The sequence below is a fragment of the Panulirus ornatus genome, chromosome 9 (genome assembly GCF_036320965.1).
Source record: "Panulirus ornatus isolate Po-2019 chromosome 9, ASM3632096v1, whole genome shotgun sequence".
Taxonomy (NCBI): Eukaryota; Metazoa; Arthropoda; class Malacostraca; order Decapoda; family Palinuridae; genus Panulirus; species Panulirus ornatus.
This window is the reverse complement of record NC_092232.1, coordinates 1565896-1637984: the sequence shown is the minus strand read 5'-3', so window position 1 is coordinate 1637984 and position 72089 is coordinate 1565896. Positions and strand designations below refer to the sequence as shown.

Genomic DNA, 72089 nt, shown 5'->3' with positions numbered 1-72089 from the left:
CTGTACAGAGAATTATAAAAGTAGATAAGAACAACTGCTAGTCAATGGAGGACATGACACATGGCCACCCTCTCCCCGTTACGTCCCACGTGAAACTACTGGAGGCTGGATCACTGCCGCTACACACACACACACACACACACACACGCCAACACACACTCACACACCGGCCGGCAAGTTGCCACACTCCGCTTTCTCTCTACTTCCGACTCGATTTATATTTTTCTCTACGACTGACTGATGTCTTAACATCTTTCTGTAGGTATCTACACGCTGATGTTGTTCCTACTGTATCCAAACAAGATTCAACACATGTTTACTTAACAGTCTGTGCTGGAAACCATATTAGATAAGGGGTGTGCTCGGGAGTAGCCAATAACATCACTCCGTACTAGTGACGTCAGCAGCATGTGACTGATCCCCGCTTCCTTTAAATATATCACGTGAAGCGGAAACCATTCTTTTAGCATTCTAACATCGACTCTGTGTAGTGACCAAAAATACCCAGGGGTAAATGTAAGCTTATCTATTGCAAATCATAGACATAACTGGCAACAGAAAACGGCGTTTGACTTCTTCTACATCATGAACTTGAAATATATCTCTACCAATTTTTGTCTCCAATGGCTGTTTTTGATCATATGTAAAATCTGATTTCTTTTTGTTCTCCAAGTGAGACAGTTTCAAACCTGCCATAAACCTCTGGCCTGATCCTTCGTCTCTGGTGTGGTTACCATATATTCTTCATCCGTCGCGGCATTTATGGGCCATGCAGCAGCAGTCCAACACCTCCGTCCGTCCATCATGGCTCACTCAGCTGCCAACACTCCCACTGTCCGCAAGATATCTTAAGTTCCTCACTACAGATGTTAACCAAACTTCGGAGATGTGTAGTCATCGCTCCGAGGAAGAAACCTATTGATTTTGGGGTCATTATCAAATGTCAAAATCACAATCAGTGACTTTTTAAAAAAAAAATTCTACTCTGCTGTGGAGGATAAAAAGTTTGCATGGTAGCACACACTTCCATTATATGTACATAACTGGGAAGTGCATAACTTACAGGAGTGCAAATGACTGGTAGATGGCGCAGCTGTCATTTACAGCCCATTACAATCAACATTTATTTCTGCTGGAGGTCGTGCATGGCTTGTACAACGATTTCCAGATTTTTTTTTTCATAAATGTAGCAGAGGACGAGATAAAATGGGATAACTGCAGTCTTGGAATAAATACTTAATCAGGAGGTACTACCTGCAACAGTACAACGGCCGTTACTTACAATAGTAGAACGATTGTTACCGACAACTGTGGAACGACCATTACGTACAACAGTAAAGCGACACTTACCTGCAACAGTAGAACAACCGTTACTTACAACAGTAGAACGACCGTGAGCAGAGCATATACTACACGACATATGATTCATCAGAGTCGTTTACAGGACACTGCAAGTAACTGCCTCCATCTAATGGTCATTAGAGTCAACTGGGTTATCACTAGCCATTTCACAGCATTACATTGAAGCAACACTCCACGCTAACAGTTCCTCCCACAATAGAGAGGTAACGTCTCCGTCAATATACGTTAGTATACACACTTGACAAATCAAGACTGGTTCACTTATGACCGTAATGTACAAATATCTACGGCAAACTTGCGCATCAAGACACAAGCAACGTCACTGATCGTTTGTTACATAAATGCACTTGAGCAGAAACCATCGTTCACTGTTGCTGCACACCGCGAGAAGCGATAATAAATGAACGTAACTCTACGACACAGTTCGCAAACCATCGGTCCGTCGCAGGTTTAACACGACTGCCCGAGGATCAGCGACACTTTTCATTCTCCTGGCGTGCATCCTCACCTGCCTAGTTCCACAGTCAGGATGTAAACCGTTGGGTTCTAAACCAATTAACTGGTAATCAGGTCGTGGTTTAGGTCATGACCAATCAACATGATTGAATGATATGCTGTGATCTGCTGCAGACTGATCAGAAAGATCATCTCGGATGTACAAAACATAACTAACTCGCCTCATCCCAGCCAGAACACATGGGAATATTGTTGATGTTCGTGGCGATGTTTTACATCATCCCGTTTCCTCATATACTCAAGTATAGCTTTATCTTCCCTTGTTATTCAGTAAGGACCATCACACCTCCCGGTGTAACGTACACTTTAGTTCTTGCATCATTCATAAAGACGCTGCAAGAGACATTAAGTCTTGCAACATCGAGAGAGAGAGAGACTTCATCCTGGAGTAAGCCCTCCCTCCTCTGGTTACAACACCCGACCCTGCAACACTGTGGGAGAAGATGTTGTAACATCCCTGGGGGGGTATACCCCACACGTCCCCGTCGGTCATACTCAATCCACAACCCATCCAATCCTGTCATACGGAATCCGTATCCCATCCCATCCTGCCATATGGGGTATACAATCCCTCCCTGTCTCTATATGGGGTATACAATCCCTCCCTGTCTCTATATGGGGTATACAATCCCTCCCTGTCTCTATATGGGACGTGGTTTTTACTCATACGAATACCAATCACAGTTTTGCTCGGGATTCCTCAGATCCACAGAGCGATGCGGGGATGACAGTCAGCTGTTCTTTTACAACAAGTAAAAATCAGATCGCGATGAGCCGTAAGGAGGACCATCAAGTTAGCCTGGTTCAAGACCGTGATGAAGAACGCATGATTTGGTTCTTGCTGACTTTTCAAGGTTAGAGAAGCAGAATGTTAAGTAACTGTGTTCATGGTAGGGAAATATGTCATGATATCTCTGTTTCTCCATTCAAGATGAGATGGCTGATTTCATCATCGTTCCAGCTCTCCTAGCCTGGGGTACTCAGAACTGCAAGTCTCTTTCTTATATAATTACTTCTAAGTCTTTCTCCAAAAAGCGTGTAACTCGCTTGCAATTTATTCCTATCCGTCACAGCAGAATACAGAGAAGACTAGACATACTTTTCTTTCAAAATGTGATGATTTCCTCCCGCTTGAGCACCGCCATGTTATAATTAGTCTCTCCCACTAATGACCATAATTACTACGCAACTTTTACACTTACACTTTGCGGTTCAAAATTCCTGTGACTTGTTGGTGATACTAATTAAAGGCATCACACCAGAGAAACATTACCTTCAGAAATAAAACAAAAATTCCTCAAGTCGGACCATTTTTTAGTTTCTTACGCCTCCGGCGTGAGAAAATGACCAGAATGTAAACATCTGTCAGACACGCAAGGTTAGCTGCTGGGGAAACGTCCTGTGGGAAGGATCGTAGATATGCACGAGCGAGAAGGTCAAGGCGGATGTGATCTAGGATGTTACAGACAACTTTACGTGAACATCATCGAGAAGAATCACCCAGGCAAGAGAAACAGACAGACGAACTTCAGAATGCGAAGGTTGCAAATGGAATTTCGCTTGTCCACGACACTGGAAAAAGTTACGTCGAGAGAGAGAGAGAGAGAGAGAGAGAGAGAGAGAGAGAGAGAGAGAGAGAGAGAGAGAGAGAATGGGACGGTCTATAAAACCCTCACGTCACCTCCATTCATACACCCAAAACCTTCATTCAATCACCATCTTGAGAAAGTCATTAACGATCCAGGGAGGTAGTTACAACCCCGATAATCACTTGCGTCCTCAGTGGCTACGGTCACAGCCAACACCGTCATCAGACAACACGGGAACCACTGACGCATCTGAGGACACAGCCTACGGGTTCCACACACACACACACACACACACACACACACACACACACACACACACATGTGGTAATGTACAAGTGTCACTTGAACAAAATTGTTACTGTGCTACCACCATTGTTCAAATGAGTATATTTACTCATATAATTATATATATATATATATATATATATATATATATATATATATATATATATATATATATATATATATATATATATATATATATATATATATATTTTTTTTTTTTCTTTGACGCTGTCTCCCGCGTTTGCGAGGTAGCGCAAGGAAACAGACGAAAGAAATGGCCCAACCCACCCCCATACACATGTATATACATACGTCCACACACGCAAATATACATACCTACACAGCTTTCCATGGTTTACCCCAGACGTTTCACATGCCCTGATTCAATCCACTGACAGCACGTCAACCCCGGTATACCACATCGATCCAATTCACTCTATTCCTTGCCCGCCTTTCACCCTCCTGCATGTTCAGGCCTCGATCACACAAAATCTTTTTCACTCCATCTTTCCACCTCCAATTTGGTCTCCCACTTCTCCTCGTTCCCTCCACCTCCGACACATATATCCTCTTGGTCAATCTTTCCTCACTCATTCTCTCCATGAGCCCAAACCATTTCAAAACACCCTCTTCTGCTCTCTCAACCACGCTCTTTTTATTTCCACACATCTCTCTTACCCTTACGTTGCTTACTCGATCAAACCACCTCACACCACACATTGTCCTCAAACATCTCATTTCCAGCACATCCATCCTCCTGCACACAACTCTATCCATAGCCCACGCCTCGCAACCATACAACATTGCTGGAACCACTATTCCTTCAAACATACCCATTTTTGCTTTCCGAGATAATGTTCTCGACTTCCAAACATTCTTCAAGGCTACCAGGATTTTCGCCCCCCTCCCCCACCCTATGATCCATTTCCGCTTCCATGGTTCCATCCGCTGCCAGATCCACTCCCAGATATCTAAAACACTTTACTTCCTCCAGTTTTTCTCCATTCAAACTTACCTCCCAATTGACTTGACCCTCAACCCTACTGTACCTAATTACCTTGCTCTTATTCACATTTACTCTTAACTTTCTCCTTTCACACACTTTACCAAACTCAGTCACCAGCTTCTGCAGTTTCTCACATGAATCAGCCACCAGTGCTGTATCATCAGCGAACAACAACTGACTCACTTCCCAAGCTCTCTCATCCACAACAGACTTCATACTTGCCCCTCTTTCCAAAACTCTTGCATTCACCTCCCTAACAACCCCATCCATAAACAAATTAAACAACCATGGATACATCACACACCCCTGCCGCAAACCTACATTCAATGAGAGCCAATCACTTTCCTCTCTTCCTACACGTGCACATGCCTTACATCCTCGATAAAAACTTTTCACTGCTTCTAACAACTTGCCTCCCACACCATATATTCTTAATACCTTCCACAGAGCATCTCTATCAACTCTATCATATGCCTTCTCCAGATCCATAAATGCTACATACAAATCCATTTGCTTTTCTAAGTATTTCTCACATACATTCTTCAAAGCAAACACCTGATCCACACATCCTCTACCACTTCTGAAACCACACTGCTCTTCCCCAGTCTGATGCTCTGTACATGCCTTCACCCTCTCAATCAATACCCTCCCATATAATTTACCAGGAATACTCAACAAACTTATACCTCTGTAATTTGAGCACTCACTCTTATCCCCTTTGCCTTTGTACAATGGCACTATGCACGCATTCCGCCAATCCTCAGGCACCTCACCATGAGTCATACATACATTAAATAACCTTACCAACCAGTCAACAATACAGTCACCCCCTTTTTTAATAAATTCCACTGCAATACCATCCAAACCTGCTGCCTTGCCGGCTTTCATCTTCCGCAAAGCTTTCACTACCTCTTCTCTGTTTACCACATCATTTTCCCTAACCCTCTCACTCTGCACACCACCTCGACCAAAACACCCTATATCTGCCACTCTATCATCAAACACATTCAACAAACCTTCAAAATACTCACTCCATCTCCTTCTCACATCACCACTACTTGTTATCACCTCCCCACTTGCGCCCTTCACCGAAGTTCCCATTTGCTCCCTTGTCTTACGCACTTTATTTACCTCCTTCCAGAACATCTTTTTATTCTCCCTAAAATTTAATGATACTCTCTCACCCCAACTCTCATTTGCCCTTTTTTTCACCTCTTGCACCTTTCTCTTGACCTCCTGTCTCTTTCTTTTATACATCTCCCACTCAATTGCATTTTTTCCCTGCAAAAATCGTCCAAATGCCTCTCTCTTCTCTTTCACTAATACTCTTACTTCTTCATCCCACCACTCACTACCCTTTCTAATCAACCCACCTCCCATTCTTCTCATGCCACAAGCATCTTTTGCGCAATCCATCACTGATTCCCTAAATACATCCCATTCCTCCCCCACTCCCCTTACTTCCATTGTTCTCAACTTTTTCCATTCTGTACTCAGTCTCTCCTGGTACTTCCTCACACAGGTCTCCTTCTCAAGCTCACTTACTCTCACCACCCTCTTCACCCCAACATTCACTCTTCTTTTCTGAAAACCCATACAAATCTTCACCTTAGCCTCCACAAGATAATGATCAGACATCCCTCCAGTTGCACCTCTCAGCACATTAACATCCAAAAGTCTCTCTTTCGCACGCCTGTCAATTAACACGTAATCCAATAACGCTCTTTGGCCATCTCTCCTACTTACATAAGTATACTTATGTATATCTCGCTTTTTAAACCAGGTATTCCCAATCATCAGTCCTTTTTCAGCACATAAATCTACAAGCTCTTCACCATTTCCATTTACAACACCGAACACCCCATGTATACCAATTATTCCCTCAACTGCCACATTACTCACCTTTGCATTCAAATCACCCATCACTATGACCCGGTCTCGTGCATCAAAACCACTAACACACTCATTCAGCTGCTCCCAAAACACTTGCCTCTCTTGATCTTATATATATATATATATATATATATATATATATATATATATATATATATATATATATATATATATATATATATATATATATATATATATATATATATATATATATATATAAACAGTAAGAAGTTTTTATCAAGGGTGTTAGGTGTGCAAGTAGGAACAGAGAAGAGTGAGTTGTTCCGAGCAAGGGCTGGCCTACGGCAGGGGTGTGTGTTGTCACCATAGATGTTAATTTGTTCGTGGATGAGGAGGTAAGGAAGATAATTACAGAGGTCTTGGGAAGGGAGGGAAAATATACAGCTTCTAGGGGATGAGGAGGTATGGGAAGTGAGCCAGTTGTAGTTTGCTGATGACACAGCACTGGTGGCACTTTCGAGTGAGAAACTGCAGAAGTTGGTGACTGAGTTTGGAAGAGTGTGAAAGGAAAAAGTTTAAAGTAAATGTTAATAAAAGCAAGGTTATCAGGTTTAGGTTGGGGTGTGAGTTGGAATGGAGAAAACATGGCAAAGATTTTAAAAGATTTTTTCGCATCTGTTTTTACAACTGAAGATAAAACTCATTTCCCAAATCCAGGTCGAATGCCGAGGGAGGAAAATTTTGCGTCACGTGGATATAAGAGTTGAAGATATAGTATCGGCACGAAATGAAATAAGGATTGATAAAACTGCAGATCCAGAAACGTTTCATCCGAGGAAGATGAAGGGAGTGAAAACTGAGATAGTTAAACCCTTGACTACTTTCTTCAATAAGCCACGTGCTACCGGGAAAGTACCAGAGGTATGGAAGCTTGCTGATGTAACATTCATTTTCAAAAAAGAGTATTCAAACTACAGATCAAAAAGTTTACTGAATGCCACTGGTGAATTGTATGGGAGAGAGGTGACTGATAAGGCGAACTCATGTGTAGAGCATCATAATGGGAAGGAACACCGTGATTTCAGTAGTAAAGGGTAGGTGGATCAGGCGTTTGCTTTAAAGTGTGTGTGAAAGAAGTACTTTGAGAAACAGAGGGATTCGTTTTTGGCATTTATGGATCTGCAGAAAGCATATAATAAGGCTTATAGAGATGCCGTGAGGAAGGTCTTCCGAATATATAGTGTGGGAGGAAAGCTGGTAGAAGCGGTGAAAAGTTTTTATCAAAAGTGTAAGTAATGAGTATAAGTAGAAAGAAAGAAAAAGGAGATGCAAGTCACTAAGGAATACCCATCCATTCTGAACAGACGCAAGTCTCATGGATGAGGCGAGGGTCATGAATGTCGGTTTGTTGTGTAGTTGTTGAAGTTCATCAACTGCCAGGGTCGTTAAGGCCGTCAACGTCAAGCTAAATCCACCAACTGAGAAATCTTTAACAACCTCTGCTAAGACCACATACACCTGCATTATACATGTGGCCCGTGGGTCAATGTCTCGAAATAATTTGTGTTTTATGGGTGAAAGTTTGAGAAAAAATTACTTGTAACAGAAGAACAGTAATGTTGTCCCCTGACCCAAGGGATCTGTTATGTATTCTTAAGTCCCGTTGTACTTTCTTTCCTGGTGTTATCATAACGGTTATCGCCTCCGATAACAGAACACATGGGAGTAACAGATAACAGAGACCTGTTGGTCTATATCGAGGTTATCTAGGTTACCTGCTGATAAGCGCCTACCTGCCTTTTAAAAAGATTTTTGTCTTATCAAGTATACCTGATCGTCTTTCATCTTCTTAAAAGTTTGAATTTGCGTTTTTATCGAGTTCATCATAGAATATATTATTCCAGTGTTTCGCCACTCAGCGAAATAACTCTTCCTCTACCGCACTGAAGCTTTTCCTCGTGATATTCGTATCATTATTTCTGGCCACTCGCTGTTCTTGTAAGTGAAACATCTCTTCGTGATTAAGTTCATCTCGCACCGGTTATCTCTAGCTGACAGTAACCTATACATGTTAACATAGACATTTTTCTTCTTCCGACAAAAGAATAATGATAATGAATAACTCAAAAGTGAGGTGTTAATTATTCAGCGGCCCTTAAGGAAGAATACAGAGCACGAGAAAATGATGTTGAGAGATTACTTTGTGCTCTGTAGAAATGTCTATACCCGGATCTTAAAAGAGACGCAGTGATCCGAAGAGGGTAAGACAAAACAGGAAAGAGATATCTCCACACAGGAGCTATGGTAAACAGCAACCAGTCGTGTGCCACGGGTCCAAGTCATAGTTGCTGGGACACACGCAGGCAGCTCACGAGAACAGCGGTCGAAATCATACCCGAGGAACAGAGCAACATCTGGGTGGGACGGAGAGGGAGGGGTTGTTCAAACGAGTTGATTGAGATAGAAAACTTTCGATTCCACTCTAGCTAACAGAGAGGCAGAGGAGGAGCCACCTAATACGGGCAGTACTCCATACTGGGACTAATAAAACACGTGTACATGTGGAGTAGCTGTCATGAAAAGAACATAATTGCAGCACTTATGCAACGCCCACAGCTCTAAGGAAGAAAAAGCAGTGTTTCTCATGCCGGGTTACTGCCCAACCATCCCATGATGCAGCATAAGTCCGAATTAAAAGAACATGTTCATTGTGAGGAAAAGAACTGAGTACTGGAGTCAGGAGTGTAAGGGGAGGGAGGAGGGGGAGGCGACATGAATAATATGGACTAGAATCATTGGCGGATGAGTGGATCAGGTTACAAGTTGAGGACACATCATTTAATAAGAAAAGGAAGAGGGAAAAGAACCCTGAGGGACGCCGCTGTTTACAGGACCAAAAATAGAAGACGCTATAACCTCGAGCACCAAGAGGGAACATCTGGAGGGAAGATTATGCACAACAGAACAGAGAGAAGCAGTCAAGCATACAGGAGGAAGTTTAAAAAGCAGACTTTGTCACATCCTGTCAGATGCTTGCGACATGTCGAGGTCCAAGACAATAGACAGATTCATCAACAATCCCCAGGGAGGAGGACCAGAGGTCTCACAAAAGAGAGATCACCAGTAGACCTTGTGCTGCTGAACGTGCAGTGGTGATATGAGAGAACATGAAATTCTAACAGTCTAGGACCATGAGAATTGAAAAGAGATTCCAAAACTCTCGAGAGAGTATGAATGAGAACACCGGGACGATGATTTTGAAAGACTTCAGCGGTCTCCTTTTTCAGGCATTTAGTACACCAAGAAGCGAAAATTTTGCTTTTTAGACAAAGACAAGATACGCGAGCAAGGCGGATTATTTATATGCCTTGGCTGCCTTTACTTGTCTCTTGATGCTCCCTCCATCCTTGGAAACGGACGCTGTCCTGTGGAAGAAAGCCGACGCTATCAGCAAGTGAGACTTGGATCAAATCCACATCTAGAAGCTGGGAGCTTCCCACTCAGGAACTTGGAGCTTACCACCTAGAAGCAGGGAGATTCCCACCTAGGAGCTGGAAGCTTACCACCTAGGAGCAGGGAGATTCCCACCTAGGAGCAGGAAGCTTACCACCTAGGAGCAGGGAGATTCCCACCTAGGAGCTGGAAGCTTACCACCTAGGAGCAGGAAGCTTACCACCTAGGAGCTGGGAGCTCACCACTTAAGAGCTGGTGGCTTCGGTGTCACGGCAAATGTTCAGAAGGAAAATCTCCGTCTGGGGAGGGCATAACGTCACATAAAAACAGAAGCCACTCTAGGTTCATTCATGCTGAAGTTCAGTGTGTCTAACGTGCGCCCACAGACGCGCACCTTCGTCAGTAGCACCGGAGTTTTTTTTTTTTTTTTCGTTTTCTAAAGTTGTTATCAATTTGTACAAGATTAAATTGATGAGGCAATAAGAGAATCTTTTTAAATGAAAGAGTACTCTAAAAGATTAAATGAATCAGCCTCCATTATTGCTGAAAAAAAAATAAAAAAAACAGAGCGCGAGCAGACGGAGTTATGCAGATACATACATTCCTCCGCGTAAAAAGTAACATCCTCACATTTCATCTTCAAACATAAATTGGAACAGGAGACAAGAACCAGTATACCGGGGTACGCTGGTACTTCCTCGTGGAGGAAAAAAGTATACCATCCCCTGAGCTAAGTATACCTGTGCCTGAACCAAGTATACCTGCACCGGAACCAAGTATACTTGCACCTGAATCCAGTGCATAATTAGGTCTCTGACGAAGAGGCTGGCAGTCTCGTATCACCAGCTGATATAACAGACAAAGTTGTTTCAAATGAATAGCAGGTAACTTTAATGAAGTCAACGGCCTGTAAAGAATGTTACAAAAAGCCATTTGTAGAGAGTTAAGAGAGAGAGAGAGAGAGAGAGAGAGAGAGAGAGAGAGAGAGAGAGAGAGAGAGAGAGAGAGAGAGAGAGAGAGACAGAACGTTTGTCACACGTACATTAAAGGATAAAATATACAGACTAATGAATGAGAGGAGAGAAAAGTGAGTTAGAAATAGATGAGAGTTAGTGAAAACGTAGGTGAAGGAAAATATAACAGAAATAGGGAGAAGCCATTGAGACACATTTGGTAAAAAGAAGAAAAGTAGAAGACTATTACTGCCAAATGCCACTCAAGTATATCGGTAAAAACCGATGACTCTTACAAATGACAACAGCAAATAATATTTTCCGAAAAAAGTTGTAAATTCTCCGTCTGGTAAAACATTCCGGTTGTTCTTATTGACTAACATATCTTGCCTTGAAAGGCATAATAATAAATCATTAATGTAACTCAAAATTCAGTTCCTTATGTCCGCGTTACATAGCCTATTGCCAGGGATATCTGGCTCTTACCCAAGTGGAATGAAAAAAAGGGCCCTATAGACTAACTTCTACTTAAACGAAACAAATAAATCCCTGACTGCTGGCCATTAATATGTCACGACGCTTGGCTGGCACAAATAATGAAGGTCCACCGACGGTAAATACCGTCAGATAAACCTTGGGTGGCAACCCTGGCATGAAGAACTAACCTAATGTAGGTGTTCCAATCATCACCAGTCATGCCGCCTCTCCCACCAACATCGCAGTGACAAAATCAATTTCAAAAATACCGTGACAACCTCTTGAGTATCTTGAAAACATCTTGAGTACCATGACAACCTCCTGAGTACGATGCCAACCTCTGAGCTCAATTATAATCTCTTGGGTACAGTAAAAACATGGTCAGTACGGCTTCTCACTGGGTCCAGTAGAAGTAATGATCGTAAACATGGCGTCCTCAGGTACGCAACAAACTGCACAAAAGCACGTCAACATAATCCAGAATTCTTTGGGATAACAACAGCTGAGTGAGTTTTATCACTACATTGACATTTTGGTCACACACGCGGATAAATTAGTTCAAATTAAAAAATTAGCTGGCGGCTTTTTCCAGTGGCTAAACAGATCGTGCCAAATTATCTTTCCTTTTTGTAAATCTTCTTCTATTTCCGCAATGTATTGATTATTAAGGATATGTTTCCTCGTTGTCGTAGAGGTAAATGATGGACCATTAACACCAGGAGGGACGATCTTGATCCAAAGATAGTCTCCTGTGTAATGGATGCACGGTAATAGGATCACTTCCAACGATGGCAGTTCAGGCGTTGAAGTGTTCTGTCTGTATATGATCTGTCGAGTGTTTTCATTCCGTCTGCAGTTACCAGCATTCAGTTCATTTTCAATTAAGGACATTCAGTTCATTTTCAGTATGAGGTATTCAATCCATTTTCAATTAAGAGTACTCACATCATTGTCAGATATGAAGAGCTGTTCACAGGGAATTTCTTCTATTTCCACTTGTTCACACTAGAGGCCGGAGCATGTGGGAGGACAAGGGTGGGAAGTGGCGAAAATCACCAAGGGAAAGGTCCAGCACGATGGTCCAACAACATAGCACAGTCAGTAACGCAAAAATGCGGTTTTTTTTTTTTTATGTGCAATTTCACGGTGAATTCAGCCGAATCTTGTTACATAAAAATATTAGAAATAAATCTACACCTAAACATACAATTACACCCACATTTACACTTGCAGTGACATTCATGTTAACATCCATTTTATAACATCACAAATATCTTTAATGGCAAAGAGATATACTCAGTGACGTAAACACTGACACGTGCCTTCCCAAGTGACGTGTAGAATGGAATGAGCGAAGGGGCGAGCCCAGGCCAGTAGTCTCCTGCCTACTTTTACCGTAAAAAAATATTGCACTGGCTGTTCATTTCACACAGGAATACTGTGATCAAGTAGATGTTCACCTGGAGGTATACGTTCCATCTGACACATCCATTTAAATAAACACTGCATTTAGATATATTTGTTTCCAAAAAGGTGTTCGTTTCGTCTCTAAATATTTGCTTCCAGACAGAAGTTGATCACATGCAGAAGTAATTCTATTCTTTGTACAGCATAATTCACCACTTTTATTTTATGTTAGCTGAGATGACACGGGCATATATATTTTTTTTTTTTTTTTTTTTTTTTTTATACTTTGTCGCTGTCTCCCGCGTTTGCGAGGTAGCGCAAGGAAACAGACGAAAGAAATGGCCCAACCCCCCCCCCCCATACACATGTACATACACACGTCCAGACACGCAAATATACATACCTACACAGCTTTCCATGGTTTACCCCAGACGCTTCACATGCCTTGCTTCAATCCACTGACAGCACGTCAACCCCTGTATACCACATGACTCCAATTCACTCTATTTCTTGCCCTCCTTTCACCCTCCTGCATGTTCAGGCCCCGATCACACAATATCTTTTTCACTCCATCTTTCCACCTCCAATTTGGTCTCCCTCTTCTCCTCGTTCCCTCCACCTCCGACACATATATCCTCTTGGTCAATCTCTCCTCACTCATTCTCTCCATGTGCCCAAACCATTTCAAAACACCCTCTTCTGCTCTCTCGACCACGCTCTTTTTATTTCCACACATCTCTCTTACCCTTACGTTACTTACTCGATCAAACCACCTCACACCACACATTGTCCTCAAACATCTCATTTCCAGCACATCCATCCTCCTGCGCACATCTCTATCCATAGCCCACGCCTCGCAACCATACAGCATTGTTGGAACCACTATTCCCTCAAACATACCCATTTTTGCTTTCCGAGATAATGTTCTCGACTTCCACACATTTTTCAAGGCTCCCAAAATTTTCGCCCCCTCCCCCACCCTATGATCCACTTCCGCTTCCATGGTTCCATCCGCTGACAGATCCACTCCCAGATATCTAAAACACTTCACTTCCTCCAGTTTTTCTCCATTCAAACTCACCTCCCAATTGACTTGACCCTCACCCCTACTGTACCTAATAACCTTGCTCTTATTCACATTTACTCTCAACTTTCTTCTTCCACACACTTTACCAAACTCAGTCACCAGCTTCTGCAGTTTCTCACATGAATCAGCCACCAGCGCTGTATCATCAGCGAACAACAATTGACTCACTTCCCAAGCTCTCTCATCCCCAACAGACTTCATACTTGCCCCTCTTTCCAAGACTCTTGCATTTACCTCCTTTACAACCCCATCCATAAACAAATTAAACAACCATGGAGACATCACACACCCCTGCCGCAAACCTACATTCACTGAGAACCAATCACTTTCCTCTCTTCCTACACGTACACATGCCTTACATCCTCGATAAAAACTTTTCACTGCTTCTAACAACTTGCCTCCCACACCATATATTCTTAATACCTTCCACAGAGCATCTCTATCAACTCTATCATATGCCTTCTCCAGATCCATAAATGCTACATACAAATCCATTTGCTTTTCTAAGTATTTCTCACATACATTCTTCAAAGCAAACACCTGATCCACACATCCTCTACCACTTCTGAAACCGCACTGCTCTTCCCCAATCTGATGCTCTGTACATGCCTTCACCCTCTCAATCAATACCCTCCCATATAATTTACCAGGAATACTCAACAAACTTATACCTCTGTAATTTGAGCACTCACTCTTATCCCCTTTGCCTTTGTACAATGGCACTATGCACGCATTCCGCCAATCCTCAGGCACCTCACCATGAGTCATACATACATTAAATAACCTTACCAACCAGTCAACAATACAGTCACCCCCTTTCTTAATAAATTCCACTGCAATACCATCCAAACCTGCTGCCTTGCCAGCTTTCATCTTCCGCAAAGCTTTTACTACCTCTTCTCTGTTTATCAAATCATTTTCCCTAACCCTCTCACTTTGCACACCACCTCGACCAAAACACCCTATATCTGCCACTCTGTCATCAGACACATTCAACAAACCTTCAAAATACTCATTCCATCTCCTTCTCACATCACCGCTACTTGTTATCACCTCCCCATTTACGCCCTTCACTGAAGTTCCCATTTGCTCCCTTGTCTTACGCACCCTATTTACCTCCTTCCAGAACATCTTTTTATTCTCCCTAAAATTTACTGATAGTCTCTCACCCCAACTCTCATTTGCCCTTTTTTTCACCTCTTGCACCTTTCTCTTGACCTCCTGTCTCTTTCTTTTATACTTCTCCCACTCAATTGCATTTTTTCCCTGCAAAAATCGTCCAAATGCCTCTCTCTTCTCTTTCACTAATACTCTTACTTCTTCATCCCACCACTCACTACCCTTTCTAAACAGCCCACCTCCCACTCTTCTCATGCCACAAGCATCTTTTGCGCAATCCATCACTGATTCCCTAAATACATCCCATTCCTCCCCGACTCCCCTTACTTCCATTGTTCTCACCTTTTTCCATTCTGTACACAGTCTCTCCTGGTACTTCCCCACACAGGTCTCCTTCCCAAGCTCACTTACTCTCACCACCTTCTTCACCCCAACATTCACTCCTCTTTTCTGAAAACCCATACTAATCTTCACCTTAGCCTCCACAAGATAATGATCAGACATCCCTCCAGTTGCACCTCTCAGCACATTAACATCCAAAAGTCTCTCTTTCGCACGCCTGTCAATTAACACGTAATCCAATAACGCTCTCTGGCCATCTCTCCTACTTACATAAGTATACTTATGTATATCTCGCTTTTTAAACCAGGTATTCCCAATCATCAGTCCTTTTTCAGCACATAAATCTACAAGCTCTTCACCATTTCCATTTACAACACTGAACACCCCATGCATACCAATTATTCCCTCAACTGCCACATTACTCACCTTTGCATTCAAATCACCCATCACTATAACCCGGTCTCGTGCATCAAAACCGCTAACACACTCATTTAGCTGCTCCCAAAACACTTGCCTCTCATGATCTTTCTTCTCATGCCCAGGTGCATATGCACCAATAATCACCCACCTCTCTCCATCAACTTTCAATTTTACCCATATTAATCGAGAATTTACTATATATATATATATATATATATATATATATATATATATATATATATATATATATATATGATCACACTTGTCCGTGATGATAGAATGAAGATGAAATCGCACTTCAGCAGTTCATACAATTTCGTTTAACATGTAATTTTTCTATAAATGTGACACATGTTTCGTGGACACAATGCACAATTTCACTTCAGGTGCCGGTACTTAACAAAGTTATCTAAATCCCAACATCACACTTGATTCCGGTCGTACAACACCAATCCGTCTAGGCCTAGATAGAAACCACACTGCTCCTCCCCAGTTTGATGCTCAGTACACACTTTCACTCAGTCACTACCCGCCTATACAACTTACCAGGTACACTCGGCAAACTTTTATCTCAGCAGATTTAAAATATAAGTGAAAAAAATTTATAATAGATATTGTACAAAAAAGGTTTCATCATTTTCCTGTAAAATGAAAAACAGTCTTTCAACATATTGACATACTTGGTGTCAATTCAAAATGTTCCACAACGAAGTCATTAGCTACTAAATCACCAAGGTCTTGCTTTACAGGGGTTAACATTCTCCCAGGTTATGTATTAGTGTGTGTGTGTGTGTGTGTGTGTGTGTGTGTGTGTGTGTGTGTGTGTGTGTGTGTGTGTGACAAATATCCCTAATTTTTTAGGATATTTTATGAAGAAAGTTGAGAGTAAATGTGAATAAGAGCAAGGTTATTAGGTACAGTAGGGGTGAGGGTCAAGTCAATTGGGAGGTGAGTTTGAATGGAGAAAAACTGGAGGAAGTGAAGTGTTTTAGATATCTGGGAGTGGATCTGTCAGCGGATGGAACCATGGAAGCGGAAGTGGATCATAGGGTGGGGGAGGGGGCGAAAATTTTGGGAGCCTTGAAAAATGTGTGGAAGTCGAGAACATTATCTCGGAAAGCAAAAATGGGTATGTTTGAGGGAATAGTGGTTCCAACAATGTTGTATGGTTGCGAGGCGTGGGCTATGGATAGAGTTGTGCGCAGGAGGATGGATGTGCTGGAAATGAGATGTTTGAGGACAATGTGTGGTGTGAGGTGGTTTGATCGAGTAAGTAACGTAAGGGTAAGAGAGATGTGTGGAAATAAAAAGAGCGTGGTTGAGAGAGCAGAAGAGGGTGTTTTGAAATGGTTTGGGCACATGGAGAGAATGAGTGAGGAGAGATTGACCAAGAGGATATATGTGTCGGAGGTGGAGGGAACGAGAAGAGGGAGACCAAATTGGAGGTGGAAAGATGGAGTGAAAAAGATTTTGTGTGATCGGGGCCTGAACATGCAGGAGGGTGAAAGGAGGGCAAGGAATAGAGTGAATTGGAGCGATGTGGTATACCGGGGTTGACGTGCTGTCAGTGGATTGAAGCAAGGCATGTGAAGCGTCTGGGGTAAACCATGGAAAGCTGTGTAGGTATGTATATTTGCGTGTGTGGACGTGTGTATGTATATGTGTATGGGGGGGGGGGGGGTTGGGCCATTTCTTTCGTCTGTTTCCTTGCGCTACCTCGCAAACGCGGGAGACAGCGACAAAGTATAAAAAAAAAAAAAAAAAAAATTTATGAAATGTGTCTCCTGTGGTTTACAGTTCATCTACAACGAAAATATGATGTAGGCTTGATACCCTGGCAGAGTCCACGAGTGTAATACAGACTTAACTTAGCATCAGGGAATCTGGTTTATTAAACATCGAACATCAATCATTCAGCTTTTATCAAGGTCCCGTCGTGAAACCTAATGTATGACTGGAACCTTTAAATATACACACACACACACACACACACACACACACACACACACACATATATATAATATATATATATATATATATATATATATATATATATATATATATATATATATATATATATATATATATATATATATATTATTTATCCCTGGGGATAGGGGAGAAAGAGTACTTCCCACGTATTCACTGCGTGTCGTAGAAGGCGACTAAAAGGGAAGGGAGCGGGAGGCTGGAAATCCTCCCCTCTCCTTTTTTTTTTTTTTTTTCCAAAAGAAGAAACAGAGAAGGGGGCCAGTTGAGGATATTCCCTCAAAGGCCCAGTCCTCATCCTCTGTTCTTAACGCTACCTCGCTAATGCGGGAAATGGCGATTAGTATAAAAAAAAGATATATATACATTATTCTAGTCCCCACATTCATTTATCCTGACATTTTGCTGATAACTCGAAGAAAACTTTGATTGCCACTTACCATGATAGATTTTCTCTTGCGAGTAACATCTCTTCCTTGATCCCTGCAGCTTTATATTCATCCTTGTGCAGTCTGGAATTCACATCACTCTTACCCCTTCAACGGAACTAATGCTCCACTCCCTGGGGTGAATATTAATGTTCCACTCTCTGGGGTGAATATCAATGCTATACTCCCTGGGGTGAATATTAACGTTCCACTCCTGAGGTACATATTAATGTTCCACTTTCTGGGGTGTATAATAATGCTCCACTCCCTAGGGTGGATAATGCTCCACTCCCTGGGGTGAGTATCAATGTTTCACTCCCTGGGGTGAATATTAATGCTTCACTCTCAGAGGTGGATATCAACGGTCCACTGTATGGGGTGGGTGTTAATGTTTCACTCCTTGGGATGGATATCAAAGATCCATTCTCTGGGGTCGATATTTCCATTTCTATCTTCGGAAATAAAAAATGGTTTTACATGAAAATTTGTTTATATAATATCCTTCACGTCATTTTCCTTCCCATGTCCATTACAATAACCATATAGCTGCTTCTCTTACACATCGTCATCATGTTCTTCCCGATAATAATAGTGCTCACTTTCACATAACATAAATAATACAAAAAGAGATGAAACAAATCCTGTGTTGATTTTCACGGTTATGACACTACAACGTCGGGTCATGATATTACAAGGTCAGGTAAGGTCATTACAAAGTCAGGTCACGGCACTGCAAGGTCAATGTGGAAATGACAGACGATTATGTAAAAGTCTGGTACGTAACCAAGAAGCCTACTGCCAAAATGTTTCATCAAGTGGTCACGCAGGAGAATAGGCCTCGCTTTCCCAACACCTGGACAACAGAGACAAGAGAACAAGCTTATTCCTGAGCAACAGACGGTGATCTGTAAGGCGTCGTTATAAAAGATATACATCCCGAGCATCTGCCGTATATGGCCCTCCAATAGTGTCCTACGATTTACCAAGGGTTTTACATCGATCGAGTTTCCTTCCGTAGTGACCTCCAATCTAATCTCTGTAAACTATGAAAATAATGAATGTACACAATAAACATGTCTGAAAAATATTTAATGAACTTGATGGCTGAACCTGACCTTAGTACAACAATCACAGACAACCTGAACCCTAAATGCTGCAAGCCATATACTTGGATACCCCAAATGCACCAGTTATTGAAAATCAAAGCCTGAAATGAAAGATAAGCGTCTTCAACACGTAACAAACAAGCCGTTAAAATTAATCTAATCTATTAACATGAAAGAGAAACTAATCCAAACGAAAGTTTTCGGAAAAAGAAATGAGAACAAGTGAGGTGAACGTCTGGTATATAATGAGGAATCCGTGAAAAAACTGGCTCGAATTAGCTGAACGGAATTAGAGAAACTTACGAACACAAATATTACGTCCAAGGATATAAAATGACAAATAAAATTCTGAAAAATACTTCATCTTTATCATATTTAACAAGGAATCCCAGAAAGTATGGGAGGAATCCACGGATCCCTCTGGCTAGAGGTATTCTGTTGTTGAAGGTGATTCAAACACGATACCAAACTAGTCACACGAACGTCATACCAACGTCGGGAATGACGGACAATGGCACACTGTATGATTCTTCCAGTCTCAGCGGGTATGGCCTAATATAGTTTCAAAGTAACTGAAGTATATATATATATATATATATATATATATATATATATATATATATATATATATATATATATATATTTTTTTTTTTTATTTTTATTATACCTTGTCGCTGTCTCCCGCGTCTGCGAGGTAGCGCAAGGAAACAGACGAAAGAAATGCCCCCCCCCCCCCATACACATGTATATACATACGTCCACACACGCAAATATACATACCTACACAGCTTTCCACAGTTTACCCCAGACGCTTCACATGCCTTGATTCAATCCACTGACAGCACGTCAACCCCGGTATACCACATCGCTCCAATTCACTCTATTCCTTGCCCTCCTTTCACCCTCCTGCATGTTCAGGCCCCGATCACACAAAATCTTTTTCACTCCATCTTTCCACCTCCAATTTGGTCTCCCTCTTCTCCTCGTTCCCTCCACCTCCGACACATATATCCTCTTGGTCAATCTTTCCTCACTCATTCTCTCCATGTGCCCAAACCACTTCAAAACACCCTCTTCTGCTCTCTCAACCACGCTCTTTTTATTTCCACACATCTCTCTTACCCTTACGTTACTCACTCGATCAAACCACCTCACACCACACATTGTCCTCAAACATCTCATTTCCAGCACATCCATCCTCCTGCGCACAACTCTATCCATAGCCCACGCCTCACAACCATACAACATTGTTGGAACCACTATTCCTTCAAACATACCCATTTTTGCTTTCCGAGATAATGTTCTCGACTTCCACACATTCTTCAAGGCCCCCAGAATTTTCGCCCCCTCCCCCACCCTATGATCCACTTCCGCTTCCATGGTTCCATCCGCCGCCAGATCCACTCCCAGATATCTAAAACACTTCACTTCCTCCAGTTTTTCTCCATTCAAACTCACCTCCCAATTTACTTGACCTTCAGCCCTACTGTACCTAATAACCTTGCTCTTATTCACATTTACTCTTAACTTTCTTCTTCCACACACTTTACCAAACTCCGTCACCAGCTTCTGCAGTTTCTCACATGAATCCGCCACCAGCGCTGTATCATCAGCGAACAACTGACTCACTTCCCAAGCTCTCTCATCCCCAACAGACTTCATACTTGCCCCTCTTTCCAAAACTCTTGCATTTACCTCCCTAACAACCCCATCCATAAACAAATTAAACAACCATGGAGACATCACACACCCCTGCCGCAAACCTACATTCACTGAGAACCAATCACTTATATATATATATATATATAAGTATATCCCTGGGAATAGGAGAGAAAGAATACTTGCCCACGCATTGCCTGCGTGTCGTACAAGGCGACTAAAGGGAGGGAGCAGGGGGCTGGAAATCCTCCCCTCTCTTTTGTGATTTTCCAAAAGAAGGAACAAAGAAGGGGGCCAAATGAGGATTTCTCTCAAAAGCTCAGTCCTCTGTTCTTAACGCTACCTCGCTAACGCGGGAGGTGGCGAATAGTATATATATATATATATATATATATATATATATATATATATATATATATATATATATATATATATATATATATACTTCTTTTCTTTTCTTTCAAACTATTCGCCATGTCCCGCATTAGCGAGGTAGCGTTAAGAACAGAGGCCTGGGCCTTTGAGGGAATACCCTCACCTGGCCCAATTCTCTGTTCCTTCTTTTGGAAAATTAAAAAAAATGAGAGGGGAGGATTTCCATCCCCCCGCTCCCATATATATATATATATATATAAATATATATATATATATATATATATATATATATATATATATATATATATATATACATATATATATCTATATATATGATGCAGAATATGTTTTATGTGGTTAAAATATATACATAAGTATGGGACCATTTGAGCCAGATATCCCCGGGCCCATCAGGAACCTCTGTTCGGTCCTGAAGGACCACAGAGACTCAGCTGAGAAAGACCTTAATACTGCTGACCCACAGATAGTCTCTCTTTTTGTATGAGAGAACTGGATAGCTGCATGAAGACTCTAAGTAATTTGAAGACCCATAAGTGATTCAGTATAAAAATTTGAAAGTTATTTGCCCCCAAATATACCTGTGTAGCAATTCAGACAACATTTCAGTATTGACATAACTCATCCCCTGAGGGAATGAAACTTCCCTGGACGCGGTCTCCATTCTTAGGATTAATAAATCTATATACGGTTTACAACGTATACGGTGGAGGGATTGTACTGGACACTATTGAGTAACAATGTGACGTTCATACTGGTTGCATTTACCTTTGCCACTTGTGCTTGTAGCCCAGCCTTTATCCATATCGATCCTCACTAAAATCATATCTTCAGAGATTTCTAATATCATTAACCCCTGAATAAATAATTGGTCTTCGGTAGTTTTCGATGCTTGACGTAGTTTCAATAGATTTCCTTTAACTTCAGCAAAGAATTGCGTTTTTTCTGATTAATCATGATTTATATTTTCTATGATGTCTTAGTGGGTTCTATGGTAGACTCATGGAGATCTCCCAAAAACGTTTGCATGTGAAAAACTTAAGATAGAATATGTCCTTGTAACCATTAACAGTTGTAGAAACGTAGGAATACTATCTCGTGGAGTGAGGGACCTTTCCTATTCTGCTGTTGATTTCTTCCACAAGATTCCAGCGCGTATGGTCGTCGTTTTTTCTTGAGAATCTTTATCTGCTCTCAAGGTGACACCTCTTTACTGTTTTGAAATATTTTCTATTATGTGTTACAAAATTTAGCTGTTTCAGTATTCTCAGTACTATCAAATGAACAGTTATGAAACTGAATACTGAGTGAATTTTAAAGATCCACCTGATTTGCTTGCATTTGATACTAATTATAGATACCTTTCAGTTCTCACAGTTAACATTACTAATTCAGATAGTCATGTATGTTGGATAATCTATGGTAATTTTAGTTGAGGAGTTCTGACATCCAGCTACTTCTTCCCATAGGATACAAATGCTAATCACCTAAAACAAAGGGAATTCAACACAACAAGAACCAAACACTGGAGGGTCTGCTGCACCCTAGGGCCACATGGTACATCAGGCTTGTGGGCCACAGTTGGAATGTAGGCTCAAGATCTGACACTACTGAACCTAAGTGTAAATGCATGATCTAAATACTCTCTACCTTTCATAAAGTTTCCTCATTATTCACTTAAAAGAGATGAAATTTCGCTTTGATCAAACATATATGCAATAAACATCTTACAATGATCATTCCACTACCTATATATAAATGAAAAATCATGACCTTTCCCCTCCACATAAATTCCCCTCTCAAAATGTAACAACAGGCACCTCTCTCATCATCCTCAGTCAGTTTTTTTTAGTGTACTCTTTGTAAGATTTAGCAACTTTACACTTTGCCCTATTGTTTTATTAGTGAAAATGAAAAAAAAATCAAGACATCAACCTTTTGGCTGAGATTGGTACTGATCAATATCCACCACAGGGATCACCTACATGTGAACAATGTTGATATACATCCTTAAAGTTTCTGTGCTAATTCAAATGCAGATGGTTTTCATTTTTGGTTTATTACTTACCACATATAACCAGTAACTTAAATTGGGGAGCTGAAAGGTTCTCTTTCATGTCAGTCTCTCATTTTACACAAAGGATAGTAGACATATGGCCTGAACTTAAGGAAGATTACTATTTCTAGAGAGGTATGAGGAATTTCTTAACAATATATGTGATGAGTGGTGGGATGAAGAAGTAAGAGTATTAGTGAAAGAGAAGAGAGAGGCATTTGGACGATTTTTGCAGGGAAAAAATGCAATTGAGTGGGAGACGTATAAAAGAAAGAGACAGGAGGTCAAGAGAAAGGTGCAAGAGGTGAAAAAAAAGGGCAAATGAGAGTTGGGGTGAGAGAGTACCATTAAATTTTAGGGAGAATAAAAAGATGTTCTGGAAGGAGGTAAATAAAGTGCATAAGACAAGGGAGCAAATGGGAACTTCAGTGAAGGGCGCAAATGGGAGGTGATAACAAGTAGTGGTGATGTGAGAAGGAGATGGAGTGAGTATTTTGAAGGTTTGTTGAATGTGTTTGATGATAGAGTGGCAGATATAGGGTGTTTTGGTCGAGGTGGTGTGCAAAGTGCGAGGGTTAGGGAAAATGATTTGGTAAACAGAGAAGAGGTAGTAAAAGCTTTGCGGAAGATGAAAGCCGGCAAGGCAGCAGGTTTGGATGGTATTGCAGTGGAATTTATTAAAAAAGGGGGTGACTGTATTGTTGACTGGTTGGTAAGGTTATTTAATGTATGTATGACTCATGGTGAGGTGCCTGAGGATTGGCGGAATGCGTGCATAGTGTCATTGTACAAAGGCAAAGGGGATAAGAGTGAGTGCTCAAATTACAGAGGTATAAGTTTGTTGAGTATTCCTGGCAAATTATATGGGAGGGTATTGATTGAGAGGGTGAAGGCATGTACAGAGCATCAGACTGGGGAAGAGCAGTGTGGTTTCAGAAGTGGTAGAGGATGTGTGGATCAGGTGTTTGCTTTGAAGAATGTATGTGAGAAATACTTAGAAAAGCAAATGGATTTGTATGTAGCATTTATGGATCTGGAGAAGGCATATGATAGAGTTGATAGAGATGCTCTGTGGAAGGTATTAAGAATATATGGTGTGGGAGGCAAGTTGTTAGAAGCAGTGAAAAGTTTTTATCGAGGATGTAAGGCATGTGTACGTGTAGGAAGAGAGGAAAGTGATTGGTTCTCAGTGAATGTAAGTTTGCGGCAGGGGTGTGTGATGTCTCCATGGTTGTTTAATTTGTTTATGGATGGGGTTGTTAGGGAGGTGAATGCAAGAGTTTTGGAAAGAGGGGCAAGTATGAAGTCTGTTGGGGATGAGAGAGCTTGGGAAGTGAGTCAGTTGTTGTTCGCTGATGATACAGCGCTGGTGGCTGATTCATGTGAGAAACTACAGAAGCTGGTGACTGAGTTTGGTAAAGTGTGTGAAAGAAGAAAGTTAAGAGTAAATGTGAATAAAAGCAAGGTTATTAGGTACAGTAGGGTTGAGGGTCAAGTCAATTGGGAGGTGAGTTTGAATTGAGAAAAACTGGAGGAAGTGAAGTGTTTTAGATATCTGGGAGTGGATCTGGCAGCGGATGGAACCATGGAAGCGGAAGTGGATCATAGGGTGGGGGAGGGGGCGAAAATTCTGGGAGCCTTGAAGAATGTGTGGAAGTCGAGAACATTATCTCGGAAAGCAAAAATGGGTATGTTTGAAGGAATAGTGGTTCCAACAATGTTGTATGGTTGCGAGGCGTGGACTATGGATAGAGTTGTGCGCAGGAGGATGGATGTGCTGGAAATGAGAAGTTTGAGGACAATGTGTGGTGTGAGGTGGTTTGATCGAGTAAGTAACGTAAGGGTAAGAGAGATGTGTGGAAATAAAAAGAGCGTGGTTGAGAGAGCAGAAGAGGGTGTTTTGAAATGGTTTGGTCACATGGAGAGAATGAGTGAGGAAAGATTGACCAAGAGGATATATGTGTCGGAGGTGGAGGGAACGAGGAGAAGAGGGAGACCAAATTGGAGGTGGAAAGATGGAGTGAAAAAGATTTTGTGTGATCGGGGCCTGAACATGCAGGAGGGTGAAAGGAGGGCAAGGAATATAGTGAATTGGAGCGATGTGGTATACCGGGGTTGACGTGCTGTCAGTGGATTGAATCAAGGCAGGTGAAGCGTCTGGGGTAAAGCATGGAAAGCTGTGTAGGTATGTATATTTGCGCGTGTGGACGTATGTATATACATGTGTATGGGGGTGGGTTGGGCCATTTCTTTCGTCTGTTTCCTTGCGCTACCTCGCAAACGCGGGAGACAGCGACAAAGCAAAAAAAAAAAAAAAAAAAAATAATATTGTGTGTGTGGATGTGTATGTATATACATGTGTATGTGGTTGGGTTGGGCCACTCTTTCGTCTGTTTCCTTGTGCTACCTCGCTAATGCGGGAGACAGCGACAAAGCAAAATAAATAAATAAATAAATATATGTGATGAGACTGAGTTACATGAAGAGGACCTAATCCATGAGTCAGAGTAAGATTCAAGCAGTGGTAGATACTTCAGAGACCATAGATGCCACACTGCTGGCAATATGGGGAAACTTCCTTGCATGCACTGCAACCACTTCATTTAAGTGTTGTCATCTCCACTAACATTTTCTTTTCACACCTGACAGCATTTCTCACCTCCTTGAGGTAATGTCATAATCAGATGAATGAACTTTAAAATGAATTCCTAACTTCGCTCCATCTATTCTTACTTTTTGAAAGAGATGAGAAATTCAAGAATTTCCAGCCATCCTTTGTCACCTCCTATGTCTAAGTGTGTGGTGCAGTATTCTCACTCCTCTAACCCCAAGGTGTATTTTCTGGAGGCAATTATACTTTCTAGATCTTTTGGGATTTTCATCAGAGCTAGAGGGTTAACAGTAATGAATTCTAAATCATCTGAGCATTCAAAAGGAGTTTTCATGGTTCTGAAAAGAAAACAATATGAAATGGAAATCACACATAGCATGTAGAAAGGTAAAAAATGAAATCACAGAAAAAGTAATTCATTTTAATACAATCTTTTTCCTGAAGGATATCGGCATTTCTCAAACAAACAAAGGGCTACAGCTATGGCAATAAAGGAAAAAGATGAAAAGATTTTTGATAAAGGAGTTATCTCACATCTTGATTAACATGTCTTGATAGTGAGAGACACTTAATGTAATGCTCTTTGTTTGGATATTAAATTAATTTTTCTTTCAAACTTGTTCACTATTTCTTGCATCACTTAGGTAGCACCAGACACAGATGAAGAAATGTACTCATTTGCTCACAATCATTCTCTAGTTGTTATGTGCAATGTACTGAAACTACAGCCCTCTATCTAAAACCAGGCTCCACAGACCTTTATGTGTTTTCCCATGACCACTTCATAAGCCCTGGATCAATCCACTGACAACAAGTCATTCCCCGTTTACTACAGTGTTCCAATTCACTTTATCCACATCCTGCAAGTTTATGCCCTAAACACTCAGACCCTCTTTTCACTCAATCCTTCCGTCTACAGTTTGGTCTTCCCCTTCTCTTTGTCCCTTCAACTCCTGACACATAAATAATTTTTCTCAACCCCTCCTTACTTATTTCATGTGTTCAAACCACTTCAGCACTCATCTCTCAAGCATCCCCACCCTTACCAGACTACAGAATTGCCACTGTCCCCAAAATCCTTGCTTTGACTTCCCTCATCATCTTATCCCTAAACAGACTGAACAGTCATGATGACATCACACATCACCACAGCAGACATACCTTCACCCAAAATCATTCATCCTCCTCTCTACCTACTCACATGCATGCCTTACTCCCTTGATAAAAACTTCCCACACCATGCTATTGTAACACTTTTCACAAAGCATCACCATCAATCCTATCATATGCTTTTTTTAGATCCATAAATGCCATATATAAATCCTTCTATCCCTCTAAGCATTTTGTACACATTCTTCAGAGCAGATACCTGATGCACACACCTTCTATGACAAAATATGCACACAAAATTATACAATGTTTTCAAAACGGGTTTTGGCTTTGAGAAATGTGTTTTATAAAATTTATCAAACACATTTTGGACAGAGATACTTAAAAATCCATCAAAAACATTTTGGTGAGAAAGATACTTAAAGACAGTCTGAACTCATAGGCATTAGGTGGAGTTTGTCCTCTTGGTGGTACAATCATCTTTCATCTGTTTTCAATCTGCGCCTCATCCCATGGTCCATATATATTTCTGTGAACAGCAGATAAGCAACTGATGATTTGATGACAGTTTTTATTTCAATCTTAATCATACCTAATAATCTACAAAACTGCACAGTGCCTAGGTACAACACTACAACATGGTAAAAATCACTGGTATATCTATGTAAGTACTGAGGTGCAGTGTACAGATATGCTAAACAACTGGGAGGCTAGTGCAACAGAATCAGAATTGTGTTTCCATCTTCCATCTATATGACAGGAAAAATCTGAGAATGTGGAATAAGAGAGCTAGATTATGTTTGTTTGGAGTGAATTTGTTTATGGTGGTACAGAATCCTGTGGAAGGACTTAAGAGTATATGGTGTGGGAGGTAAGCTGCTAGAAGCAGTGAAACGTTTTTATAAAGGATTTAAAGCATGTATACGAGTAGGATGAGAGGAGAGTGAATGGTTCCCAGTGAAGGTTGGTCTGCGGCAAGGGTGTGTGATGTCCCGATGGTTGTTTAATTTCTTTATGGATAGGGTAGTTAGGGATGTAAATGTAAGAGTTTTGGAGAGAGGGGCAAGTATGCAGTCTGATGGGGATGAAAGGGCCTGGGAAGGGAGTCAGTTGCTGTTTGCTGTTGATACAGCTCTGGTGGCTGATTCAAGCGAGAAACTGCAGAAGTTGGTGACTAAGTTTGGAAAAGTGTGTGAAAGGAGAAACTTGAGATCAAATATGAATAAGAGCAAGGTTACTAGGTTCTGTAGGGTAGAGGGACAAGTAAATTGGGATGTAAATCTGAATTGAGAAAAATTGGAGGAAGTGAAGTGTTTTTGACATCTGGGAGTGAACTTAGCAGTGAATGGAACCATGGAAGCAGGAGTGAGTCAAAGGGTGGGGGAGGGGGCGAAGGTTCTGGAAGCAATGAAGAATGTGTGGAGGTAGAGAACGATATCTCAGAGGGTGGGTATGTTTGAAGGAATATTAATTCTAACAATGTTATATGGCTGCAAGGCATGGGCTGTAGATAAGGCTGTGCAGAGGAGGGTGGATGTGTTGAAAATGAAATGTTTGGGGACAATATGTGGTTTGAGGGGGTTTGATCGAGTCAGTAATATAAGGGAAAGAGGGATGTGTGAAAATAAAAAGGGAGTAGCTGAGAGAGCAGAGAAGGGTGTGTTCAAATGGTTTGGGCATATGGAGAGGAGTGAGGAAAGATTTACAAAGAGGATATATGTCTCAGAGGAAAGGGAACAAGGAGAAGCGGGAGACCAAATTGGAGGTGGAAGGATGGAGTGAAAATGATTTTGAGCAATCAGGGCCTGAACAGTCAGGAAGGTGAGAGGCATGCAAAGAATAGAGTGAACCGGAATGATGTGGTATACCGGGGTCAACGTGCTGTCAATGAACTGAACCAGAGCATATGAAACGTCTGAGGTAAACCATGGAAAGGTCTGTGGGGCCTGGATGTGGGTAGGGAGCTGTGGTTTCAGTGCATTACATATGACAGCTAGAGACTGAGTATGAACAAATGTGGCCTTTTTGTCTGTTTTACTGGTGCTACCTCGCTGAAGCAGGGGGTAGCGATGCTGTTTCCTGTGGGGTGGAGTAGCGCTGGAAATGAAAGAAGGCAAGCAAGTATGAATATGTACATGTGTATATATGTGTATGTCTGTATATGTATGTAAATGTATATATGTGTGTATATCTCGATATGTTTATGTATATATATGTGTGTGTATGGGTGTGTATTTCATATATGTGTATATTAATGGATGGGCCATTCTTCGTCTGTTTCCTGGTGCTACCTCACTGATGCAGGAAGCAGCGATTAAGTATAATAATAATACATATATTCATATCTATATATACATAAACACATAAGTGAAACATCAACTTTGGCATAGCTGCATCATTAAAAGTACAGTCTTGTGTAAGTGGTGCAGCCTTGGGCTACAGACTTTAGAAAGAGGTTCTGGGTAACACCAAGACTCTTTCTAAGAAAGAGGTCTTGGGGCAATTATAAATAAAACAATAAATAAATAAATATCAAACTAGATGTTACAGGACTCTCATGGCATGAGGCTACACTGCAAGTGAAAAGTCATAATTAGCGAGGTTGTATCACTGTCATCAGATGAAAAAGAGTACAATCTTAATGATGAACTTTTCATTCCAAAGAAGCCCATCATTTCTCTGCTGCTGATTGCAGTGCAGTTTCAATGATGGAGTTCTATAAAAGGGGTCTTTAGGTCATATAATATAGATATAGCAAATGAATTTTTTCAAAGATTTCTTTATTTCAGGAAAAATCTACACTGCTATATATTTCCTTGCAGCCTTTCCCAATAAAGACTGTCCACTATATACACATATCTTATAACCTCCCTCAGTTAATACTCTCTACCAAACACCAATACCATTTAACCTCCCAGCAAATACTCTTCATCATATGCAAATAATAGGGAACTTACTGTTTATAACTCTGGAGGAAGATGAAAAGGGCTGGTATGATGAAATTACAGATGAACAGAGCTAAGAGAAAGACTAGCAGCAAATGTGAAGCATAGTGAAGAATTCCTGTGGCCGTTATCAACACAACCAATGCTGTTGTTATTATATCCCAGCCTCTCCCAAGGTGCATCTGAAAAATAAAAATGATCTCAAAAGTAAACATTTATTGCAAAGAGTTGCTTTCACCTAAAGAACTTGAATTCAGATCACCACAGCAATAGCATATCTTCTATAAAAGTCTGTTTTTGAATTTCTTTACTTTCTAATATTTTTGCAGTTATCTAAAAGAAATGAATTATAAATGCAAGGTTAATGATACAAATTCATCACTCTGCCCATCTATCAATTTACTAACATAAGATTAGCTGTCTTACATCCAAAAGATAGCCTATACAAAATGAGCCACATAGAATGTTCTCTTTCATTATTGGTCTTACTCAATTCCAGACCCCATACTAATGTCCTTTACATCCATGTACATGTATTTCCATTCTCTGTCCTTTTATCTCCAATTTGTTTCCATAAATACTCCCATACCTCATATACTCTGATGAATACATAAAATCAAAGTAGCATCCTAATTAGCACTAGAATAAGATTTACCATTAATACAATAAATTGAGGTAGTCCCTCCATATATCACAAAGATCTTTTAAGCTACACTAATTTCACATAAAAGGGCATAAATAATGTACCTTTTAATATTAATTTACAAAACTTGTTCAACAAAATTTCTCTAACACTTACAAGAAAACTCACTAACAGTTCTTACAGGTGCTTCCAAGTCATTCAAACAATACATGATTCACAGAATTAAATCAAGAGGATGTGTTGGAATGGTCAGGATACATGGAGAGAATGAGTGAGAAAAGGTTGACAAAGAGGATATGTGTGTCAGAGGTAAAGGGAACAAGAAGTGGGAGACCAAATTGGAGGTGGAAGGATGGAATGAAAAAGATTTTGAGTGATCGGGGCCTGAACATAAAGAAAGGCGAGAGGTGTGCAAGGAATAGAGTGCACTGGAACGATGTAGTATATAAGGGTCGATGTGCTGTCAATGGACTGAACCAGGGCGTGTGAAATGTCTAGGGTAAACCATGGAAAGGTCAGTGGGGCCTGGATGTGGATGGGGAGATGTAGTTTTGGTACATTACACATGACAGCTAGAGACTGAGTATGAATGGATGTGGCCTTTTTTGTCTGTTTTCCTGTCACTACCTCGCTGAAGCAGGGGGCTGTGATGCTGTTTCCTGTGAGGCGGGGTGGCACTGGGAATGGATTGAAGGCAAGCAAGTATAAATATGTACATGTGTATATATGTATATGTCTGTTTATGTATATGTGTATATGTTGATATGAATTGTAGGTGTGTATATGAATGCATATGGGCATTTATGTATGTATATGTGTATATCAGTGGATGGGTCATTCTTTATCTGTTTCTTGGAGCCACCTTGCTGATGCAGGAAACAGCGATCAAGTATAACAATAAAAAAGAATTTTAAAAATGTTATTTGTTCAACTACAGAAAAATCACTGTCTTCTTTGGGCCTAATATTGTTTTTGTTGCTAATTCTTTCATCTGTATATAACACTGGCAAAACTTCTTCAGAAACACAGAAAGAGCAAAACTACAGAAAAATAGTTTTTCTGTCATTACAAACAAGAATGTTTAGTAAATTTGTGAAATCAATTACAGAATAGAATTATATAATACAAACTGGCTGGCTTGGTTTACTATATATATGTCTAAGTGGGAAGTCTATTTACAAAATATAATTACGCAGAAACATTAAATCTAAATAATTACATCAGTTTACTGATTGTCTAAAATATATCAGAAAGGTCACAACTCATGTTAGCATTCAAATCATAACCTACCTATTCCATTTCCTAAGACTTACAACAATAAATGAACTTGATCTTGAGGCTCAATAAAAAAAAATATATTTGCTCTGTGCCCACTTTCAAACATGCTCTACAGCACTCCACAATTATTTTTTGAAGCACAGGAGGTACACTTTTCTTGTTGCTAGATTTAAAATGACCTCCTCTATTTCTTTGAAAAGTTGTAAGAGTACATGTAGGATAAGTACTGACTTAGCAAGAATATGAGAATCACCATGTTGCCTCTGATTTTGTCGAGTAGTAGTCACTTCTGTGTTAAACACTAGTTTCAGGGAATGCATCTACACATCTAAGACAACTGGCTACTCAAGCCTGTTGTCTATAAACCTACCTCAGCTGAACATGTATTCTGATTTCATGAATCCAAAAGAAGTAATAAAAGGTGAGCATTGCAAGCTATGGTCTTCATGCTACTGCTAAGTTAAGAGCTTTGTCTGCTGGAAGACAAAGCAGACCTTTTCATGAGCATTGAATTATCCTTAGCCAATTGGAGATGTTGCCATATCTAAGATAATTCCTACTTTCTGATAAAATCCATGAATAAGAGATTAGCCTGACAAATACTTGTTTTAAATTTGCTATCAGAAAATCCTCAAGATAAGAAAGCACTAATCTGGTTATGGTGCTATCAAATCAACCTGTGTTGCTATGCTCTCTCTAAAAGGTATCATTCTGAATTCCCTGCTTAACTGAAAAGCTAAGAACTTTACAATCTACAAACTTTTGCTCCCAAGAGCTGGCTGCTTGTATGCCCCCCACCACTAGGTAGACCATGCAATACTTGGTGAGCTGCTGCATCACATGATTATTGTGAGGCCATTGACAATTCAAGGGTGTGCCGTTTTGATACTTGCTTCTTTCCCTATACATCAAAGCTTAGGAACTCCCTACCTTCTCAAGTCTTTCCCAATAACTATGACCGAGCACATTTCAAAAGATAGGTCTCTCACTTTCTCAAAAATTTATAAATACTTTCACTTGTCTTTTCTTTTTCCATTTCATAATTCCCTCTACGTTTCAATTAAGGCCCTACCTTGATGTAGACTTTTGGCCATGACTGCAGATTTCAATACACACACAAAAAAAAGAAAATGAAATGATTTGAAGTATGATCTGATGATACAAATGGTTGCAGTGGAGGAATGTATTAGTGAAAGATATATAACTGAATTCATACATATGTTGATAAGTGTAGAAACTGAAACGTGCTGGTGTGATTCTTTAGAAGAGTAACAGTTTAGCCATTACTTACTGAACAGTATCTCCTTAAGCTAGGGAAGAGAGCAAAGAGTGCTACTGCCACTGTTATCAAGGTGAAAACATCAAGGTCACTATCCAGTCTGGATGCCAAACAGACTGAAGCAAACACTCCCACATTGTGTGAAACAGTAGGGTTGACTCTAAGGAGAGAAACATGAAAAGCTTCAATACTAATTGTTACAAAGAAGTCTCAATGTTTCTGTCTAAATCATGTCATCTATTCATAAAGTCAAATCAAGGTGACATAAGTAAAAAAACCTTCCTTAAATGTTCCAATTAAGATAAAGTCAAATCAAGGTGACATAACTAGAAAATCTTCCTTAAATGTTCCAATTAAGAATCACACAAACAGCTGAAGATCTTACACCAATTCATGAAACAATTCTGAAAACAAATCTATCAAATATGGTATCCATTTGTTTGTGTTGAGAAGTACAGTTATATATATATTTTCATTATACTTCATCACTCTTTGCCACATCAGTGAGGTAGTGCCAGGAAACAGACGAAGAAAGGCCCATCCACTCAAATACACACATATATTCATATAATTCCTTTTATCATACTTAACCGCAGTCTCCCGCATTAGCAAGGTAACGCAAGGAAACAGATGAGTAATGGCCCAATCCACCCTCATATACAAGTATATACAGAAACGCCCACACACGCACATATACATACATATACATTTCAAAGTATACATACATATACCTACACAGACATATACATATATACACATGTACATATCCATACTTGCTGCCTTCATCCATTCACATCACCATCCCGCTACACACGAAACAGTATTCCCCCACCTCCACTGAGACAGTGCCAGGAACAGACAAAAAGGCCACTTTTGTTCACACTCAGTCTCTGTCATGTGTAATACACAGAAACCACATCTCCCTTTCCACATCCAGGCCCCACAGACCTTTCCATGGTTTACCCCAGACACTTCACATGCCCCGTTCAATCCACTGACAGCATGTCGACCCTGGTATACCACATCATTCCACGCCTTTCACCCTCCTGTATGTTCAGGTCCCAATCACTCAAAATCTTTTTCAATCCATCCTTCCACTTTCAATTTGGTCTCCTGCTTCTCCTTGTTCCCTCCACATCTGACACATATATCCTCTTGTCAATCTTTCCTCACTCATTCTCTCCATATGTCCAAACCATTTAAACACACTCTTTTCTGCTCTCTTAACCACTCTTTTTTTATTTCCACTTATCTCTCTTACCTTTTCATTACTTACTTAATCAAACCAACTCACACCACATACTGTCCTCAAACTTTTCATTTCCAAGACATCCACCCTCCTTCGTACAACTCTATCTATAGCCCACGCCCCACAACCATATAATATTGTTGGAACTACTATTCCTTCAAATACACCCATTTTTGTTCTCCAAGATAACGTTCACTCCTTCCACACATTCTTCATTGCTACCAGAAACTTCGCCCCCATGCCTACCTTGTGACTCACTTCTGCTTCCATGGTTCCATTTGCTGCTAAGTCCACTCCCAGATATCCAAAACACTTCACTTACACCAATTTCTCTCCATTCAAACTTACATCCAAATTAACCTGTCCCTCAACCCTACTGAACCTAATAACCTGCTCTTGTTCACATTTACACTCAACTTTTTCCTTTCACACACTTTTCCAAACTCAGTCACCAACTTCTGCAGTCTCTCACTCAAATCAGCCACCAGAGCTGTATTATCAGCGAACAACAACTGACTTACTTTCCAGGACCTCTCATGCCCAACAGACTGCATCCTCGCCCCTCTCTCCAAAACTTTTGCATTTACCTCACTAACTATCGCCCCTCTCTCCAAAACTTTTGCATTTACCTCACTAACTACCCCATCCATTAACAAATTAAACAACCATAGGGATATCACACAGACCAACATTCGCTAGGAATCAATTGATTCTGATAAAACTCAGAGTCCAAAATATATGAGTGCACATTACTATAATGTTTGTTGAATGTGTCTGATGACAGAGTGGCAGATATAGGGTGTTTTGGTCGAGGTGGTGTGCAAAGTGAGAGGGTTTGGGAAAATGATTTGGTAAACAGAGAAGAGGTAGTAAAAGCTTTGCGGAAGATTAAAGCCGGCAAGGCAGCAGGTTTGGATGGTATTGCAGTGGAATTTATTAAAAAAGGGGGTGACTGTATTGTTGACTGGTTGGTAAGGTTATTTAATGTATGTATGACTCATGGTGAGGTGCCTGAGGATTGGCGGAATGCGTGCATAGTGCCATTGTACAAAGGCAAAGGGGATAAGAGTGAGTGCTCAAATTACAGAGGTATAAGTTTGTTGAGTATTCCTGGTAAATTATATGGGAGGGTATTGATTGAGAGGGTGAAGGCATGTACAGAGCATCAGATTGGGGAAGAGCAGTGCGGTTTCAGAAGTGGTAGAGGATGTGTGGATCAGGTGTTTGCTTTGAAGAATGTATGTGAGAAATACTTAGAAAAGCAAATGGATTTGTATGTAGCATTTATGGATCTGGAGAAGGCATATGATAGAGTTGATAGAGATGCTCTGTGGAAGGTATTAAGAATATATGGTGTGGGAGGCAAGTTGTTAGAAGCAGTGAAAAGTTTTTATCGAGGATGTAAGGCATGTGTACGTGTAGGAAGAGAGGAAAGTGATTGGTTCTCAGTGAATGTAGGTTTGCGGCAGGGGTGTGTGATGTCTCCATGGTTGTTTAATTTGTTTATGGATGGGGTTGTTAGGGAGGTAAATGCAAGAGTCCTGGAAAGAGGGGCAAGTATGAAGTCTGTTGGGGATGAGAGAGCTTGGGAAGTGAGTCAGTTGTTGTTCGCTGATGATACAGCGCTGGTGGCTGATTCATGTGAGAAACTGCAGAAGCTGGTGACTGAGTTTGGTAAAGTGTGTGGAAGAAGAAAGTTAAGAGTAAATGTGAATAAGAGCAAGGTTATTAGGTACAGTAGGGTTGAGGGTCAAGTCAATTGGGAGGTGAGTTTGAATGGAGAAAAACTGGAGGAAGTGAAGTGTTTTAGATATCTGGGAGTGGATCTGTCAGCGGATGGAACCATGGAAGCGGAAGTGGATCATAGGGTGGGGGAGGGGGCGAAAATTTTGGGAGCCTTGAAAAATGTGTGGAAGTCGAGAACATTATCTCGGAAAGCAAAAATGGGTATGTTTGAAGGAATAGTGGTTCCAACAATGTTGTATGGTTGCGAGGCGTGGGCTATGGATAGAGTTGTGCGCAGGAGGATGGATGTGCTGGAAATGAGATGTTTGAGGACAATGTGTGGTGTGAGGTGGTTTGATCGAGTAAGTAACGTAAGGGTAAGAGAGATGTGTGGAAATAAAAAGAGCGTGGTTGAGAGAGCAGAAGAGGGTGTTTTGAAATGGTTTGGGCACATGGAGAGAATGAGTGAGGAAAGATTGACCAAGAGGATATATGTGTCGGAGGTGGAGGGAACGAGGAGAAGAGGGAGACCAAATTGGAGGTGGAAAGATGGAGTGAAAAAGATTTTGTGTGATCGGGGCCTGAACATGCAGGAGGGTGAAAGGAGGGCAAGGAATAGAGTGAATTGGAGCGATGTGGTATACAGGGGTTGACGTGCTGTCAGTGGATTGAATCAAGGCATGTGAAGGGTCTGGGGTAAACCATGGAAAGCTGTGTAGGTATGTATATTTGCGTGTGTGGACGTGTGTATGTACATGTGTATGGGGGAGGGGGTTGGGCCATTTCTTTCGTCTGTTTCCTTGCGCTACCTCGCAAACGCGGGAGACAGCGACAAAGTATAAAAAAAAAAAAAAAAAAAAAAATTACTATAAGCATATATCTTGAATTTTTAACTATTGTGGCTTTTACTATAACTCAAAAAAAGCGAAACTCTACTCTGGCCTTGCATATCAGTACAGTACTTGAAAAAGATATTACATCACTTACATTGCAACTGTTGTTCCATAGTCATGAACAATAAGTCGGAGTAACAAGAGAAAGGTGGTGCTGGCATTAATGGAGTCTGTTGCAACACTGCCAGTCAAGCTCTTGACCACAGGAGACACACATGCAATCAAGACGACATAAAAACATGCCACCTTCACATCATCTTTCTCTGAAATAATCAACACTTTTGATATCTGAAAACAAATTTGACATTACATAGTATGATTATTGAGATATACAAGTTATGTGGCTTTAGGAGAATTTGTCTACTTAAGGTAACACATGAGTGAAAAGTTACAATTGGTGAGGCTGTATAACTGGGAATTCAGCCTCAATAAAGACCTCCTTACTCCAAAAGACTTCACATGTCCCTACTACTGAATGTAGCACTTCCTTGAGCTGCAGAAACTTCTGGAAAGAGATCCTGCATAACAGCAGGACCCTTTCTTAGACAGAAGTCCTGGAGTAATTACATATAAATAAAAAATACAAATTATGACATTAAATATATATGACATCACTATCATTATCAATCTATAAGTAGAAGCAGTTGACAGGAACATTAGATAGAGGCCTCAGGAAACACTGCACTGGAGCTATCCTTTGCCAGAGGGTTGTTACGGGTAAGGCATTAAAGGCTAAGCAGCAGCACTGGAGTTCACCAGTTATGGAGACTCTTTTGCCATGGACACTCCATTGAGGGAGTTCCTATAGGGAATAGGCATAAAGATGTAGACAGATACAAGATTTACAAGCAAAAAGTCACAAGTTTGATTCTAAGGCCAAACATGGCTGGACGAGTGTTATGTTATTGCTGTAAGGTCTATCCAGATATCTATCAAATCTATACCTCTGATGCCCATTCCCTCTGGGAACTCCTTCATGGGGATGGCCATGGTGGTGTAGTGGTTAACATTCCTGACTGTGACACATTCATGGGCCACCCAAGGTCAAGCGCATATGCACGAATCCTGGTTATGGCAGTGGGTCCATAATCAACCCAGCTGTTCATCCACCCCTAGAGGTTGGTCGATAAAAGTGAAAGGGTTAGAGAGATGTGTGGAAATAAAAAGAGTATGGTTGAGAGAGCAGAAGAGGGTGTGTTGAAATGGTTTAGACATATGGAGAGAATGAGAAAGGAAAGACTGACAAAGAGGATATATGTGTCAGAGGTGGAGGGAAGAAGGAGAAGCAGGAGACCAAATTGGAGGTGGAAGGATGGAGTGAAAAATATTTTGAGCAATCCTGAACATAAAGGAGGGTGAAAGGCATGCAAGGAATAGAGTGAATTGGAACAATGTGGTATACTAGGGTCAACATGCTGTCAAGGGACTGAACCAGGGCAAGTGAAACATCTGGGGTATACCATGGAAAGGTCTGTGGGGCCTGGAAGTGGATAGGGAGGTGTGGTTTAAGTGCATTACACAAGGCAGCTACAGATTGAGTAAGAATGAATAAGGCCTTTTTTCGTCTGTTTTCCTAGCGCTAACTCACTGAAACAAGAGGTAGCAATTCTGTTTCCTGTGGGACGGGGTAGTGCCAGGAAAGGATGAAGGCAAGCAAGTATGAATATGTACATGTGTACATATGTATATGTATGTTGGTGCATTACACATGACAGCTAGAGACTGAGTGTGAACAAATGTCGTCCTTTCCTAGCACTACCTTGTGTGCATGCGGGGGGAGGGGGTTGCCATTTCATGTGTGGCAGGGTGGCAGCAGGAATGGATGAAGGCAGCATGTATGAATATGTACATGTGTATATATGTATATGTATACGTTGAAAAGCATAGGTATGCATATGTGCGTGTGTGGGCATTCATGTATATACATGTGTATGTGGGTGGGTTGGGCCCTTCTTTCATTTGTTTCCTTGCGCTCCCTTGCCAACACAGGAGAATGACAAAGAATAACAAATAAATAAAAAAATGTGTAAGTATATCTGTATATGTGTGTATATGGGCATTTATGTGTACGTATGTGTATGTGAGTGGATGGGCCATTCTTTCTTTGCCTGTTTCATGGCGCTACCTTGATGAGGTGTGAAACGGCGATCAAGTATTATGAATATTATTATAAAGGTGAAATTGCACTTCAGTGTGACTTCATACAATTTCATTTGATTTAATTTTTCTATACATGTGGCATGACATTTTTGTGGAGACAATCCACCTCATCAGGTGCCAGTACTTAACAAAGTTATCTAAATCCCAACATCACACTTGATTCCCGAGATCTGACGCTAATCTTTATAGACAAGCACTGTCAGCTCTGTCTGGCCATAACTGTTGGAAGGGAGAGTGATTAAGGGGGGTCAAATGGTAGGGGTTGACCTGGGTAGCTAGGTGTGACCTGAACAACTTTTTATGCTTTTGTATTTTGTCAATTCTCTCATAATGATTTGGTTAATGCTAGGATGGGCTTTAAAATAGCCTAAGGACAAAACAAAGTTCTTAGTATTAGCAATTAAGACAGATTCAATGATGCTGCGTGTAGCATAATCAGCAAAGGGGTATAAAATAACGGGATTTTCAAGATCTATGGGGTGATAATTTTCATTACAATGTTTAGCCATCCCATTTTTGTGGTCATCCCTGTGTACTGAATGATGCTGCCAATAACATCTCTCCATCATAGTTTTATCTTCTGGCCTACATAAATATATTTACATGCCTTGAATTTGACAGAGTAAACACTGCCAATGTTGCATTTAAGGTGACTGTATATGATTAGTAAGTGTGACAGTATCTGCTATGAAATTTTACCCCCTCTGCAGATCAGTGGGATCATTGCTAGATCAAAGGTCCCAAAATTACTTTACAAGGTCTTGGAGTATTCAGCTTTATATACATGTATAAGAGTGGATGGGGCATTCTTCGTCTGTTTCCTGGTGCTACCTCGCTGATGCGGGAAACGGCAATTATGTATATAAAAAATGTCTAGTGCCATAAGGAAAAACTATTACCAATCAGTCAAAGGGTGAAGCCCTTTGTGGCATCCCAGCCAAGATGTTGATGCCCAAATTGAACAGAGTGGCCATCTATGAGCACCTCTTTAAGGGGATTGTAATAGTGGCTGAGCTGGGCCTCTTCATGCCTACTTGCATCTCATCAAACCCCTTCAGAGCCTAAAGTCATAAGGTTATGTAAAACAGAACTTTGCCTGGCACCATTGCTATCAGAGGCTGACTAATGAAGAATCCAGTACCTCCATGATTACCTTCATCTACCAGCTGAAATAGTGCCAACAACTCTTAAGAAACCTACTCGTCCTGAGGGTCGACCAAGGCCGATGCACAACCAAGGTACATTCTTGTTCACAGAGTACAAGCGCAGTAACAAACCTGAGTACTAACACTAGCATACACCATATAAAAGAGAACTTAAAAGCATAAAGTTATTAAAGATAAGTCATTTGATATAAATCCCTCTGTTGTGATAGACATATCCCCCTCCAACTCTATAAAAATACCTGATAAATGTCATTAAAAGAAAGAAAACCTTGAGTGCAAATCCTCAACTCCTTCCTTAACAGGCCTTATGATAAACATTTCACCGAGGCTCTATAATAGTAGACAAAATGGAAACACTGGAAATCAAAATTGATTCAATTAGTAACAAAAACTCATGAAAACTGACTTACCCTAAAGGAGAAGATATCTCACTGGGTCAGCTATAGGTTAGCAGTCCTACTGAAAGACAGGGGTCCAGTTCAAAAACCAGAGGCAGATGAATGTAACTTTTCTTGAAGAAAGTTAAAAAAAGACACTAAAATCTTCTATCAAAAAACATATGCATGGGAACTGTATAAATCTTATGCTAATTCACATGAAAACCAAAGACCCAGGAACTTCAGCTGGAAGACAAAAAACAGAAAAAGTTGCTATTATGCTGTGAATATGGAAACATCAAGAAATCTAAAAAATAAGAAGGCATTTACAATTTGCATCTTAAAAAAGTACTTGTGGTAGTCATAGGTAAGGATGGTCAGTGATTAGCTGTAGGGCCCTGTGGCAGCATCCTCCAGCTCTATACTCACTTGTGGTGGGTAAAGGTGGGCAGGGGAGTTCCCATGAATTTTCCCCACCTCACCCCAGATACTGCAAAAGGATTAAACCCCTTATGGAACACTGGTCTCTCTAGATGTTCATAAGGCCCTCAATGATGGAAAAGTAAGTAAAAAGAGCTTCTTTTGTTTGAGACATTTCTAACTTATGCTTCTGTAATGAAAAAGGCAGAATACTTTACTTGACCAAAAAAATCTTTAAAATTTAATATAGAGAAATAATTTCTTACCAAAGGCAGCAAGCTGGGCTCTGGTCACTGCATAGCCAATGATGCCTATGGTAGCTGTTAAGATCAAGGCAACTGAAGCATTCAGGTTGCCCTCTGATATACCGAAGAAAATCACCACCAAGCCAATACAACTGTAATGTGAATATACACAACAAAATGACATGATCAAATTATCATTTCAAAATCTTATCTTGCGATCTCAATGGTGTTAATACTTTTTGAACTAAATAGCATTGCTTGACTTTTTAAGTATTACTAAGGAGAAATATAACTGCAATAAGAACATAAACTAAACACAGCTGTCCATAAGATGAAATAGTTATATGTATCACTGAATAGGTTCAAGCTATATCATTGTTCCTTATTAGCCCTAAGGCTGTAAAGTACCAATGAGAACGTCATAACTTAAAAAACAAAGAAGGCATTGTCTTTACCTGCATATTTCTTGTGTGACAAATGTTGCACCATACAATGCCTCAGAAAAACAAAGCTCTCTACCTGTAAACATAAAAAGAAAAGTACAGTATCACCATAAATAAAATTATACCTGTCTTGTTGCAATTCAACAAGAGTAATGATGAAATAAAACCACATTCATTGAACACTGGTTACCCTTGACCCATCTATAGCACAGTGGAATAAACACTTTAAACAATTCAGAACGGTGATTATGTTAAACATGCTTCTGAGCTAGAAGTAACACCTTCTTCCACTGGGAAGTTCTCCCAATAAAGCTGTCTAATCTAGTAAAAAATGCAGGCAAACACATGATACATAAAGCCTTACTCATGTTAAATGTATGCCAAAATATAATTATAATGTCCTAAAGAACTGCTGAAAAATCTTTTTAATTATTCATCCTATCTTTTTGCCTATGACATCACACCACTTTGGCTTCACTATGAAGTTGTTACATCAGTCACCTTCAAACTTTATTGGTGGATTGGTGGGCAATGGATGAAGGTAGGTGAGGGGGTCTGGCTTAAAAGCATGCTTTTCACACGCTCAAAGCCTACTTTTAGAGCAAAACTCCTCAACTACCCTCCATTATGTAGTTTTCTCACTGTAGTGCACAGGGGAGGAGGATTTAGTTAGCAGAGTAAAAGCACACAAAATGCTTGGAGAGTTACTGCATATAAATATTTCTTGTTCCCCCACATGGGAATAGCCAGATAGTTAGCTAATTTCTGTTAGTTTCTGTTTTGTTTTGTAGTTTTTCATGCTCGATCACCGTTTCCCACTTTAGTGAGGTAGCACAAGGAACATACGAAGGAAGGCCACACTTGCTCATCCATTTTCTAGCTGTCATGTAGTTATATGGGCATATAGCTTTGTCACAAAAACAACTAAATGTAATTATTGCACACTACTGTCTCACATGACTGTAGTTAGGTATATTCAGGGAGACCAATTCTTGTGAATTTCACCATCAGGTGTTGTAAATGTCAGAAAGGGCTGTGCATCTATGTTGCTTTGCGTGCATATGCAGTTTCAGTTACATTAGTTCACTTCACTCTTCCTTTCAGCCAAAAAATGTTTTGGGTGTTTACTAAATCATTTAACCACCCATCCTCGCCTAAGGAAACTGTTGCTGGAATTTGTCGCTGTGACCCAAACTTGTAAATTTCACCATCAAGTCTCCTAAACATTAGATCAATGAGTGAGTGACATAATCACACTAAATTTGTTGATGAACATTAAAATCTGTGTACCACACTGTGATACAAGGCCAATGTCAGTTCAGTTTAAGTGCTTCAAATGAAAGCTTGTAAACATTACTATACATGAAATGTATTTCCCGAGTGTAAAAACTCTTATACGTACTTGCTTGTTATTTCATTAAAACTACTTAAAGCTTTGGGTGAATTAACATTTAAATGCTTATCATCAAAAATAGCCGCAAATACTGGGTTGTTTCTGTTTTGTGATGGAAGTTTACTGTTTAAAGAACAGAATAAAACTGCTGAGTGTTAAATGAAGCATTAAAACTTAAAGTACTGAATAAGGTAATAAAGATGAGGGTCATGAATCTTGTGAAAAATATGGGAGTAGCAGGGTAAACACCTACAAAATCATCAGAATCTAAGAAAATCTTACCTACCCTTCCTAACAATCAAAATTTATGGCAAAAGTATACCAACACTAATTTGGTGTGTTGCTGGGGACCATGTGGAATGGCTGCTTGTGGGGAGGTTGGGTGATAATGTGAACGGCTACCAGGTCTGCCATCTGTTTGTTAACACTTGTTGGCAGTTGGTGCTACTCTCAATCAACTGTTTGTCTGGTATGTTTTACCAAGAACACTGAAAATCAAGATAAATTTTGGCTGATAAGGAGCCTAAAGTTCTTGTAAGTTTAGCTGATTTTTTTTTTTTTACAAATGCTTCACCTACCATTACATCAGTTAACTATACGTTATCCTTGATATTCAAAATACCCAGCACTATTGCCTCATCTCATATTACAAGATAAATTGTAATGCCCCAAATCATGTGCTATAACTTTCGTTCAATTTTCCCAATGCTATACTACCACTGTAAAACAAAATTACTTTACATCAAAAGCTAGTTTTGATGCATAGCTAAACTGTTAAATTTCCAAAGTTCATGATACTTTACCCTGATTTTCGAAACCCTTCCCAGTTTATGGAGTTCACTAAATACTATAGACATGAGAGGAATATTGTTATTAGATGTGGAATTCATTCTCTCATAAAAAGTTTCTCAATTCCAGTATGAAATCAGGTTCCCTGTACAGCTTTCAAGTATTTTGAAGCATGGAGGGTAGGCATTTACCATTAACTGCTGTAAACCTTTTAATTAGCACGACAAAACTTGATATGGACCCAAGTTTGTGGATACGAAATTACTAGTATAACACACAATGTACCTATACACAAAAAATTTACGTATATATTTTTGAATTTCATTCAGATAATTCACTAACGCTTTTTGCTGACTCGCAGGAAGGAATCTCCAACATAATTATCAGGAAAGGGTTGTTTTTGCCACAAAACTCTCCTCCACTCGACTGTGTCCATCGTTTTATTGACATCTCAGCGAACAGCCCAGAGAGAGCAGTCATATCAGCTAGCGCACGCATTCCTGCCGCACAGACTCAAATACACGCACATTATAACTAGCGAACAGACAATAGAATGCTATACTTTGTGAAGAAATAACGTCGAAAAATGGATAAAACTTTGTTTGAGTTTCTCGAGAAAAGGGATAAGAGTATCGTTGACTAGTTATTGAAGATATTCAACTTTGTTTAGCCTAAGATGCGGTGCCTGATAATCGAAAGAATGTGTATGGTGTCCCTCTACAAAGGCAGAGTGGGTGTGGAAAAGAGTATATATGTTAGGGTGTGTGGGAAGGTAGTGATTAAGTAAGTGCTATGTACATCACATTACAATACGAATTATGGCGACAGCCAGTGTTTGCATAAATGAATTTGTTTGAGGAATACTCAGAAGGAAATTGTAATTAGCATTTATGTTTCTGAAAAAAAAAAAAACATGTAATAGAGTCGACAGAAATGCCTCACAGAAGCTGCTACGAATAAATGGGGTAAATGAAAACTACGGAATGTAATGACAAGTTTTTTTTTCAAAGAAACGTGTGCGCGTAGGAAGGGAAGAAGGTGAGTGATTCCCAGTAAGAATGGCTTTCCGTCAAGGATGAGATGCCAATGTGGTTATTAGGAATATCTTAATCAGGAATTCACCAGAAAATTCTCCGGATGCATCTATAAAGTGCCATGTGGAAATTGTTATAAATTTTATGTTGGGCAGACTGGTACGGTTCTTTCTGTTAGACTTCAGCAACATAGATATAGTATAAGAACGGAATGAGAATCAAATGCCTTGTTTAATCACGTTAAAAACTATGATCATTGTACTGACTGGAGTAATGCCATTTCAGTTATTAACTATAACTCTATAACCACGAGAAATGTAATTGAATCTTCTAATATTAAATACACAAAGAATTATAATCTTAATATTACTGATGGTCTATACAAATTAGATAATTTTATTGTTGATAAAATTTGTAAAATGATAAGTTTATGAAAGCGCCTTGTCTGTCTTGGACAATCGCATGTTTACCAAATGGCGTCCTAGCTTCGTCTCTTCGATGTATATCAACTGACTGTTATATTTCTCTCTTGTGTCTTCCCTGATGATGTGATTATTACACGAAAGTGCACTTGGAAACTTATCGTGTTTCATTTTCCCCGTGGACTCATAGGAATATATATATATATATATATATATATATATATATATTTTTTTTTTTTTTTTTTTTTTTTTTTTTTTTTTTTTATACTTTGTCGCTGTCTCCCGCGTTTGCGAGGTAGCGCAAGGAAACAGACGAAAGAAATGGCCCAACCCCCCCCCCCATACACATGTACATACACACGTCCACACACGCAAATATACATACCTACACAGCTTTCCATGGTTTACCCCAGACGCTTCACATGCCTTGCTTCAATCCACTGACAGCACGTCAACCCCTGTATACCACATGACTCCAATTCACTCTATTCCTTGCCCTCCTTTCCCTCCACCTCCGACACATATATCCTCTTGGTCAATCTCTCCTCACTCATTCTCTCCATGTGCCCAAACCATTTCAAAACACCCTCTTCTGCTCTCTCAACCACGCTCTTTTTATTTCCACACCTCTCTCTTACCCTTACGTTACTTACTCGATCAAACCACCTCACACCACACATTGTCCTCAAACATCTCATTTCCAGCACATCCATCCTCCTGCGCACATCTCTATCCATAGCCCACGCCTCGCAACCATACAACATTGTTGGAACCACTATTCCCTCAAACATACCCATTTTTGCTTTCCGAGATAATGTTCTCGACTTCCACACATTTTTCAAGGCTCCCAAAATTTTCGCCCCCTCCCCCACCCTATGATCCACTTCCGCTTCCATGGTTCCATCCGCTGACAGATCCACTCCCAGATATCTAAAACACTTCACTTCCTCCAGTTTTTCTCCATTCAAACTCACCTCCCAATTGACTTGACCCTCACCCCTACTGTACCTAATAACCTTGCTCTTATTCACATTTACTCTCAACTTTCTTCTTCCACACACTTTACCAAACTCAGTCACCAGCTTCTGCAGTTTCTCACATGAATCAGCCACCAGCGCTGTATCATCAGCGAACAACAACTGACTCACTTCCCAAGCTCTCTCATCATTCAATTCACTGACAGCACGTCAACCCCGGTATACATATATATTATTATTATTATTATTATACTTTGTCGCTGTCTCCCGCGTTTGCGAGGTAGCGCAAGGAAACAGACGAAAGAAATGGCCCAACCCCCCCCCCCCATACACATGTATATACATACGTCCACACACGCAAATATACATACCTACACAGCTTTCCATGGTTTACCCCAGACGCTTCACATGCCTTGCTTCAATCCACTGACAGCACGTCAACCCCGGTATACCACGTCGCTCCAATTCACTCTATTCCTTGCCCTCCTTTCACCCTCCTGCATGTTCAGGCCCCGATCACACAAAATCTTTTTCACTCCATCTTTCCACCTCCAATTTGGTCTCCCTCTTTTCCTTGTTCCCTCCACCTCCGACACATATATCCTCTTGGTCAATCTTTCCTCACTCATCCTCTCCATGTGCCCAAACCACTTCAAAACACCCTCTTCTGCTCTCTCAACCACGCTCTTTTTATTTCTACACATCTCTCTTACCCTTACGTTACTCACTCGATCAAACCACCTCACACCACACATTGTCCTCAAACATCTCATTTCCAGCACATCCATCCTCCTGCGCACAACTCTATCCATAGCCCACGCCTCGCAACCATACAACATTGTTGGAACCACTATTCCTTCAAACATACCCATTTTTGCTTTCCGAGATAATGTTCTCGACTTCCACACATTTTTCAAGGCCCCCAGGATTTTCGCCCCCTCCCCCACCCTATGATCCACTTCCGCTTCCATGGTTCCATCCGCTGCCAGATCCACTCCCAGATATCTAAAACACTTCACTTCCTCCAGTTTTTCTCCATTCAAACTCACCTCCCAATTGACTTGACCCTCAACCCTACTGTACCTAATAACCTACTGTACCTAATTTATATATATATATATATGTATATATATATATATATATATATATATATATATATATATATATATATATATATATATATATATATATATATATATATATATATATATATATATATATATATATATATATATATATATATATATATATATATATATATGTGTGTGTGTGTGTGTGTGTGTTTATAGTAGAAGATGATAGATAAGTGTCTCAGTCATCTTACTTTACTGAAGTTTGAAATACATTCTTCACCATTCATAATTACACTCAAGTCATCCCGTGTCCTCCACCCTCCTCCTCCCTCGACTGCATTTCAATGCCGTAATTTTATTTTTTCCTACTCAACATTCTCCTTTTATACATTCTTCCGAATTCTATTACTCGTTTCTGGATTTTTTTTTTTATCGTCTGCTGTCACAGCCGTGTCATTTGCAAATATCAACTGAATCACCTCCAGTCCCCCAGCTCCTAACATACCTTAAACCCGCCTCTCTTGCTGATTCAACCTTCACCATATATATATATATATATATATATATTCCTATGAGTCCAATATATATATATATATATATATATATATATATATATATATATATATATATATATATATATATATATATATATATATATATATATATTATAGTTTGTCGTGGTCTCCCGCGTTAGCGAGGTGGCGCAAGGAAGCAGACGAAAGAATGGCCCAACTCACCCACATACACATGTATATACATACACGCCCACACACACACATATACATTTCAACTTAAACATACATATACATACACAGACATATAGATATATACACATGTAAATAATCATACCTGCTGCCTTCATCCATTCTCGTCGCCACCCCGCCACACATGAAATGGCACCCCCCCTCTTCCCCCGCGCACGCGCGAGGTAGCGCAAGGAAAAGACAACAAAGGCCACATTCGTTCACACTCAGTCTATAGCTGTCATGTGCAATGCATCGAAACCACAGCCCCCTTTCCACATCCAGGCACCACAAAACTTTCCATGGCTTACCTCAGATGCTTCACATGCCCTGGTTCAATCCATTGACAGCGCGTCCACCCCGGTATACCACATCATTCCAATTCACTCTATTCCTTGCACGCCTTTCACCCTCCTGTATGTTCAGGCCCCGATCGCTCAAAATCTTTTTCACTCCATCCTTCCACCTCCAATTTGGTCTCCCACTTCTCCTCGTTCCCTCCACTTCTGACACATTTATCATCTGTCAATCTTTCCTCACTCATTCTCTCCATGTGACCAAACCATTTTAACACACCCTCTTCTGCTCTCTCAACCACACTCTTTTTTTTTTTTTACCACACATCTCTCTTTCCCTTTCATCACTTACTCGATCAAACCATGTCACACCACATATTGTCCTCAAACATCTCATTTCCAACATATCCACCCTCTTCCGGACAACCTTATCTATAGCCCACGCCTCGCAACCATATAACGTTGTCGGAACCACTATTCCTTCAAACATAACCATTTTTGCTCTCCGAGATAACGTTCTAGCATTCCACATACTCTTCAACGCCTCAGAACCTTCGCCCCCTCCCCCACCCTGTGACTCACTTCCGCTTCCATGGTTCCACCTGCTGCTAAATCCACTCCCAGATATCTAAAACACTTCACTTCCTCTAATTTTTCTCCTTTCATACTTACCTCCATTTGACTTGTCCCTCAACCCTACTGTACCTAATACCCTTGCTCATATTCACATTTACTCTTAGCTTTCTTCTTTTACACACTTTACCAAACTCAGTCACCCACAGTTACCCACAGTCACACCAGGATCTCTTTCCATGAAAATCTTGGTGTTACCCAGGGCGTCTTTCCAGAGGCTCCTGCAGCCCAAGGCTGCTCCACTTCCAAATGCAGGGAAATGTAAACTCCTTACGACTGATCAGCTCTTTGACGAGACTACAGTCCCAATGGTACAGCCTCACCAAAGGTCACTCTCTATATGTGGTGCAGCCTCATACAGACTAAGTCCAGTAGCACCCTACTCTCTCTCTCTCTCTCTCTCTCTCTCTCTCTCTCTCTCTCTCTCTCTCTCTCTCTCTCTCTCTCTCTCTCTCTCTCTCTCTCTCTCTCTCTCTCTCTCTCTCTCTCTCTCTCCAAATAATGTCTCACTAATTCTATATTCAACTTTCCATTACAATCAGCCTGGGACAGTTATACCTTCAGGCAACAGGAACGTGAGGGCCAATTTATTGCTTCCTTTGGATGTTTCAATACTGTCCGAGTCGAAGACGAGACAATCCTTGGTGAATTACTCCGCTTCGTATTTGTTCCACAGTTAGTCAATAAAACGAAATGGAAGGATATGTATGTCACACTGACAAGTTAATGTTACCATTTTGTTTACGGAGTTAATACCCTTTTTCGGACACAGATATATGATTGTAAACATCATTGGTCACTGGGCCATCTATAGTGTGGACTTACATAGCCTAATGAGCTCTACAAAGATAAGGTTACGGGGCAACATACCAATGTTATATCATCTGAGTTCCTCAGGTCGAGTTTGTCCCACCGAAATGCTTCGAACCCCTTAGCTCCGACCCCCGGGTATAGCCAGCGTTACTTTAACCAGCCAGACTCGCCAACCCCCGGCTGGTGTCCCCTGCATCACTAACACCAGGCACGATAATACCCAGCCTGCAACAACGACCCTGGCTGTACCCAGCGTCACTAACAACCTCTACCAACACATTTACCAAAGGGGAACAGTGTCGCTTGATATTGGTTGAGTCACAGTACACTGGTCTTACATTTTTACTCTTTCATTCTTTCTGTCTCTATCTGTTTTGTTTTTCTGTTGGTTGGTGCATCATTCTGTGTATGTGTCAGCTGCGTATCGGTGTGTCCTCCTGTGTCTGTCATCAGTATCGACTGCTTCAGCCTGTCACTCACCCCACCCCTGCCTCCCTCCCGTCCCCCGCCCTCCAGCACTTGTCATTAATACCTCCCGAGCCTCGCCTTCAGCACCTCAATATCCGGAGACAATCATACGTGACATGCCTGCTGTTGGGATGATGAGGAGACACTATATATATATATATATATATATATATATATATATATATATATATATATATATATATATATATATATATATATATATATATATATATATATATATATATATATATATATATATATATATATATATATATATATATATATATATATATATATATATATATATATATATATATATATATATATATATATATATATAAAATGGAGAGAGAGAGAGAGAGAGAGAGAGAGAGAGAGAGAGAGAGAGAGAGAGAGAGAGAGAGAGAGAGAGAGAGAGAGAGAGAGAGAGAGAGAGAGAGAGAGAGAGAGAGAGAGAGAGAGAGAGAGAGAGAGAGAGAGAGAGAGACAGTAGTTGCTATTGGTCATCATTATGGTAGTGTATGGTGGGCATGAATGGTGTTGGGATAGGAGCCGGTGTGAGTAGTCATGGATGATGGTTGGAGCGCATGCGAGAGTGTGTGTGACTCGTGCTTGTCTGGTGGATGTATATCTGGAGGATGGAGGATAATACTGAGCTGGGAGGTCTGTAATTTATCAGTGTTTGTCGGGTTATTTCACAGTGGGTATGTGTTTCATCAGTTCAAAATTTGTTGGGGGGAGAGAGGGGGAGATCTGTGGGTAGAGGTTGCTGGAGTGTGATGCAGGGGTAAGCTTTTTATTTCTACATCGGCGTTGGTGGTTCGTTATAGAGCAGTTAGGGTGGGAGGGGTTTAGTGCTGCTGCATAGAATTGATTGCTAAGAATGATGAGGTGGGATTGTACGAGGAGGATCTCTGTTTCAGTGTTAAGGAGTTGAGTGCGTATAGTTGCTAGGTAGACGGTGATTGTTCTGAGTGTCCTGTTCTATGTTGTTTGCAGCTTTGTTATGTTTGCTTTGGAGAGGATGTAAGAGCAGGTGGGCGAGGGATAGTTCAGAGTGAAGCGGATGAATTATTTATATAGCATGTTCAGTGTTTCTTTTTTACTGTCGAAATCTGGTGCCAGTTAGTGTTCTGAGGGGATTTAGATTGTGTCTTGCTTTTTATTTTGATGTTATTGGTGTGTGGGGTGAATGTCATGTGTGTGTGTCGTATGTGATGGCTAGAATGATTCGTGTTTTGTTCAGTGGAAGAGAATGCCATTCCAAGATGAGGGTGTGAGCTGGATGCACACCCACACACACACACACACACACACACACACACACACACACACACACACACACACACACACGTTCGTGGTGCAGTAGTCAGCGTTACTGACAGTCGGGTATGCACGGGCCTCCTGTGATCAAACCTGCATAGGTTTGAATCCTGTTCGCGGCAGCTGGTCCACAGTCCACCCAGCTGTTCATCTGTCCTGGGAGTTGGTTGATGAAATAGGTACCTGACACAGGCTAGGGTGTGGGTGTTTGACTGAGTGGAAGAATAATGAAGTGTACATGAAGAAGGAGGCACACACCTTACAGAAATGAAGACGGGCTGATAGCGAGGAAATTCGGTTGCATAGAGAGAGAGAGAGAGAGAGAGAGAGAGAGAGAGAGAGAGAGAGAGAGAGAGAGAGAGAGAGAGAGAGAGAGAGAGAGAGAGAGAGAGAGAGAGAGAGAGAGAGACATGGAGATACAGGTTCTCACAACGTTACGGAAAAATTTCTTATATCATTAAGTTACTGACCGTGCTAGGATCAATGGAAGTGAATTAAATGCGTGTGTATGTGTATGTGTATGCTCTATGCATTTTTCTTTCTTTCAAACTATTCGCCATTTCCCGCATTAGCGAGGTAGCGTTAAGAACAGAGGACTGGGCCTTTGAGGGAATACCCTCACCTGGCCCAATTCTCTGTTCCTTCTTTTGGAAAATTAAAAAAAAACGAGAGGGGAGGATTTCCAGCCCCCCCGCTCCCTCCCCTTTTAGTCGCCTTCTACGACACGCAGGGAATACGTGGGAAGTATTCTTTCTCCCCTATCCCCTATATATATATATATATATGTGTGTGTGTGTGTGTGTGTGTGTGTGTGTGTGTGTGTGTGTCTTTTAACAACACAAGATGACCGTCGTGGGAAGCCTGACCCCGATATATCGTTGTCTGGGCCTAAGCACCACAGAAACACACTTTCTCCAGATCTCAGCTGGAAACATCGGGTGTCCGAGACGGGAGGATGATGATCCCCGAGCAGCTGTTGTGTGATAAACACAGGTAGGGCGCTGGGAAGCTGCTCCTCCCAATGGATATTGGACTCACCTCATCACATAAAGACGCAGTAATATGAAGCTCACTAGAACAGCGGGCCTGAGCCACCCTGGTCCTGCCTATACCATTATACTTCGTATTACTTCACTCTTTCATCTGCTGCACTACTTTACGGAATTCTCGCATAATATTTTCACTTTCCTTATTCATATATATATATTTCCCTCTTTTGGAAAATTAAAAAAAAAAAGTGAGAGGGGAGGATTTCCAGCCCCCCGCTCCCTCCCCTTTTAGTCGCCTTCTACGACACGCAGGGAATACGTGGGAAGTATTCTTTCTCCCCTATCCCCAGGGATATCATATATATATATATATATATATATATATATATATATATATATATATATATATATATATATACATATATATATATATACTGTGGCTCAAACAAGGCGATTGCTACCAGCGGTACTCCGCTCAGTGAGTGAGACACAGACGGGTCAGACAAGCTCAGCAAACGAGAGGAAATGCATCGATTAGCGGTCATTCTGAGGCCTTTATATCACGAGAATAAAAGTAATGTAAACAGTGTTTAGATACCTCCCTGTGAGCCACAATGGTTATCAGATTTATATTGAAACAGATAACAAATGGATTAGAATAACAACAGCTGACATTACATTTTTTGGATTTCCAAAAAATTTCACATGGGAGATTATCATGTGATATCAGTGCTCATTGTACTGAAATTGGATAAAATATTCGTTTCGCATCGTAACACAGTATGTGGGTTAAATAACTGAAGTGCTAAGAGTACTGCAGAATTTAGTTCTTGTTCCCTTTCTTATCACAATGTGTATAAATGATTTATTTGACGTAGATCGGTCAAAGTCTTATTTTGCTGATTTGAAAAGTAAGAATTGTGTTAACATCTTAAAATGATTATACATATTCGTAAGATGACTTAGAACATCTGCCTGGTGAGAGATATAGCTATCGAAATTCACTGTAGGTAATCATGCAATAGATATTCAGGATATGAAAAGAAAACACATTATGAATATGAGATGTTTTGCCAAAGGGTTGCCAAGGGTTTAAGAGGAGAAAAATCTTGCAGCTATCACCAGCAAGGATATGCGAGCTGGTAAGTATGGCATACCTGCTGATGAAAAAACAGGAACTGTTAAACTTGCTGCAAGAAAATTTCAGTAAGAAATATCAGATATAATCCTGGTCCTCTGTAGTTCACGAGTAAGACCAAATCTTGAGGAGGAGTTAGAGTTCTATTCCCTTCCTCATCGAAGAGACCAAGATAGGCTTCACAGAGTTCAGGACGGAGCAATAACAACCCCGGACCATGAACCGAGCCACACGAGGAGAAACTATATAAGCACAAGACATTCTCTCTACAGAAGTGAAGGTTTCATGGTGACTAAATAGAAGTTTTAATGTAACTCGGAAATAGCAAGGAACAATACAGAGGGATCCTGTGAGTAATTGTCACCCGACGCGTCGTCAGGAAACGTTTCTGCACAATCGGATTCACTGAAAAACTGGATCCTAAGCTCTTAGTTAGAGCTATAAATCCCAGAACAATAAGGCCAGTAAGATAACACAAGACAGTTCGTCATCTTCAGTTCGTAGGTTACCATAACTAACAAGTAGGAAATGAAAACAATGAAATCAATTACTCCACAAGGAACATCGTGACAGGCGTATCAATATTCATTTACCTGTTTCTTCTATGTTTAAATGTCTAAATTTTCGATACTTGCCCCCACATGTGGGCTGGACGTAGCAGTGCCAGAGGTGTGGGCGTGACCCAGTAATCCCAGGGGTGTGAGTTCCACCTTGCAGTGCCCGAGACATGGGCTGGACGCAGCAGTGCCCAAGGTGTAGGTGGGAGCCACACCAGTTGTCTCCGTCGTTCACAGGGAGGCAGCGCGAGGCATTTCACAGCAGTTCCCCGGAGCGACACGCATTACATCTCGCATCCCAGAATCAAGTCTCCGAGACAGTAATCAGATTTACATTTTGTGAGTATTTACTGTGTGTTGCGACCTCCACACACGAGGGGAGGGAGCAGGAAGAGAGGGAGGGAAGTGAGGAGGGAAAGAAAAGGTGGAAAACAGGAGGGAAGACAACAAGGAGGATGGAAGTACATGGAAAGGGTAAGGAACAGGAGACCTGATGGTCCATGACGAGCCTATCTGCTGGATGACGGTAATGCTATCGAAATTCCCCATTCTGTTAAATCAGAGAGAGAGAGAGAGAGAGAGAGAGAGAGAGAGAGAGAGAGAGAGAGAGAGAGAGAGAGAGAGAGAGAGAGAGAGAGAGAGAGAGAGAGAGAGAGAGAGTAATATAGAAGATGCCTCCTCATCTACCATTTCTTCTAGCGACAACATATGGTAGGAAAAAGCCAAGAAGTTGTACCATGTAGTAAACATGCTGCCTTGTAAATTTCATAGGAAAGTGTGGATTGGAGTAGATTGAGTAGAATCTCAGGTGACTTGTCAGGTGTATCTACACACATTTCCAGCATGTGTGTGTGTGTGTGTGTGTGTGCGTGTGTGTGTGTGTGTGTGTGTGTGTGTGTGTGTGTGTGTGTGTGTGTGTGTGTGTGTGTGTGTGTGTGTGTGTGTGTGTGTGTGTGTGTGTGTGTGTGTGTGTGTGATATTACCTATTTTCAGTTCTCTGTTTATACAGTGGTGGATGGAACTCTACACTCGTTGGCTTTCTTGAACTTTTTTTCTACTATCATACAACTTTTCAAATTTCCGTGTGCTGTCCACATTTACTCCCTCTTAACTTTACCTATCCCAGTCATCCACAACTCTCATACATACAAGTTCTGCTTCACAACTTTCCTGATGCGTCTCTTACTTTCTTTTCATGTGCTATTGTTGCTCTGTATTTACATCTCTAAAAGAACTGTTCACGACGCATCATTCAGATGGTTTACAAACTGGAAATCTCTGATCAAGTCTCCCCTTACTCTTCTCTTTTCAGTAGCAGGGGAAATTTGCGGCCTCTAACCTCTCACTGTAACTCAAGTCTCATTCTTCATAAGCCATCTTTGTTGCTCCTCTGAACCTTCTGTATATCAATTCGCTCTACGTTTTGTGAGTGCGGTGAACTTAGATGTGTATTGAAATCTTTGTCTCTTATACAATATCAAAAAACCTGCAGAATATTTCTTTATATTTGTACGTTTCAGTGTTCTTCATATCTTCCAGTGGACAGCTTGTCTCCTATACATTGCTTTTCTGATGTTCTGGTGGCAGGATCGGTCAGGCGTCAGCCCCCACGTTCCCCTCACATACGATGCCCTGCTAGATCATGGTCATTACAAGGTCCCTTTTCCCTCTGTGTTCCATCCTCACCACTTTGTGTTTACCTGAGGTCGAATTTCATAATCTGTGTCAGCCACGCTCCAGGGACTCGTCTAAGTCCATATTGCAAGATGATACAGTCCTTTGTCTTTTTCTATTTCTCGTGCCATCTTGGTATCATCTGTAAACACATTTAAGTCTGCGTAGCAGGTCATATGCACACATTAAGGTTCGAGCTCTGCCTTATGACACTGATGACCCCATTCTGAAAAGGCTTCTCTGTAACACGCGTCCTCAGTTCCCTCCCACAAAGATAGTTTTCTGTCTGATAATTGATGGAGTCTCGTCTCTATGTCTACATGAAATTCCAACTTGAGCAGCGGCCTCTTATGTGGTAGAGCGTCACACATCCTCAGAGAGTCGTGCAACACACGATCCACTCATCCATCTCACTCGTCCTGCACGAAACTCATTCTTTCAGGGAACTTTAAGAGGATTGCCACACACGACCTCCTTTCCCCGAGCTCGTGTTGTCTCTCATTTTGATAGTCTCTCCTTCCCAAGTAATCTTTCATTTGCTTACCGATTATCCTGTCCGGTATTCTACACACCACACTCATTAGCGAGACTGACCTGTGATCGAGAGCAATTTCTTGACCTACTTTTCGTTGAGATCGACACGATATTTGATCTCTTCCATTTTCTTGGTGCTATACCCTATGTGTGTGTGTGTGTGTGTGTGTGTGTGTGTGTGTGTGTGTGTGTGTGTGTGTGTAGTTTCCTACTTGTACTGTAGGTGTAAGGATTTCTACACTCATGGGGCTCCAATCTCATAAACCTCCATTATCATACAACTTTTTAGAACTTTAAGAACCGATACTTTTCATCACCTACATCACTGACCTAGAGATAGAAATCGTCAACTCAGTCTCAAAATTTGCCGACGACACGATACTGGGAAGCCCAGCAAAGTCGAAGAAAGACTACCTGAAGCGTCAGAGGATTTTAGATACACTGGAAGTAGAGTGGACAGACACACGGCAGATGGATATCAACTTAGACAAATGCAAAGTGATGCTTTCTGGAACAAGAATATGACTTGTAAGTACAAAATGCTTGGTAAACCTATACAGAAAGTTGATATAAAGAACAACCTCGGTTTCTAATGATCTTAAATAAGGTATACAGCGCCTGACGGTATACAATAAAGCCAACTGAATATCAGGTTTCATAACCAGATACATAAACTACAAAACGAAGATTACGATACTCATTCCTTACAGTGTCCTGGTTAGACCTCTTCTAACGTACGCTCTTAAGTTCTGGTCTCCAAATCTGATAAAAGATGAAAAGAAACTTGAATGAATTCAAGGAAGAGCAACAAAACTAATCCCTTCAATCAGAAATCAGCTTTATGAGGAGAGACTCGAAGGCCAAGCATTAAGTTTTCTTAAATTAGTGCAGACTTACGATTCATTTCCTTTATTATAACGATAATGGACTTGTTAATAATTGTTCTAAACCATATATCGCTAATCATTTTTCAGAACCTTTGACGTTAAAAAGAAATAGAAAATCCATAACTAATCCTATAGATCTAAGTCTCATTATCAGATTAAGCACCTTCGGAAGCAGGTTATCATCATCTTCCTTCTAAACAAACTTTCCTTCTGCTTTCCTCAGGACAACCGCAAGGTGTTTTAGTCAAGATCTGTGGCAAGGTTCTATGACAAGGTTGTTCTCTATGTCAGCTATGTCAACATCTATGATCCTCTGTCCAACTTCTTTCTCGTCTATATTGATATATTGTTCAAGATTTGTAAAAATTGTTCGTGCTGTGAATCAACTCAGATGTATCTATCTTGTAATGCTGAACATAATTGAATATGGTGCCATATGAAAGTGCACACTACACTGTGTGGTGAGCAGTAATATTACCATGTGAGGGAGTGGACACTACACTATGTGGTGAGCAGTAATGTTACCATGTGAGGGTGGGCACACTAGGGTGTGTGGTGTGGGAGTGTCGACGTGAGCTCAGGATGCTGCACAGTGCGGCAGACGCAGCCCAGGGGCCTCCTACTTCAGCAACATGGCAGATGCATTTACGTTTCCAGCACCGGCGGCCACCGCTTTTCTTTCCCTTTATGTTTTAGGATCCGGTCGTGGACAAAAGTCCTCTTCGAGACCGCATCTGAAATGAAATGAGGAAAACAAATGGCTTAGAAATAGAAAGGTAAGGAGAGAAGAGGAAAAATAATCTTACCATTTTTGGGGGAATGAAAAATCTGTACGAGAAGACATAAGACGGTGAACAGATCCAGAGCTTAAGGTTTGTAGGGAAAAAACAGACAACACACCACTTCGCCTTGATTGCCAACGGCTAACAGTAATAATGTGACGCAACAGATTGTCGAGTGGTCTGAGAAATAGCGGGGGCACACAAGCAACCAGTTCTAGTGAGAAAATCCATAAAACAGCAAAAGTAGTTAGAACCTCCTGAAATGTTAGCAGTGATCCATACAAAGACGGATCAATCCCTTGTATTATCGAAGCAATTGTTCAGAAAAGAAGAACTAGTATCTGGAAAGGATTTCCAGTTTCTCCGAGGCAGACTTAGCTATATGCGTTACGTGGGGTTTCCAAGACAGGTTCGGTGTCACGGTTGTATCAGAAATATTTACCGTGCTGAGCGGTGGAATTATAGTCACTGAAAGAAATGAAAAGATTGTGAAAGGTTGTAGAGGGGAAATAGTAAGACAATGGGCTTTCATAGAATCAAAAGTACTGCGCTGTGATTGTCATATTGAGGAATTCTCTCCAAAATCCCGTGTTTATAGAAACTGTCGTGAGGAGATGCACACTGATCAAGCAAGAGAAAATGGAGCGGTTTTGAAAGTAGAGGAAGACAGTGTTGAGTGATCAGTGTGTGAGTGTCTGGGTTATGCCGGGGGAAGGATATCGTTGATGAAAAGATGACTGATACCAGGGATAGGTAAAGAGGGAGAGGTTGATCCATAAACACCTGCGGAGATGAACCAGGCAGAGTTCACATGAGGGGACAAAGTGAGGGAAGAGGAAGCCAAAAGAGGGAAGCTTGGAGATAAGTCCCCGATGCAAAAATCCTGTCAAAAGCCTTCGCTCTATCCCCATAGTCTCCCACAGAAGATGACAAGACATTAATAACACAAGAGAGGATCTCGCACGTGGATCTCACCTTGCCCAAGACATACTCACAGTCAGAGAGGAGACACCTGAAACTTTAGATGCTATATGAAAATGGGAGTTGAGAAAACCTTCAAAGGTCCTTGAAGTGGTCGAAATCAGATCAACAGGGCGATAATGAAAACAGATGGAACATTCATCCCTCTTTGGGATAGACTTCACCATTGTATGATTCTAGAGTGAAGGTAAAAGTTTGTTTTTAAGAACGGGAACAGAAAAGACAAGAAAATACAGACGCGAGTTAAGATGGTCATTTCGTTAAAACACGAGAAAAGAGTCCGTAAGTCCAGACACCTTGCTTGTGTCTAGAGAGACAGAGGTGTCTCTTAAACTACATGGAAAGAGTGTGTAGGGAAATACAGAGGATTAAGAAGAGGTGCGACATTTGATGAGGTCATCATAAAGTCGCTGAAGGTAGAGAAAAGAGAAGGATAATGTGTTTTTTATCTCAAGGTGAGACAGTTAGTGTTACTGGAACGGAAAAGAGAAAAAAAGCTTTGCGACAGAAGTTGTTAGAAATATTTCTGGCCAAAGACCAGGAGTAATAGACTAAAAAGAAGTACCCTGATTTTCTGCTCCCACGAAACTTCTGCAATATAGTCTTATTCCACATCAACATTCTTCCAACACTTCAACGAACATTTTCCCGCCAGTGTTATCTGTACAATCTTTCTTGCACTTCGCATCTCTATAGTGATTCAACATTCGCTTCCTCAGTGAACACCTCTTGTCTCCATCACAAAGACGATAAGTCTTGTATCAGCAGGTCTGATCATCTCGGCTGTTTACCTCCGATCACCAGTGGATCGTCTGGCACCAAACATCAGAAGGTTTTGTGTGTCAGCCTCTGGATGAACTCTCACAAGTGACGGTCGTCTGACCACATCTCTTATACCTACGGGAGAAGGAGCTCCAGCAGGAGAGGCGGTGGTTCACAGGGGAAGGGACTTTACTTGAGTTGTTTACCTGGCTGAACATGGCATCAGAGCTAAAAGCCTTCGTAATTGTGGTTAGATACTTAATTTTCTCAACTGTCAACAGAGGAAGTCAAAATTTACGGTCATAGCCTTCGTAATGCACATCATATCTGCTGTAACCAGCCAGACAAGATGTATATACCGTTCTTCACGCTGAGCTGACGCTGAAGTAAGTCCTCAGATGGATCCTGATCAGCGCAGTTCCCAAGGAAAACCCGGGGACAATAAACCCTCAGGCTTGGGAGATGAAAGGAGTGGGAACGTCCGGCGTTAAGATTCCAGAATATGTAGGAGGGAGACAGACGACGGGGGCGGCCCACCACGACCCCTGGCAGGACCTGCTGGGGAGTGACATCTTCCCCCGTCAGTAATACACAATATCCTGTCGTATTGTCCTGTTGTAGGTCATCACCTGTAGGTGTAGTAGTACCTTCCGTCTCTGTATAGGATGTGTACTGACACGTTCCCAGCTAAGTAATGTACACATGCTACATATGTAGCTTTATGTACTGATATAAACCATTGATGCGGAGTGAATTGTCACCGGAAACTATGATCTTCGTTTTCTGGGAAGTGCACATCGTTAACGGCTAGTCAGTCTATGGAGGGAAATATGCCATCACCACAATGTTTACTTCGTGACTGATGTCTCTGGGATTAAAGAAGTGTGGCCCATCTTTCTAGGGATGATTCACAATATTTCGCTATAAATATGACACGATTCTTTTCCAATGATGTAGAACATCAATCGTCACAATGGCTTGTTACGTAAGGAAGAGAACCTCATTCAGCCCAGATGCCTTCCTGCAAACTGCTGCAAGACATGCAACAATGGAGGATCACAGGGAAGGTGTTAATGGTTGGAGGGTATGGACGCCAGTGAGGGACCAGGGACTGATCTCATGGATTCACACATGACGATAGAGAGAGAGAGAGAGAGAGAGAGAGAGAGAGAGAGAGAGAGAGAGAGAGAGAGAGAGAGAGAGAGAGAGAGAGAGAGAGCTTTGTTGATAAGCCCACTTTTCAGTGGTGCAAATCAACTAGACAAGGTCAGCTGGCAGCGTCACAGCTCCACACAGGTCAGTAGCCACGTCTTGCAGAACTTGATTCCTCTGGTGTTATCCCTTGTCACCCACCCGAGTCATCAAGTTACGATACGTCGTTACGTCGCAGAAAGTTACGAGACGATAATGTTCCTCTGCCGCCTGTCGCTGTAGACTGTGACACCATGGATGGCACTGATTACTGCAACCACACAGCCGCCAGGACCACTGCTGGGAACGCTGCTAAGATCATTGCTCTCACCATCTAATTCACAGCACTTCGTAGATCATATCTCTACCCTGACTGAATTAAACCACCAACAGTCGAAGAGAAGCGACTAGATTTCACTTGGATGGAGAAGTTTGTGAAAACACAACTGCGTTGTGGTGTGAGGTGGAGGGAGTTGAGCAGCGAGGGTGTGTGGCAGCCCTTTGTTAGGGTAGATGAAGGACTCACAGCGGCCTGTAGTGTCGCAGGAGCTGGGGAGGGAGAGAGGGTGTGGCTTCTCTCGTTATTCCCCAGTGTGTGGCCATGTGGCACCCCATCGTCTCACTACCACCAACAGCTGTGCCATGCCAGGAATCATGCGCGTCTGTCTCTTCAGGATATTCCCGCAAACAGCGAGCATCTCTCATGAAATACCCAACGAAAGGAAACGTTCGAATCTATCTTTTAGATCCGAGTCTGAGAGATTGTGTACCCCCTGAGCGGGCAGGGCCGCTTCTACCTGGTCAGAGGAGGACACGCCAGGGAAAATCTCTTGACTGAATGTTAATTTCCAGGTGACTTGGATGTCTGGTACTTCGCTTGTGTCTGTGCGGGGGCGCTGTCGTCTTCTTTCAGCCTCCCCCTCCCCATCCCTCCTCCTGCGACGGGACGGGGAATATGGAATGTTCACTGAATCCCATTGAAGGTTGATGAGCGTATGATTCAAGATTCCTCCCTGCCAGTGATCACAAAATTATTTTTCGTTTCTTCTCTCGAGAAGGAAAGTCTGAGAACACGATTGATAAAATGTGCACAAAACGGAGAAATGGTCCTACTGAAAATGGTGGGCGTGAGAGAGAAGATGAAAAGGTTATAAAAGGCACGTGAAGATGAAATTGTATTAAAAAAACAAGAACTAAACAGCCAAGCAGAAGCAATATATGTATATACAGTTACTTCTGTAGCGAGTGTGCTTTACTGAAAATGACATCTAGACATTTTCCAGGAAGGACGATACAATGACTTCGATATCCCAGCCTCTGGTGGTGGTGGTGGTGGTCTGGTAACAGCTGGTGTACTGCAGTAGCACGAGCCTCCCTCCGCCCCCGGACCCTGACCGTCTTGCCGCTGCGTCAGCCGTCCATGTCATTCCGGCTGCCCTCAGCCCTGCAGGAATTTCATTAATGAATATCTTGCGCTAAAAGTACAACGAGAACACTTTCTACAACGTTACACTGGAGCGCTTGTATCACAAAAGATAATGGCTCACCCGGGCGTGAATGGGAAGCAGGCACGTTTTCCTTTGCTTCAAAAGGGTTGAAAATATTGAGAGTCGAGGAACAGAAAACGGATGGACACTAGTGCTACCAGGGAGACCGGACGGCGCCTGGCACGGGAAGTGAGACAAACGTGTAGAAATATTATTGTTTGTATCTTACTTGATAACTGTAGTTAGAGAGAGAGAGAGAGAGAGAGAGAGAGAGAGAGAGAGAGAGAGAGAGAGAGAGAGAGAGAGAGAGAGAGAGAGAGAGAGAGAGAGAGAGATGATCTTGAAGCTCTTAATTAGCAGGAACCCCTCTACAGTCTCCGAGACTCTTCGAATCTTTTTTCCTGGGTCTAGAGTGGATCTTACAAACGTTTCAGAAATATGAGCATAATATTTGTTGGCAGATGGAGGCAGGTGTTTCCCTGACCTCCGTTGGAAGGTGAAGACTCAGCTGATGACAGAGTGAGAGAGGCAGAGGCTTGGCGTGGCACATCTCTTGAGACTGACTCAAAGGGTTGTATGCAAACCTTGGGTCCTGAGACCACTGGAGGCACCGGGTCGTGTTTCGCCACTACCAGTATTTCTAATATGATTCAGGTAAGATATATGGGCAGCAGACAATACTATGTAACAGCTATTAAAGTACGCAGGTATACATCTGTGGTTAGTGGAGACAATGTAAGGTAACATGTATGCTATTTGTATACTGACACTTGCAAGCACACTCATGCAGGCACGCAGACAGACACAAAGAGAGGCAGACACAGCCCTCTACACAGGCTGCCAGTGAAGAGCTTTTGAGGGAGAGACAAAGCTTTGTCGGGAGGAAATGAGTGAGGGGAAGGGGGTATCAGCTTACTTGCTGCCCTCCTGCTTAATGCTCTCCTCCTCTCCCTCCTTCCCTCTCCGTCCCTCTAGGATTCCTTCCTGCTATCTCCCTCTTTGTCTCCATCCTCATAAATCTCCATGCTTTCTTTCGTCTTCTCTTGTGCCCCTCCCTCCTTCCCTCACCCACCACCTCCCTGCGTCCCTCCTTCCCTCTAATTTTCCCTCACTCCCTTCCCGCTTCTCTCCCGCCCTCCCTGGGCCTGTGGGAGTCGCCGTCGGCAACACACAGTAAATACTCACAAAATGTAAATCTGATTACTGTCTCGGAGACTTGATTCTGGGATGCGAGATGTAATGCGTGTCGCTCCGGGGAACTGCTGTGAAATGCCTCGCGCTGCCTCCCTGTGAATGCTGATCAGGTATGAATCCCGGCCATCCTTAGGTGGGCTCTCAGAGATTTGGATGTGCTTCGACACACACACACACACACACACACACACACACACACATACAATATATATATATATATATATATATATATATATATATATATATATATATATATATATATATATATATATATATATATATATATATATATATATATATTGTATATATATATGTATATATTATTTTTTTTTATTATACTTTGTCGCTGTCTCCCACATTAGCAAGGAAGCAGATGAAAGAGTGGCCTTCCCCGCCCACATACACATGTGTATACATAAACACCCACACACTCATGTATACATACCTACACATTTCAATGTATACATGTGTATACATGCACAGACATGTACATATGTACGCATGTACATGTTCATACTTCCTGACTTCATCCGTTCCTATCGCCGCCCCGCCACACATGAATAACAGCAAAACCCCCCTCCAACGCGTGTGAGGTAGTGCTAGGAAGAGACAGCGGGGGCCACATTCGTTCGCACTCGGTCTTTGGCTGCCATGTGTAATGCACCGAAACCATATATATATATATATATATATATATATATATATATATATATATATATATATATATATATATATATATATTATCCCTGGGGATAGGGGATTAAGAATACTTCCCACGTATTCCCTGTGTGTCGTAGAAGGCGACTAAAAGGGGAGGGAGCGGGGGGCTGGAAATCCTCCCCTCTCGTTTTTTTTTTAATTTTCCAAAAGAAGGAACTGAGAATTGGGCCAGGTGAGGGTATTCCCTCAAAGGCCCAGTCCTCTGTTCTTAATGCTACCTCGCTAACGCGGGAAATGGCGAATAGTTTAAAAAAAAAAAAAAAAAAAAAAAAACATATATATATATATATATATATATATATATATATATATATATATATATATATATATATATATATATATATATATATATACACATATGAGATTAAATATGTTTATCGTTTCTAAGGGTGGTGACACTATCATTATTTACGAGAAAATAATATCACGGGAGGGAGTGTAAACCAGGCGTTTCCAGTCCTGTGCTTCGGATCCAGCAGGTGCTGGAACTGCCCGCCTGGCTGGTCGTTCATGGTGGTTGAGGAAGACTCACACCAGCGACCATGGTAGAGTGAGGAAGGTTTGAACGTGGAGCGCCCGGCAGGCGGGGCAAGGGGACGAGTCAATCTCCCTCGACACCATCGACGGCTGTGACAACCCTGAAGAGTACAAATAGAATCATTTGCGCCTCAGATCCCTCAGGAGGCTCCTCCGCCTGGGTGGAATGTACATGCGGGAGATGGGGAGTGGGGAGAAGGTGGGGAGAGAGGGAGAGTGTCCTAGAGAAGGGGTGATGATTCGGAAGGATGGGGTCACCTGAAGAGGGGGAGCGGGGATTGTGGTGCAGGGGAGGGAGGATAGTGAGGAGAAACACCCCTGCGGCCACACCACACACTCTGTGCGTGCCAGGCTGTCGGGTCAAAGCTTTACGCTGTTTAGTCCGACAATCATAAAGTTTAGTCAGTCACTGAGTCAGTCATAGAGTAATATAGTCAGAACCAAAGTTAGTCGCAGAGTCAGTCAGTTGTAAGGTTAATCATATGGTCAGTCATACTCATAGTCGTAGCCAGAGAGTCACAGAGTCAGTAGCTTACATTCCTCCACTAGGAACAGCAACAAACGGGTGTGATGGTCCTGCTTACATAGCACCACTGGCCAGCCCTCAGGACGCTGTCATGAGAGCCCAGGCATCCCAAACAATGTTATCCAGACGAAGTTATTTACTCTTTGTTACTCAACGTTCAGGAAATCAAGAATCCTAATTTTTTTTACTAAACCGAATACCAAGATTCAGTTAGTCACGCCATTAAACAGTCCGGTATCATACACTGGGAATATTGGTTTTCCTGTATCCAGATATTCGATGTATTGATTAGCATCATCCAAGACTCGGTTCTTCAGAGTACAGACATGTGTAATAACTTCATTTACATGTTACATACAAAGGAATACGAAGGTTTTCAAACAACAATAGACTATTGGGTTATTTTAAGGCTGTTTGTGGTAGTGGGAGATATCAGACACTTTGAGGTCAGTGTGGTAAAAGTAGAAAGGCTTACAGATTATCATATAATTCAGAGAGAAAAAAATACTATAAACTTTTCAGATAACTAAGGAGGCAAAAATGATTTTTTTGTGTGGATTTCAAGCAAAATAAATATTTAGCGATTCTATTCTCAAATATCCAGGATCAGTTGGTCGGCCAAACACACGTTAGGGTTCATACTTCCGCGACTCTTTATCTTGATGTGGCTTCCCGAATCCCAGAATCTGTCTCCCTTCTTGGAGGCGGGTCTATCATCACTTGAAGAACGGATGATAGTATCCTTTTTTCCCTGCTAAGTACGATGTTCATCTTGGCGCCAGTGACCATCACACACAGAGACACACATAAACACACACGTGAGAGACACAACACAGTTTCAGTGTAAGGCTGTCATGAGCTGTTAACCTCTTAGATCTCTACGAGAGAGTGAGCTCTGCTTTAGACAAAGAGAAGGCTAGGGTGGATTCTTCGTATCTGGACCGCCAGTAAGCAACTCACGCTACCACACAGGAGGCTGGTAAAAAAAGGTCTTTTCAGGCGAGAATAAGGGGAGGAACTACATCAATGGATGGCAGATTTTCTTAGTGAAAGAGAACAAAGAACATATATCAGGGGAGACATCTCGAAATGGGTGGATGCCACCAGTAGAATGTCGCGGGTTCTGTCCTGAGACCATAGCTCCTCCTGATCTGTGTGAATGACTGGCCTTCTACCTGAACGTGTTTGTGGATGATGCCAAGGTCATGAAGGAAGTGAGCGAAGAGTAATGCGTCAGCTTCCAAGAGTGGCCGTTCTAAAACCTGTAACTATCGTCCTGTTGTTTTGACGTCTACTATTTCCTAAGTCAAAGAATCCCTCCTCACCTCCAATAATCTCAGACATCTTGAATCTCACAGTCTTCTCTCTGATCACCAGTGTGGCTTCCGTAAGGCGAGATTCACTGGTGATATCCTTTCCTATCTCACTAATGTCTGGTCATCATCCCTGAAAGATTTTGGGGAATCCTGCGCAGTTGCACTTGACACATCCAAAGCTTTTGACTGTGGCATAGGGTTCTCATCTCTAAGATCCCCTCTTTTCGCTTCTCTCCCTCAATTTTCTCCGTCATCTCTCTTCCTTTCTGACCGATTTATCTCCGTGGTTGTTGAACAGTCACTCTCTCTTTCTCCATCGACAGCGGTGTCCCACAAGGTTCCGTCTTGTCCCCTACACTTTTTATCCTTTTCATCAGCGACTTCCTTTTTCCTACAAATTACCAAATTCACTCAGATGTTAACGACTCGACACTGCGTTCCTCTACATCCTTCAGATGTACTCCATTTCTCAACTAGGTCTGCATCTCGTCTCGACACAACTTTCTCCGCAAACTCAGCCTAAGACAGGATATCTCTCTATTGGAAATTCCTCACAACTTTCCTTCTCTGACGGATCTCTTGGAAACCAAACATTACGGAAACAGTTAAGTCTGCCTCTAAGAAAATGTAAGTCCTGTTTAGATGTCGATATTTCTTTTCTTTCGAACAGTTTCTCTGTTTTTACAAAGAATTGATCCTAACTTGAAAGAGCTGGGTCGAAAGTGGTCCGACTTACCAACTCTCTCAAACTAACCTCAAAACTTAGTCCACTTGTCTTACGCCATAATGTTGGTTTATTTTCTTTCTTTTATATGAACTATTTTAGTTTTTGCTCGCAATAACTGGCTGCTGTGTGCCCACACCACTAGCTAGACCACGCAGTACTCGGCAAGCTGCTGCGTCACATGATTACTGTGTGGCCGTTGGCAACTCGGCTTGGCCCATTTGATACCCATTTCTTTCCCTACATCTCGAACCTTTGAAGCTCTTTCATGTCTTCTTCAGTCACTATGACTTGGTGCTTTTCAGAAGACTTTCTTTTTTCTCTTTATACTTCCTTCATAATTTGTAAAGTTTATGCTTAATATCCCTAATTACATTTATGCTAAATTGCGACTATTTTAGTCATCAAGGATGTCATGACTTACTTGTGCTAACCTTATGTGGATACATTATTTCTTATCATTGTGGGAAATAGGAAACAACGTTATCTTGTTGTATGTCATTGTTGGAAGAGTCAAAGTGGCGTCCAGGTTATCTTGGTATCTGAAGAAAAACAGGAAAATATGTTTTTTAAAAATCAATAAAAGAATGGGTGATTTCTTTATGCCTGTCGTATTAACAATAACGAATGTACTCTTACGTGGTCGGGTGCGTTAACAGAACAATATTGGATCCTAAAAGAAATTTAGTTACTTATATCGAAATGATGGAACGAAATCTTTTCCGCCAGAGAGAGAGAGAGAGAGAGAGAGAGAGAGAGAGAGAGAGAGAGAGAGAGAGAGAGAGAGAGAGAGAGAGAGAGAGAGAGAGAGAAAGCTTAACAGGGGCATGAGCGTCTCGTGTCCAAGTAAGGAGCTCGCGAGATAAACTTTGTGAAAAGATTGTGTGTGAGTCTGTGTGTGGAACGATGGCAATCTGCGGCAGCCTCGTCCCTCGTTAGCTTGGATGGTCAACCATGAGAGGTGGGACAATGACTATTACCAGCTGAGGCCAAGAGTTGGGGCTCTGGCCATCATCAGCTGAGGACAAGAGTTGAGACTCTGGCCCTCAGCAGCTAAGGCCAAGAGTTGGGGCTCCGGCCATCACCAGCAGAGGCCAAGAGTCGAGACTCTGGCCATCAGCAGCTGAGGCCAAGAGTTGAGACTCTGGCCATCAGCAGCTGAAATAAAAAAAAGTTATATCTGGCATCTAGAATTAGAATGAAAAATATCATAATGGAACGACACATTTGATTACTATTAAACCCTGAGGTCAAATGTGTTGTGCACCAGCAGCTCAGGTCATGAAATGAATAGAGGCCAAAGGCCAGCGGGTCACCTGACCGAGGTCATACTTCACACTGTACCCTATACCGCCATGAATATTATAAGGTCACACAAGTGGTTCTAAGAGAGAGAGAGAGAGAGAGAGAGAGAGAGAGAGAGAGAGAGAGAGAGAGAGAGAGAGAGAGAGAGAGAGAGGGGGGTAGCCGGCTATAAAGAAGGGGTCTGTTGGGGAGGAGTGGAGATCTCGTAATGAATTAATTGGGTCTTTTGGGGAAAGTAGAGGTGGTCTTGAGAGAGAATTATGAGGGGGGAGGGGTCTTCAGTGAGTCTGAAAAGGGGTCTTGGATGAGAAAAATTGACCTTGGAAGAGAAAAGAAGTGGAGTTAAGAGAAAGGATGGACGGTTCCTCTATCCTATCAACCTAAACTGCACTGGCTAACCTCATGATACCGACCTCTGACCTTTCAGCTTTGTACAAGGCCGGAGTAGGCGACGATGAGAATGGCCGCTAGGATAGCGACAACGAGTCAACACGATTGTCTGTGTCCAGCATACAGCATGGACTGTATGGCTTCACTTGCGCCGGTTAGGTAAAGACGTGTCAAACGCTACAACTCCACGCGCTCCAAGTTCAGATGGTAGGGTAGCAAGCTCTGTGGCTCAACATAATCCACGTGAGGACGACGGGCGTTAGAAGGTCTACGGCTCAACACAATTCACCTAAGGTGTCAGAATGAGTAGGGCTGCACTCCAGTATAGTCCACTTTAGGGTGGAAACAAAGAAAAGACTTTAATCAGAATGTGCAGGAAGGGGAGATGCTTGCTCATGGACCATGCACCACATCCTGGATGTATGAATTCCAGTTCATCCTCGGAAAAGAGAAAACGGATTCAAAAGGTTTGCAGTAGAACTGGGGTTCCCAGGACAGTATGCCACTTAGGGTACATAATGGTAGGTTATAAAGGTCATGAACTGTAAATATTTCTTTTTGGGGAACCTGATTAACCTGCTTGTCTCACGGCATTAAGCTGTGTCCATGCTAAGCTGAGTGTATTAATTTGATTATATTAGGATGCGTATGTCATGTGTATTCTAGGATTTGTACAGTATGTTGTGTAGCTTGCGTACATTATTTTGTGTATTTTAGGTGGCGTATATTAAGCTGTGTCATAGGTTGTGTAGATTGTGTGTTCTGAGTTGTGAACATTAGTTTGTCACTGCCAGACTTTGTACATTAAGGCACATACAGCAACTGTGTTCTTCTAGCACTCTGACAGACGCATCACCAGCATTTCCATTATTCCTTTGTTTATTTTTCGTATACTCTCCTTTAACTTATCTCGCGGCTGACCTCTTCCCTTCTCATGTTCTTCCTTACCGTCTGTCTATCCTAGAGCGTGACAGAGTCAGGAATGTTGAGACAGAGTTACAGAGTTGCGAGTATCGACAGTCGTGTGATCCCCCGCTGCCACAAGTGACAACAAAGTGTATCTTCTTAATTATTTCCCGCGTCGTCCTCTGATGGTGACGTCAGACTCAAGAATGTGAACACGACAGCCGTCTATACAGACGCAAGGATCAAAGTGAAGATTTTCATTAGTATGGCTGCCAGACGAGACAAACCCTTCACAGGCTTCTACTCAGGTTGAATATGTTATTTCGCCGGTAAATCTTGGTCATGAAATCTGTAGAAAACCCTAAGAAAGAAAACATGAAAGATAGACATAAGACAAGGCAACATTACCGGTGTCTATATTTCCATAAATCATCTCATTGGTTGTGTTAGAAATGTCTATAATACATTTCTCTTGGTAGACATAATGGCTATTACAGACGACTTTCACCAAGTCTCGCCGACCGTACAGGTACAAATTTGTGAAGCAATACAACTTAAGTTTTCCATGTACTACCTCCGAGTATTACCTGTCAGTGTTACAACACATCCTGGGTGTTGCAGGTCATGGGTATGCAAACTGGAGGCGATAAAAAAATTTCCCGGCTTGCTGGAACCAATTTCCGCACTCCTCAACGCTGACGCTCCTCCATCAACCACTGTCAAGATGTAAAGTCTAGCACTGGGCCACCGACTGTTAACGATATTACATTACACTCGCTCAGACTTCGACACTGAGTAAGATTCTTTACTCTGGGAAGACAGACATATGGGGCGGGCTTTTCTTTACGAGCTCTCACCTTCAATATCCAGTAGAGGTAAATTGCAGACTTTGCATAGGTAATGTTACGTGACACTTTATGGTTAAAGTTTGTAATGGCTTCTCGCCCGAGCTGACGGTGGCACCTCGCAGCCCCCTCTTATACTCGGCCCTGCTGCTTACATCCTGGGGTCGACGTCTTGTACTGACGTGATATATGTGCGAGGGAACACGTCGCCCATTGATTTGATTTTCACATCCACTTGAGCGGATGTAAGCAAAAAATGCCCTCACTGACCACCCCCATCTTTATGTTACTAAACAGTTGAACTTCAATGATGATAATATCCCGATATTCTAAACGACATCACACGATCAAATGCCATTTCTATACACTTCACTATCCCATTCAGGCGCTTGAGAACCACATCCACAAGACCTGAGACGATACTCATTTGCCTGAAGATGACACCCACCTGCACGAGCACCATGTCTACGTTTTCAGACATCATATCCACATACCCAGTCATAGTATCCTTGGCTTCTGACACCTCATCCAAGCCGCCAAACACCACATCGACCTGCTTTAACACTATATCCACACTCTCAGACATGTGAACACCACGTCAGCACGCTGTAGGATCACGTCCTCACTCCTAATCA

General features: G+C 41.5%; 2 protein-coding genes across 2 annotated transcripts in view; both read right to left on the bottom strand.

The window, feature by feature from the left end:
* The window catches only part of LOC139750155 (uncharacterized), a 404835-nt gene extending 404674 nt beyond the window's left edge, over positions 1-161 (bottom strand). The window contains exon 1 of the mRNA XM_071664491.1: positions 1-161. This exon is cut by the window's left edge and continues 58 nt beyond it. The gene's annotated coding sequence lies outside the window, so the exon portion shown is untranslated.
* Positions 162-26519: 26358 nt separating this feature from the next.
* Positions 26520-44710, bottom strand: PIG-C (phosphatidylinositol glycan anchor biosynthesis class C). Its single transcript, XM_071664488.1, has 7 exons — positions 44570-44710; positions 42058-42121; positions 41624-41754; positions 37329-37497; positions 33380-33527; positions 30180-30349; positions 26520-27751 (listed from the first exon to the last, which is right to left on the bottom strand). The coding sequence occupies exons 1-7, from the start codon at positions 44661-44663 to the stop codon at positions 27706-27708; spliced, it is 822 nt and encodes a 273-aa protein (XP_071520589.1). The 5' UTR covers positions 44664-44710; the 3' UTR covers positions 26520-27705.
* Positions 44711-72089: the final 27379 nt, after the last annotated feature.

Coding starts and splice junctions, on each gene's coding strand:
- PIG-C (XM_071664488.1), bottom strand. CDS start 44,663: ATGGACACAGTCGAGTGGAGGAGAGTTTTGTGGCAAAAACAACCCTTT. Junction 30,350..33,379: donor GCTTAAGGAGATACTGTTCA/GTAAGTAATGGC, acceptor TTTATTTTTCAG/ATGCACCTTGGGAGAGGCTG. Junction 27,752..30,179: donor TTCCTCCAGAGTTATAAACA/GTAAGTTCCCTA, acceptor TGCTGTTCACAG/AAATATATATGGACCATGGG.